This window comes from Nyctibius grandis, chromosome 1, assembly GCF_013368605.1.
Source record: "Nyctibius grandis isolate bNycGra1 chromosome 1, bNycGra1.pri, whole genome shotgun sequence".
In the NCBI taxonomy this organism is placed as follows: Eukaryota; Metazoa; Chordata; class Aves; order Nyctibiiformes; family Nyctibiidae; genus Nyctibius; species Nyctibius grandis.
This window is the reverse complement of record NC_090658.1, coordinates 67,310,241-67,382,329: the sequence shown is the minus strand read 5'-3', so window position 1 is coordinate 67,382,329 and position 72,089 is coordinate 67,310,241. Positions and strand designations below refer to the sequence as shown.

At 40.6% G+C, this 72,089-nt stretch overlaps 1 protein-coding gene across 2 annotated transcripts; it reads right to left on the bottom strand.

Moving 5' to 3' along the window:
- Positions 1-15,977: 15,977 nt before the first annotated feature.
- Positions 15,978-68,296, bottom strand: MOXD1 (monooxygenase DBH like 1). 2 transcript variants are annotated; one of them, XM_068402877.1, is made up of 12 exons: positions 67,979-68,296; positions 55,820-55,966; positions 54,209-54,376; positions 53,999-54,082; positions 36,176-36,355; positions 33,200-33,302; positions 29,960-30,126; positions 28,365-28,556; positions 25,527-25,586; positions 22,625-22,767; positions 19,153-19,321; positions 15,978-16,459 (listed from the first exon to the last, which is right to left on the bottom strand). In XM_068402877.1, the coding sequence occupies exons 1-12, from the start codon at positions 68,255-68,257 to the stop codon at positions 16,295-16,297; spliced, it is 1,857 nt and encodes a 618-aa protein (XP_068258978.1). In that variant the 5' UTR covers positions 68,258-68,296; the 3' UTR covers positions 15,978-16,294. The 2 variants fall into 2 exon arrangements, with proteins under 2 accessions (XP_068258978.1, XP_068258987.1); XM_068402886.1 differs by lacking the exon at positions 19,153-19,321 and having other exon boundaries at positions 16,359-16,459.
- Positions 68,297-72,089: the final 3,793 nt, after the last annotated feature.

Sequence of the window (72,089 nt, the reverse complement as noted above, 5' to 3'; positions counted from 1 at the left end):
GAAAGAATGTGGGTTTAGAGAAGAGAAAATATTACAGCCAAAAGGGCATAATTATCTTCAGGGAGGGTGATTAATTGCCTGAGAATTACATGGTCTGAAAGCTGATGTATAAATGTTTAGTAAGCACCTAAGACCAGTTCATAACAAATTCCCTTGAGCGTAACTTTGGCCACATTTGTTAGTTCTGCTTTCAGCTTAAAGACGCAAGGATGTCTTGCATTGAGGCTGCAGCTATAGAAAGGGTGAGTGCCAGCAACTGCTACAGGTATCTGGGAGAGCTGCTGCAGGGAAGAGAGTATCCTGGCAGCCCCTTACTGCTGTAGTGATGCTTCTCATCTGCAGCAGCTCTGGAGTGGGCAGAGGTATATTAAGCTCACATTCACCAAAAGAAAATACTGAGAATCAGAGAGTCAAAACAGTGAGCAAAACGATTACGTGATGTTGCCCAGTCTGTCTGCTGTTTAACCGTCCATCACTTCACTGAAGTACTCTGTCTTGTATTTTCAGGTTTACATTTTTTCTTTTAAACAATACAACTGGCTAGATGCTTTCTCAGATTCTCTGTGTGGGAGTATCAACGCTCTGCTAAACAAGCCCTGGAAGAGGAGAGTTAGTTTGATGGGTGCTGCTCAGTGAACTCCAGTGACTACCAGAGGTCTATTGTGGGAGGAAGGAGAAAGGAGTCTTTTCATTACTGAGAGCTGTAGCATAAATCTTTATTAGTTTTATTGTATTTGATTAGAATAGTTCTCAGCTGGACTGTGTGGAAGTCAAGGCTACACATTGACCTTGTTTTTCACCCTGAATAGGGATTTTGTTCCTATGATCATACCCCTGATGTCATGAGCTCAATTTTACCCTTGATGCAATGCCCACTCATACTTCTTCCCTGGCTGCCTGAAGTGCAGTAACGGGCACAGGGAGATGAGGGAGCCTGTGTGTCCAGTCACCTACCCACCGGGGCATGGGGCTGAGAACAGAAAAGGAAGATGAATAGAAAGCAGGCCAAATCTCAGTCCGAAAGAGCTGAATAAAGTTACAGAACTGCATAAAATAGTCCCTCTTACCTTCTGACATGCTGTCTCAGCTCTGGAGGCAATAACAAGCTGGCTTTGTTTTCGTGATCCAGCCTCTGGTTTGTGGAACGAGGCTGGCAGCCAGCTGCCCTTGCCCAGTGCTGGCAGGGGAGTGGGGGGACACTCTCTCCAGGACAGGCAGCGGGAAGGTGGATTTAGGCGTATCGTGCACACCTCAAAAAGTCTTCTTTTTCCACTACTTTGATGTTATTTGGGCGAGTGTGAATCTTTCCAAGGAAGGGATGATACAGTAGAAACAACATGCAATATTTTCCAAGTAACTTTTCCCTCACCTGCTATCTTAAAAAAGAAGTTGATAATCTATTAATTATTGGCATTTACCCTATTCTACAGTAAAATTACTTGAGAATAGAGCAGAAAAGAAAGGGAGGCAAACTATAGCTGCTAGTGATATGTCATTTTCCAGGTGATTTATATTTCAGGGTATGCTTTTTCATAACACAAAGACAGCATGGGACGTTTTGACCATAAAACTCACAAATGAATTAAGAGTTAAACATGTGTGGTAAAGTTTGGCTAAGTCTGTAAGATGCCTGAGAAAAATATTGAATTTCAAGTTCTTAGTAATTCTCACTTTTAATAATCATGATTCAGAAAAATCTTGCTAATTTTTCCACATGTGATAAAAATGCTGAAGAAAAGGATTATCACAGTGAGTGGTAATATTTTCGATTAGTTTATGAAGCGCACTATGAACTGTAAAAGTGCACTAATCTGTCTCAGGTACTGATATATATCTCCATAGGAGATGAGTTAGAAGGGAGGTAAAAATCAGCATTGAGGAAAAAAGTGGAAAAGAATAAAAAAGGTCTTTGTTGAGTTATTCAGCTTTCCAGTAGGATTATTGTAAAACTGCTTAACAGCATCAGCTACTACTGATGGTTTCCCCATCATTTCCCTTTTGCAGGTCCTGTTCTCAGTTGTGTACAATTTTTCTGAACTCTTCATTTGGACAAAATTTTCCATGTCTAGTATCTGCTTTAGGCTGCTTTATTTATGGAAAAATTCAGCCAAATGATTCACTGGTTTCCAAGTAAGAGGTTAGTTAAAAATACGTTGTTTTTCACACAGTAAGAATGTTCTGGTTGCTTTTCCCTGGAGGCACTGAAGCATCCCTCTCGTTTGAAATGTGGAGTAGAAAATGGGCTTGGCACAAAGGCTGGGAGGAGAGGGGTGCTCAGGCAGTAGGAGTGGGCTTAGAGCACGCTCTGATGTATATGTAGTAATGCAGCAAGTCCAATAGTCTCTCCTCACTGGGCTGCTGCCAGCTGTTGTCGGGTGATGCATCTTTTTCCCCTCTTCCCTCTTTGTCACTCCCGTGCAAATCCCTGCAGGAGCTGCCAGCCTCCAGCCACAATGATTTACCAGGTCTTTCTCAAGGTCTTGCTTTGGAAATGCAATCTCAGAGCGTGTGAGCACAGCACAAATCTGTACTTGCACCCGCTGCGGGATGCTGTGTGTCGTGTCCTACCTGCTGCTCCAGCCCCTGGCTGCAGTGGTCTGCAGGAACCAGGGAGCTTTGCACCAGTTAGTGCAAACCGTCATGGCCAAAAATTGCAGACGCTTCTCTCTCCTTGTCCAGGAGGAACTGAATTGTAGGCATTTGACTGTTGAACTGTGGACACCTGGGAAGAGCAGTCAGCATTTCCACAGGTAGCACCTAGCGGCATCTCTCTGATTTTCTTTTCTTGTTATTTTTAAAGATGAAATTGCAGAAAAAAACCTGTTTTTGAAGAACATCTCCCAGGTTGCAAAGTCAGGCAGTGACAGATTGGCTGTCCCCCATGTGTGCCTTTTCATCACGTGCTGTGGTTTGTACAAGATCTCTGTCTCATCAGTTGTAGAGAATAAATGGTGGGAAATAGTGACTAGTGTTAAGAACTGGCAGGTTTTAAGTAATACAGCAGCTGCTTATTCAGCCTAGGAAAAGATACATTGTTATGTGGCTCACCTCCATACACAGGGGGAGCAGAGAGGCACAGTGCCAGTGGGGAACCCAATAACCCATCAGAGAAAAGGGGCACTGCCTGGACCATCCCAGTGCATTGCAAGGCTGGTGATTGGCCCCATGGGAGTGACTGGGGGTAACAGCCACCACAAGAGTTAAGAGGAGAAGCTCTCCGGAGTACCTCACAGATTGAGGGGGGCTGTGACCAGGGGTATGGGACCCATTTATGGGATGCAGGAGAAAAGCATTTTGGGATTTATTATAGGATGTTTAGGGGATGAACCAAAGGCAGGGAGGTGGAGCGATCTAGGCAGTTGGGCAACACAGTGATAAGGGGATAAATGGGGCCAGTCGCACATAAGCAGGTTGCTGGTCAGTAGGTTTGTCTGGTCATGCCCTGCACTGCATCAACACAGCCTGTCCTGGCTTCTTACTCAACTCAATTTCTAATTATTTTCCTTTGCATGTGTGCATATGGGGGTTTAAGTGCCAGCAGCTGGAGCATTACATATAAGTATGTATTTCCCACTGATGGAGCTTCATCATGAACTGCCAGAGAAGGGAACAGGATTAGGCTATTTGTGCTGTTCGTATGTGTGTAAGTGTCACTGCTGGTGTTGCTTTGTGGGGCCAGCCACGTGTATATGTATATTTGTGTATATGAGTACATCATATTTGTGTGTGTGTGCCTGTAGGGGATACACACTCAGCCTTGCTACTGGCTGGAGCTGGGAACATGCAGCGGCAGCAGCCTCATCTCTGTTGGGATGCAGGATTCTGCAAACCCAAATAGGTACAGTATTTCTAAATGTAGAGTAAGCACCCTGTGGGCTAATGGAAAGATGAAGATGAAATGGACAAATAAAATAGGCAGATAAAACTGATAAAAGTCTTTTAATAGTTCCCGTTAGGTAAGTACTGAAATGCTACAGTATTTAAACACGTGCCTCTCCCATGGCCTGTCATTTCTTTAAACACCGGTTGTTGTCGGTACACTCAAACAGAGCAGTCAGGACTGAGGGGGATGTTGTCGCACCGGGAGCAGAACTCCAGGATAGCGTCTCTCTCTGGGGGGCTGTTCCAGCCCGGGAGCCAATGGGGGCTCCGGACACCCCAGCCACGCTCTGCTCCAGAGCTGGAGCTGGAAAACCGCCCTGCCCTGCTGCTGATGCAACGCTGGAGTCATTCGCCCTTGGTACCACACGATGGCAGGGCCTTAATTTTAAAGCCCTGTTTCATATTTCTATTTTTTTTATTTATTTATTTTAATTTCCTTTCATTTTTGGGCTGTCCAACTCTCTAAGCTACTGCTATTTACATTATTAAGCTTAAGGGAGGAGTTTACATCATGCTTTTTTAGTGATGAGGTTTTGTCTGCATGGCATTTTTGCTTCAGCTCTGAGGTGGGTTAAACACTTTGAAAAGTAACACCGTTTTGCCCTTGGTGTAAGTGCACCTTTTTGGCTATTTTTTGGTACCACTTATTTCCTTTTCCTTCTGGGACTAGGCCAGCCACTGCAAATATTTTTATACCGATATAAATTACAAGATGTAATAGTTTACACGTAAAATGTCCCTGGACAAGACCTTAGAAAATTACTTTTATTTGAAGAAGGCAGATAGATGTTTGGGGTTTCTTTTTTTTTATTTTTTTGCTGTTGTAAAAATATTTTCTGAAGCGCTCTGACAGAGCCCATCGCTTGTGTTGCCTGATGTCAGCTCCCTCCCTCCTACATCTGCCCAGGACCCTACATGAGCAGGAGATAATGCAGGTGGGGGCTGTTTTTAGCTCATGGCTGCACACTCAACCCCCCCCCCTTCCTTTCTTTCATTACTACTGAGCTCTCCTCCTTGCCCCGGAGGGCAAAAGGCAGGGTTTAGGACTGGCATCAAAGGCTGTTTAACACCATCCCCTCTCATTCCTTGTCAGAAGAGGGCATTTCTCCCGTCCTATGAAGTGTTCGTTTTAGCCTTGAAAAGCTTAGAGCAGCTCCCACATGCAGATCTCTCAGGAGGCGGCAGAGAGTGCTGTTCAATAAGCAGTTATATTTTCAGTCTGGTTCACCTTTTTTTTTTCCCAAGTTTTAACGCAAAATCAAAGAGGAAAACATGAAAGGGGAAAAAAAAGAAGTACTTGACTCCTTCTGCTTATAGGAAAGAGCCTTCTGTCCTCTGCAAGTTAAGTGGTGTGGTATACCAGCTGGTATGGGACCAAAAAAAAGACGTGAATAACTTGTGTTGTAGAAGCCTTACATCTCACTGTGTGTTTGGTAAATCCATCTCTCCTGCCTGGGTATCTCAGCCGCACATTGCTTAAAGACTAGCGGGTGGGCATAGGGGGGCAGATCCATAGCATGGCGTGGGGAAGGTGGCAATTGCCTGCTACCAAGTCCAGAATTCAGCCCTTTAAAATTCCTCCTCTGCTGTTAACCGGCTCTGCAGGCAGGAACAGCACCCTTGTTCTAGTAGTCATCAGGGCTGAAAAAGCAAAATAACTATTTCTTTATGCCACCCAGAGTAAAGTACATGGCTTTTCTTCTTAGGAGACACAATAAAAATGAAAACTTCAGTAGCAAAAGCAAGATCAGCAAGGATCCTGTGTTACACGTGGTGAGGTAGCAGAGGAATAGGAAAGTTCTAGCCGGGGCCGCGGAACAGGAATAAAAGGGAGGAAGGCAGAGAAAGGCAATTATAGTAGTATAACAGGTGGGAACTAAAACCAAATAAATGAAGATAACCTCTAGTCCAGCAATTACTCAATGAAAGGGAACAGCCGTACTTTTCCTGTTAGTGCAGAATTTGAAAACTGAGAGTTTTCAATGAAAACGAAACTTTGACAAGGACACGGTATAGAAGGATCTATTTTACTGCCTGTGCTGGGGTGGAGGTTAACCAGTGAATTTAATACGCATTTTTTTCCAATGCGAAATCTTTTGCCCACCTTGCAGTTTCCAAAATTTCTGATCTGTTCCAATGTGGTACAAACAGTTTTTAAAAACAAATCTAGAAAGACACACTCTGTGAACCCATATTAAAAAAGAACAAACAAACAGAAAAGAACCATTTCTGAGTATCAGTTTTGGGAAACAGATACTAGTCCTTTAACACAGTTTTGGTTATGAATGTGACACATGCAAAAATATACCTGCAGAAAAAAAGAAGTACTTGGAAAAAGCATGTTTTATCTTTCTATTTACAAGGGAAGGTTCTTATCTGGTTAGCAGACTATCCCCTGCCAATACAGGAATGTTCTGTAAAGTAGACAATTTTTGTCAAATCTAAGATTACCTTTCCCAGACAATACAGTCCTGGGACTTCACATAAGAGATGAACAAGCAATTGGACAGATTTCATAATCAGGAAGTCTTGGCTAATAGTCTTTTCCAGCTTTCCATAATTTTAGTTTACCTAATTGTCCAAATTTCCCTTTAATAATTCCTTCTCCTCTTCTGTATCAATACACTCCCCATACGTTTCTGGCAGGCCTCTTATCTCTGTAGTATCCAGCTCTCACTTGCGCACTCTCAGGTTTATCTACCATCGTCCTGTTTGGAGTGCATATTAGTTTCACTGTACACATATTTCTGGTGATGGCATGGGTAGGCTACTGAACCCAGGACTCCTAGGCTTGGTTCAGTGCATTAGGTATGAAGCCACTTGTTGTTTCCTTCATGCCTTTCAAAAATAACCACAAATTTCATATATAGGGATCTCTTCCCTCTACAGCTCGGTTCTTCCCCACCCTAGCTAAAAAAGCACTAATCTCTGGAGGTATGTTCAGCTGAACATATTTATCTTTACTCTTTTTCCTGCTGTGGTGCCTTTCTCAACTTTCTGACCCTCTTTTCTACATCTTGCCAGACTTGAAGGGACAACTCCTCTGCTGTTGAAGGATGAGGTAGACTCATATAGCTCTATAATGGATTTGTGTCACCTTACATCAGTAGTGAATCCAACCTGTTAAGTCTAAAAATGTGTTCAGGTTCAGTATTTCAATTGCAGTCTCCCCAGAGAAGCACAATCTGAGAACAGCTTCTGCCAGTTTATTACACGATGCCACAAATAATGACCAACACTTGAGCAGCTTTTATGGCTTTCACAGCGTATTGCAGACTTGTAACTTGATGTCTAAAAGACATAGATATTTATAGAAGTTTGCTGTATTCCACAGAAATGCCTTGAAAGGTTTTGCACAGGTTATGAAGAAGTTTTCGAACCCTACCCCCTTAAATATCTTAAGACATCCTCTGATGACAAGCCAGTCATACAATCTTAAGACAACAAGTGAAAAAGAAAAATATACTGCACAACATCCTCTTGTAGACCCAAGAACAGAAATTCTCAGTAAAACCAACAGAAGACCCACAGAAATGCTATTTGTCTTGATGAAGTAGGTATTTTAAATATATTTTCTCTTGTACTGATAATCTATACTTAAATAAACCTGAAAGGCATTTGAGATTGTCATATTATTTTTGCTCCTTCATAAAGCAAGGCTCTTCACAGTACTGTGTCAAGCTGTAAGAACCTTTTATTCCTGGTCCCTAGGTTAGAGCAGGGGAAAAAGTCAGCAGCTTGGATTTTGCCAGGTTTCCTTTCAAGAGATTAGGAATTTCCAGTGAAAAATATCGTTATCTTTCTTAAAAATTGCTGCAGACAAGGAAATTAAATCATGATTAAATAATGCCAATGTGCTGAGGAAAAGGTTGCTCAGGCCTATAAAACTAAAAGACCGACTATTGTTTTTTCATTTGCCACTATTTCTAAGGGAGTTGTAAATCACCTATAATGAAGCTGCCTGGTGGTTAATTAGTGAGAGAACCATACTCAGCTCCCAGCTGGTTTCTTTCTCACTAGGATGGAAGAACCTGAAATCATTTACAAGGTGCTGTATATGTAACCCATGGGAGACATACATAGGAAAGGAGAGAACGGTCTTACAAAAGGCAATTTACTTTGCCAGGAACTCTCTAGGAATATTTATACCATCTGTTTGTCGTTTACAATAAGAGTTTTCTGTCTCTCAGAGCTCACCTCAGTGCCACAGTGTTACTTGTCATTGGTAGTGAAATTGCAATACGTCGTCCTAGGTCAGATGTGATGCCCCAGATTCACTGTTAAATGAGTCTGCTGCATACAGAATAGGTGGCAAGTGCAAAAAGATATTTGCTTAAAGTAAATGTTTTGTTAGTATGATCTTGTGCAAAGTGTTCCTTCACAAGAAATACTGTCAGGGAAGAGTTGTCTCTCCAGGAGGACCTGTGTTCTGCACCATCCTCCTCTGCTATGAAGAGCAACTGGAGGCCTCAGCTGGCTTGAAACTGGGTAGAGGGCATAACACTTGATGTCATTTAAGGAGCTATGGCATATCCCAGGTAAAATCAACAGTATGTAGGGGTGTGTGGCAGCTAGGGAAAAAACGTTGCCTTTTGTACAGTAGGTACAAAAAAAAAAAAACAACCCACATATGCTTTTAGCATCTGAGGCTTAAAATTCAAAGAAAAGGTATAAGTTGAATGAAAACTATATCCCATTACATTCTGCATCTTTTCAATGATTAAAAGTTTGTGATATTTCAAGATAGACAGTCAATCCTCTCCGAAAAAGCATGCTCTGCAAGCTAAGAACTGCTGCAACATATATCTATTTAGTTAGTTATCTACATGCTGCCTATGACGTAATAAAAGTTGATTCCTGCAGTATGAATTGGACATGATCTTAATAATTAAAAACGTAATAGAAAGAGTTTAAGTCAAATAACATTAAATAGAAAATGTTTAATTCTAATAAGCCTGGGAGATGAAAGCTTTTGCCTGTCCTAGCTAACACAAGCCATGCTCTGTCTGTCCTGGACTCCTCCAATCAAGGGAGCAAGCAAAGAACCGCACAATGACTTTATTCTGAGGAAGTGGTGATAAGACAGTTGCTACCGTCTGAGGCTGTAACATTATCACTTGCACACTCCCAGCATACCATCCTTCCTCTTTCTGAAGTCATTTATTTACACTTTTAGGGTTTGTTTGCATTTAACTAAAAAGGGGGATATTTAATTCAGAAGACCTTCTTAAAAATCTTAACAATACAATTTAAACTCCAGTAATTTTAAGAGGACACGCCAACAAGTATTTAACCAGCCACCTCTGCACCGTTCATCAGCCTTTCTAACCATGCATGATGGTTATATGTTATCATGAAGATTTCGCTTCTAAGGCAGGTATTCATAGGGTACTGAGCATTTTCCCTGTATATCAGACCAACTATCCTCCTTTGGACTGTTACATGTCCCACTTCCTTCATACCTTTATATTCAGCAGCCATGCATATTTAAAATCCATGTAGTATATATACAATCCAACTATGTGGTTTCTTCAGTTCAGAGTTCTCGTTAGGTATTAGAATACAGTTTTACACAATTTTATGAGTGTATTTTAAAAACAAGGAAACATATTTCACCTACTCCTTATCGGTTTCATTGAGACCCAAGGCCATTTGTAGGGCAGCCATGAAAAAAACGGTCAGTTCCAGCCCTCCTCACCATGGCCGAGGGGCAAAGAGCAGCAGAGCCCCTGGACTTCCCCATGTGTGGCCAGCTTAGAAGTCACCACTAAAGTCATAAACAACAGGTCACCATCAGGCTACAAAGACTGGAAAGGTAGGTCATGGAGTAAACAAATGCTGCTGCAGTCAATGATTCACTCACCACAGGTGTTTGGGAAAAGCTTCCTGTTCTCTGCATATTTTTGCAGCTGTGGTACATGTAGTCTTGAAAGTTTTTACAGGTTGTCTTGAAGGTAGTCAGATCTAGCACAGGTACTGGAAGCAGGTACTGGAAGCAGTACTTCTCCTCAGCCTTCTGCAGTTACGTAAACCAGTGCAAAGTAGATTTTAGAACAATTATGTTAATGATAGCATTTAAAAATCATTTTGCACCATTTAATGTTGGCACTTACACACTATGTAGAAGAAAATAGTCCTCCATGAGCATTACCTCATATAGGTAATACTCATATTATCTTACCTTGAAGAAGCACGGGATGAGTAGGAGAAACAATCACAAATTTAGCCAACACACACATTTGTACCTGTAAAAAATTTGCGGTTTAACTGTACCTGTTAAAAATGCTTTTCAACATTGAAGTCTGTGGATACAATGCAAACCAAGTGCGTAATAGGAAGAGCCATATCTGACTATGTGGGATCGTTCAAGCGGTGACAGGTGTGATTCTCGTTCAGTGGTTTGGAAGAGCTTGTACTGAATTTTAGCATGTCTTCTTTCGAGCAGGACGCAATAACTCACCCTAAAATGGGCAGCTCTCAGAAGCAGACTACAAGTCACATTTTTAGACATCTTATCATCTTATGCTCGCCTTACAGTTTTCCTGCAAACTAGAGTTAGCACAAAACTAAAAATTCAGTCTGGGAAAATATTCTACTTTGCTAGTTTTGATGTACAAACATAAATTATAGAATCATAGAATCATAGAATGGTTTGGGTTGGAAGGGACCTTAAAGATCATCTAGTTCCAACCCCCCTGCCACAGGCAGGGACACCTTTCCACTAGACCAGGTTGCTCAAAGCCTCATCCAACCTGGCCTTAAATACTGCCAGGGAGGGGGCAGCCACAACTTCTCTGGGCAACCTGATCCAGTGTCTCACCACCCTCACAGTAAAGAATTTCTTCCTCATATCTAATCTAAATCTACCCTCTTTCATTTTAAAGCCAATCTCCCTCATCCTGTCACTACTTGCCCTTGTAAAAAGTCCCTCTCCCGCTTTCCTGTAGGCCCCCTTCAGGTACTGGAAGGCTGCTATGAGGTCTCCCCGGAGCCTTCTCTTCTCCAGGCTGAACAGCCCCAACTCTCTCAGCTTCTCTTCATAGGAGAGGTGCTCCAGCCCTCTGATCATCTTCATGGCCCTCCTCTGGACTCGTTCCAACATTGCCATGTCCTTCTTGTGTTGGGGGCCCCAGAGCTGAACGCAGTACTCCAGGTGGGGTCTCATGAGAGTGGAGTAAAGGGGCAGAATCGCCTCCCTCAACCTGCTGGCCACACTTCTTTTGATGCAGCCCAGGATACGGCTGGCCTTCTGGGCTGCAAGCACACACTGCCGGCTCGTGTTGAGCTTCTCATCAACCATCACCCCCAAGTCCTTCTCCTCAGGGCTGCTCTCAATCCATTCTCCCCCCAGCCTGTATTTGTGCTTGGGATTGCCCTGACCCACATGCAGGACCTTGCACTTGGCCTTGTTGAACTTCATGCAGTTTGCACAGGCCCAGCTCTCAAGCCTGCCAAGGTCCCTCTGGATGGCATCCCTTCCCTCCAGCGTGTCGACCGCACCACACAGCTTGGTGTCATCGACAAACTTGCTGAGGGCACACTCAATCCCACCGTCCATGTCGCCAACAAAGATGTTAAACAGGACCGGTCACAATACCGACATCTGAGGAACGCCACTCGTCACTGGTGTCCACTTGGACATTGAGCCATTGACCGTAACTCTTTGAGTGCAAACATCCAGCCAATTCTTTATCCACCGAGTGTCCATCCATCAAGTCCATGTCTCTCCAATTTAGAGACAAGGATGTCATGCGGGACAGTGTCAAATGCTTTGCACAAGTCCAGGTAGATGACATCACTTGCTCTTCCCCTATCCACCTGTGCTATAACTCCATCATAGAAAGCCACCAAATTTGTCAGGCATGATTTGCCCTTGGCGAAGCCATGTTGGCTGTCATCAATCACTTCCTTGATTTCTGTATGCCTCAGTATAGTTTCCAAGAGGATCTGCTCCATGATCTTGCCAGGCACAGAGGTGAGACTGACTGGCCTGTAGTTCCCTGGGTCTTCCTTTTTCCCCTTCTTGAAGATGGGGGTTATGTTCCCCCTCTTCCAGTCAGTGGGAACTTCACCAGACAATTATGTTCATACATTTACCTTTGGTGAATGCACTAAGCACCAGGCTTTAGGTTTTGGTAGCTGGGGGTGGGTACCTGCACCACATGCACCACAAGCACTTTGCAGGGGCTGAAGAAGGGAAACTTCATGGCTGCCCCCACTCCTTTGTTCAGCCTGTGCCCGGCTCGGTGTCCCTGCAGGACAATGGTGTCTGGGGGGTCAATGCTCCCAGCAGTACCCATGGCCCAGGGAAACCTTTGTGGGGATGGAGGAAGCAGCCTGGAAGAGCTCTCTGTGTCACAGCTGTCATTTTCTTCTCCCAGCTTCCCCCTCTACTAAAATGTTCAGGGAAAGTTTGCTAGCTCGCTCTCTCTCATACAAGACAGGGATGTACCAAAAATCAGTAAAAAAGAGGCAGAGAGCAGAAGGAGTGGAAATTCTTAAACATTCCAGAAGTAATAATTGGTCCAAAAATAGTCACTTTCTGCATGAAGGGAGGAAAGAGGATAATGAGGCCAGTGTTTCTGCTAGGTTTTATTTATTAAATTTGTGCCTCTTCAGCATCTGGGATAATATGGCCGTACAGTCTCTCTTTTTAACCAGCCAGTCCAGTTACCTATCCAGACCTTCCCAGTGAAAGGGCTTAATCTCAGCGCAGTTACACTCCCACCAGCTGTGGCTGTGCTTCTCGCCTTTGCATCGGTCCACACTTGCCCCCAGCCTAGATGCCACTGCGATGCAGGCACAGATGGGCTGACACGGGGTCATACGATGGGCCTTGTGGATGGGATATGCAAACAGAGCATGACACCTTCCCCTGTAGGGGGCAAATCGAAGAGCTACGTAAACTCCAATGCTCCTTCTCAATCTTCCTGCATCCTGGTTTTACAACAAACAGGCAAAATCCCAGATGGTTGTTGATTCAGACAATGTGAATATTTGAGGAGAGCTGTATGTTCATTAAATGGAAGCTTCATAATGAATAAATAACAAAAACAAAAGGGATTAAATGGTATTAATAGCATATCTATAAATGGTCTACAGGTGACAGGCAGCTGGACCATTGTATGGGGAATCTGATTTAAGGAGATTTTCAGCTGCTATTTCAGAATGCAACTCCTTATCCCACTTGAAATAGTTACATATTTAGCTTCTCACTTGAAATTCCTAACACATTTCTTCACACAGAGAAGCTCTGAACAGCAAAATTGTTAAAAGGAGGTATGACATTTAGTCATTTTGTGCTCATCCTCTCTAACTCATTGATCTTCCAGTTTATACTCAATATCCTCTCCTCTACCATGGTTTGCTTGAAAACAGTACTCACTGTATATACTTTTAACTAAACTATTATGAAAGCTTACTATTATGCAAGAGTATATGCTTTAGCATAGCACAATATTGAAAGAAAACCGCAGAAATCTGTGCCTGAGAGCTTTTTCACGTGCAGTGTGATTATGTATCTGTTTGCTGCATCTGTTTTTTCTTCAGTGGCATAGTTAGCTTGTGGCATTTCTCACCCTTGTCCTTGTTTTGAATTTTTGACAATTTCAGACTTTCACCTTTTATTTACTTTCTTATTTTAAGTTTCTTTCTTAAGGTAATGTGCTCATTGTTTCAGATCCTTTTAATTGGAAGTATCCCAGAACTGTATCACCAGTCTTTCTTTTTATTTACCTGTGAAGTAACATTTTCCTCTCCATCCCTCCAGAAGTCATAAAACAGTTGCAGGTTAAACAAAGAAGAACTTTTAGTGTATGAGGCAGGTCTTCCCAATATGCTGGCACTTATCTCTCACAGACATCCTTTCTGAGCCAGCTTTGCTTTACATCATCTCGTGGCCTACTGGATGGCAACAACAAACACCCATCTGTTCACATGTTCTTAGGACGGGTGCCCATGGAATGGAAATCCCCATAGATAAGAAACTGCATCAAATCAGAGAACAGCCAAGTGAATGGAAAACAACCCTAGATCTGCTTTATCTTTGTTTCAAACCAAGTCAACATAGGACTGATGCCAGTAGCCCATGTCTATTAGCAAATGAGAGGCTGCACTTCTTGTGAAAGGGCTCCTCTGTCCAACACAAATGCTCTTTTCTCATTTCATTCCCTATTATTTTTCCCCTCGCTCCCTGACAAAAAGCTGTTCAAACATGCCCACTTCAGGGATGGGTGTAAGTGTAAGAAAGTCCAAGGCTGCTGCTGACTGCTTTTACAATAAGATGTACCATGGACTCTGTGATTTCTTAGCTGGAGGATGCCCTGGCTTTTCATGTTCAGAACAGGTCTGTACAAATAATCACTCAGAATATTTTTTCTGCCTACAGTTCACCATGACTCTTACTTGTTTTTCATTTTCAATCAGTTCCATTCAGGAACACAGAAAAGCATAGTTGTTCTGCTGGCAGGAAGGAGACATCTGAATAGTTACATTTCTTTACTGAAACTTCAGGGTTTTGACCCAAAAAAATCCATATGCTGTTTGGCATACACCTTTCCTTACCTTATCCAGCACCAGTGGGAAGGACGGCAGAACATACCACTGGCCAGGTATATCTGGAGCAAGCAGCTGCCCAACAACAGCAAAGAAATTCCCCAGGATTTGGTGGGAGTTGCTTTCTTAGCCCAAGTGCAGACTGCAGCACGAGGAGGATTAAGTTGGACCTGTGAACCTCTGTCTTCATGGCTCATTTTAAACTCCCTTTATGCATAAATTTTGTAATGAGATTGTTATAGCTCCTAGAAAATTAATCTATACTTGATTAATTCTCTCATCTCTACTTGAGGCATTAGCTGCTTCAGTGCCTCTCTTCTGTGTCAATTATCACACACATTGTCATTTTGGCTACCCCCAAAGGAGCCTTACCAGCTTTGTGATGCTTTCCTTCTCACTTCTCAAATACAGAGAAGACAGTTCCCAAATCCTCTCCTTATTTTCCTTCTGTGATATTTCTTTGCATGAGAACAGCCTGCCCTCATTAAGAGGTGCAATTGCACAGACAGGTATCAGTCGTTAACAGTCAATGAACAAAAATATTCAGAAAACCAGTTTATTCCAGCTGCTCTGGACTCCCCACACTGCACAAGAGTGCTCAATGACGTAAAATGTACATAACAAAGTCCATATGTAACTAAGTCTACAGAGGTTAGTTGTAGTGCAGGTGTTGCAGCGGTCAGGGAAGCACTCTCAACATCCAAAACAACTTATTTTTATAGCCACACTCCAGTAAAGTTTATGCAGCACTGTGGAAAAATAATAGTTTACTGTAACTGCAGCGTGACTATGAAAATAAGTGGTTTTTTGGACGTTCAAAGTCTTTTTATATTGTGTTGCATAACTTAATTTGGGAGCAATGAATTAAGTATCTTTTGGGAATCTTCCCTGCCCAAAACAATCTGAGTGAAAAAGTTGCAGATTTCTAAATAAATAAACAGATCAATAAAAAATTGTACACGAGACACGAAAATAACCTTTTAATCAGCAGTTTGGCCTATTGTGATGCTCGGTGTGTGCTAACAATAGCTCCTGGCAGGCTTATACTCCGGTTCCCTGTGCATGCCAGAGCCTGGCTGTGAGATAGATCTTTATTGCTATTATTACCCAGATCAAATCTTGCAAAGGCATGCCTACCTCTCACCAAAGCTTTACTTGCTGTACAAACACCTGAAGACTAAAGAAACACTGAATTGCAAGGGACTGGAGAAGAGATAAGGAAGAGATAAGGAACAGAAAAGGGAGAGAAGTCCCTTCCAAGCTGAAGGACTCATACAGCAATCGCTATGGGGAGATTTGGGGTTCAGCCTTTTCACACCCATAGTGCTCCCTTCTCTGAAGGTGAAGAGATGGTTTGGAATGTGTTGCTCCCAGAAATGTCCTCCCTGAATGAATCCTTCCTGTAGTTTTATGGCAGGTGTCAGTCAGACATGCCCAAATACATGTTTGTAAGACCTGTTCATAGAGAAATAATTTCATAACCTGCAGATGACAAGAATCAAGACAAAATAATTCAGGACACACCAGGATGAATGTGGTTAACTAAGTTGCTTTTAGTTTATTAATTTTACCCATATACATAGTTGGTTTTGGAAACACCACGTGAAAGAGTCAGAACAAAGTGTAACAAAATGGTACAGGAAAAGATTTCAATATGCAACGTGCCAGTGTACCTACTGTGTTTTATACATACTTTACATTGAAAACCAAAAAACCCACAGTTTTCAGAGGAAGTACACATTTCATTTTGAACCGGCAAATTTAGTTTATTAATATGTAAAAAAATAAATCTACAATAGCAACAGTGCAAACACATCAGAACTTGCATGGCATACAGAACACAAGTGAACAAAAATTATTATACAAAGGGCCCAATGTTTCCTATGGTACTGGCTGTGACATGTACAACAAACAACAGGGTGAGGAATAAACTGCAATGTAAACAGGAAGATGAGCTGCATATTACTGGTTCTGTCTTGTACGGTCTCTCTATTTCAGGGGGTAAAGCTGTCATGCCTTGGATCTGCAATTAAAATAATAAAAAATGATCAGAGTTTTGTCACATAAGATTAGAAATCTGTATTTTGCTCTCTTACTACTTGGCAGCTTGCATGAGAATCTATTGTTAGTGTTGTACTGGGGTTGTGACTCTTACTGTGGAGACATCAAGCTCAGTAAAAATATTAATTTATTGTATGCCAAATGATCAGCCAGCATGCACATCCATTGTTCCCAGCTCAGTAAAGCTCGTAACTCTCCAGTAAAGCAAGGTTAGGCTTTTGTTGGTTGATTTGTATGACCTTATTTTGCTTTGTGGCATTGTTTGGTTGGTTTGGTTTTTATTTTCATCTTTCTGGCAGATAAAAATGGAAGTTTCCAGTGCTACAGTGCTATAGGGATATTGGATGATATTTGAACACATTCATTTGTACATACAAGGCTCACACTTGCATGTACAAGGCAGTTAATTGTGCACACATTTATTTCACAGAACCACAGAGTGTTTGAGGTTGGAAGGGATCTCTGGAGATCATCTGGTCCAATGTCCCTGCTCAAGCAGGGCCACCTACAAAAGTGTCATATTTCTATATACTGAGCATTTTTTACTCTTCTCTTATAACTCAGTGCAATTTTTATAGAGTTAGACATAACTCCCTGCCTTTCCTGGCTTTGACATGAAATTGGAGAGATTTGGGTACACTGCTTGGCTATGCTTTTCCTAAATGTACTTCCTACACGTTAAAGAAAAGAAGCTCTGTGAAAAGCGAGCCCCTGGGCACAAACATTTTTGAAAGTTTGAATGCCCACTTGCACAGGATGCGCTTGCTTTGGGTTTTTTCCATGTTGCAATTATCCTGCACTGCAGAAAAAAAAAAAATCGAAATATTGACTTAATCTTAGCAAACACAACACAAAGCTAACACTGATCAAGAGACCATCCTTATTGAAGGATGAAGGTATTTTCAACTCATTTCCTCTGCTTCAAGTTTTTTCCTTATTGTAACTCACTGATTGTTTGGCCATTCAGTTTAAATCTGTTCTTGATTTTGATGAGGATGGCCAATTTAATGTAATATCACTAATAATGGAAGGGAAAGGAAAGAGTTCTAATGTTAGCTTTGATGAATATGCTCTAGTCATTTGAAATAGGAAACTGTGATTAAAAGGAAGAACTAAGCACTCCCAGTTCCAGTGAGCTCACTCTTTGACTACATTCTTTAAGTTGTAGGTATTGTTCCTCCATCCTATAAGATAAAGGGGAATAGCATTTTCCAGAAAGCACACCATTTAAAAAAAAAAAAAAAGCCTATCCCCTCCTGATAAAACTTCTGTGTGCTTTTCATCCTCTGACAAATAATCAGTGAAAGAGTGGCTACGCACCTGCTACTGGCCAGCACTTGCAAAGCTCAAGAAGTTTAACCAAAACTAGTGAATAGTCACATGTACTGTCAATAACTACTTTTTACAGGAGGTTTGCAGTGGGACAAATATTAGAAAAAAACAGAACCCCTTTGATTACTTATAGCACACAGTATTACATTGACATCCCACGGGCAGAATAGTCTGATTGATGTTGGAAAGACCCGAGAACGCCACTGCAGGAAGGGCAATTCCTCCATCACCTGAAACCACTGTGTGACCTGCTACAAGCCAGCATGGGCTGTTTTGTGGGGTGAGGAGAATGAGGCAAAGGTCCTTTCCTAGGAAGTATTTCATCAGTAGTATGTGGTATCAGGTCTGTCAGACTGGCCTAAAATCGTGGTAGGAGACAAGCCAGTACAATGAGACAATCTCCCTTCCTGAGCAGAAAAACTCAAAAAAGTAAAATGGAGTCTTGAATTTGGACTCTGAAAAGGAGTTCAAGAAGCAATATATATTTTTCAGCATCTCCTTCGGGGATGATACTACATTCACTACTAGTTCTTTATAAACACACATCAACATTAAAGATGACAGCTTTTCCCAGAAGTCCTGTTAAAATACTAGTAGACATCTAGAATAAATAATAACTTACTGAGGAATTATTTTTATCTTACAGTTTTTTTTCATCAAGAGAATTGGGAAAGGAAAACTATAGAAAGTAAAATCTTCCAAAGGTGTACAAAGGAAATAGACAATCCAAACGTACTTTTTTGGCCCAATACTATAGACATCTCTAAGACACAAGACCTACAAAAAAGCAAGAGCTATTGGAAGAGTACTTATATAACTTCAGGTAGTCTAGATGCCTGAGTTAAGAAGTTAGTTAGATTCTTGAGGCTTCCTCATGCAGTCAACAAGCTTCCCCCTACAGAGTGACCCAGAGAAGAAATCTGATTTAGGGATTTTGAATCATCCATCGCAAGACTCTAACATAAGTCCCTGACAATGGAGGTAGCCAATGGAAAACAGCTTTCTAACTTGGTCACCTGATCTGGACACATATGGTTACTCTCTCATCAGTCCCAGACACTCTGAAAGACTCCATACTGCTATTCCTGATCCCAAGTGCTGATCAAAGCTCCAACTTTTCTATTCTTTTTAAAAACTTCTAGAACTTGAGTTAGGTGAAAGCATTGATAAAACATTCTCATCATTTGTTATTGTATGTAAATGCAATATAGCCATGTAAACAGTCTGAAGACATATAAACAGGTACTTATTCATATGCAATGAAGCACAGTAAGTCCCATTTATTTCATGGCATTATTGTTCCTTTTCAACACTTAGACTTACCGACCATTCTGCATTATCTGTTTTTGAACATCTCACATTCACTGGTAATTTAAGCACAAGTTCGTTATAGGAGAGACCCTCCGATCTGGACCATTTGAATTTGTTCATTGCATCCATAAAAGACAGGTTTTTATATTGCTTAGGACTCTTGATAATGAAAGGCCAAGTCCTAAAGAAAAATAAATAAATAATTTTTTAAAAACAGATAAATACCATCAAGTTGGAACTGAGGAGGAAAAGCTTTTGGAGAATCCACTCAGAAAAACAAATGTACTATTAACATGTATATTATGACTAACTCACGTTCTCAGCTAAATGCTCTGCTCCTGAAAACTGATGCAGTTCCATTGATTTTTACAGACTTACAAAAGTTTGTCAGCAGTTTAGGACTTGCTGCTAGATGCTTTTAGAAATTAAGGACTTGAAGTTAAGAAAAAGAATTACATTGCCATTCCCTGATCTACAAACTGAATACACAGGCAATAAAAAACAGATTTGCTGTTGTGACTTCTCAAAAAAAAAAAACCAAAACAAAACCAAAGTCCCACCCTCTACTAGGCCTAGCAGACAGTGTTGCAAAGAAACATTTGCCATTAGAAAGCTGCTTCCAGATGGCTCTGACAAGCTCTGGTCATAACTCAGATAATAGGTCAAAACTCAGCCTAGCACAGCAGTTGCTCTAACATGCATTGGTTGTCAGCAGTGCCAAAAGATCAAATGAGAATAACTGGTGTTGTGGACACTGCCTTTTGGCATGTCCCTACATGCTGACCGCAAGGGGACTTTTGGCCAGGGGTGGGATAGAGACCTGCTGCACTGCTCTAAGAGATCTCATTATTTGCCCACGTGTGGGAATCCTTCCCATGAACAAGTGGGGCCAATCCCATTCCCCACCAGCCGAAGAAGTGGAAAGGGAAATAATCAGATTCCTTGTCTTTCATTTAGTAAAACAAACCGAGAAATAACAATGAAGGAAAAATTAAAAAAAAAACAAACCAGCTAAAGAAAACCTTTTCCATTGTTGTTGCTTTCTCCTTGTTTGACTCTACTGAGATGAATAGAAACGACATGGTGGACAGGTCAGGTTTTTAAAAACAGAAAGTCCAATACAGTTAGTGGAAGAAAGAAAGTAGCTAAAACTTTATCTAAGTAACCTAATTAATATTTTGGTTGAAGCATGAGTTATCTTTTCAAAGCACTTTAGACAGATCTGTGTTATCTTGCAGTAGGCTGTCTTCCACTTGCTTTGGGTAAAGTGTTGCCTGTGCCAAAGTTCTGCTCTACTTAACATCTAGGCATGGAAGACATAATTTTAATCAGGCAACTACTTTACAGTATGGTGGCCCAATCACTTTCATCTCAGCTCCTCATGATTTATGCCACTGTCTGTGCCACCAGACTGAGGAAAAAAAAGAGTTTTAAAGTGAGCCACAGTGCTGTGATCCTGCTTCCATTTCGCCTTCATGTGTAAGTCAACAGAGACTTTAGAGGAGTCAGTGAAGCAATTCCAGTGTAAGACTGACACAAGAGAGATGAGTATCAGGTCACATATCCTTAGGCTGACAGAGCTTAATGAAACAAGAATTGTGGATTAGGTCATAAATACTAGAGGCATTAATAATCTCTTCTTCTAATCACTATTCCATTTGTGGCAGACAGTCTGCATACTTACTCTATTCAAAACATCTTTATTTCCCCAGGCCAAATGTGCATTTTTTCCTTAAGTACAGTTATCATGAATGAACACTCAAGAGAGCATACATTTGTTAGAATATTTTCTTTCTAAGCTCAGAAAGACTCTTTTAGCTAGGACTAATTTAGAAACTGTGTTCTTCCTGTATTAAAAGAGATTGTAAATAGAAATAGTGTGGAAAATGAAGTAGACATTGCTTTGTGACTTTCTTCAAACTCTTCTGTCTTGGATATAAATTTCAGGACTAAGACCAGTAAGCCTGTACATCAAATTCTGCATTTCATTCATTTGGGAACTTTCCTCTTTAGACTATTCTCACTCTGTTTACAATCACTTCCACTGCTATTGAGATGTTCTAATTTTAAGCACTGTAAGGAACACTTAAAAAACTGAAATGCACTATCGATTTTTATATATTCACACACATTTATCCTGTCTATAGCAGGCTTCCTCCCATCTCCTACCAAAATTAAATTTTATGTTAGATTCTGGAAATCACTCTTGTTCTTAGTGAGCAATATCGTTGTGCAGGTCATCCCCCTGACATTAAAAGGCAGAAAAGCCAGATCCATCAACACATTGGGAAGCATTTTGTTCTTGCCAAGGACTCTCATGGTGAAGGACAGCAAGACTTCTGCTGACTTACTGGAGAAACTGTAACACCTTGTTTAAAATTCACCAGCCTGTGGTTTACCCCAGCAGTCAGATGCCAGGTGAACTGCATGTACCTTCATGGTGGTTATTATGATCCTGAGTTGCCTAAATGGTAACAGCCTCCATCCCTCACCATTCACAGAGGGGATATTTAATATTTGTGGAGCACTTAAGTAGAAAGATCTTACAACAAAATGATATCATCCCCTTTGAGCAGAGCAGCAGGCTAATATTCAGATTCTTGTGGGTTATTTTTATTAGGAAGAAAAATCAATGAATGAGCTAGGGGTTTTTCTTTCTGACAGATTTACATCTCAAAAATGTGCAGTGTCTTGCTTCCCTGAACAGTAGGAGTCCAACACTCGGGAGACAGTATCTTCGCACAGAATTGCAAGCCCCTGCAGCCAACAGTTCACCTAAAAAGCTTTTTCCTTCCTTTTGGCTAGATTCCTACCACTGGTCCCATGTTTTTCTCTCTACTTACCTTGCATATCGACCTCTGACTTGTTATTCTTCCAAAGCCTCCATTCTCTCATTTGTCTCCATCATAGTGCTTATCTACCATTTATTTTTTACTATGAACAATTTAATACTCTCTCAATCCCTCCATTTCCTTTCTAACTTACAACTTCTTCCCCTTTTGTGCATTTTTGTCAGTGTCACCAAGACAGCATTAAGCTCTATATGTCAGCAACAGTTCTAGGATCTGGTTGCAACAATTGACTTCAGCAGAATTACTGACAACAAATCTACCCAGGGTAATTCAATACCCATGTTCTCTCTATATATGTGAAACACCAGTATGTTTTGATAAATTGATAGATTTGAAACACTGATATGACATTGACTCATAGTCTTTTTACAGATGGTTGTGGTGAAAAAAACTGCTGTGAGAAATATTATTTCTGTAACAGAAAAAATTGCTTTTTTATTTAAAAAGAAGATGCAAAATAATTTGGCAGGAGAAATAAGTAGCAGCACAGCATATTGACCAAAAAGAAGTGGCATGAGTGACCCTGCAACATGTTGCACTACCAGAAAGAAATAAAGGTCCTATAAAAATGAACCTGTAATCCCACAGACAGAAATAGAGGTGTTACACATATTCATAAACATTTTACTTGCCTGACAGGTCTATAGATTTCCTTAACACCAATGAACTGGAGTTGTTCCATTATATCTGGAATACTTGCACATCGGGTGAGGTTGATTCTTGGGTAATACAGCAGATATGACAGGCACATTTCATTCCTGGTGCTCAGACCACCCTGAAAATGGGATTTTTCTTTTAATTAAGATAGCATTGGAATCCCACAGATAAAAACACTGGTTAGCATTCATATGCTAATGAAATGTGTATCAGGAGGCCCAATTCAACAGATCTACCTTGTACATTAAGTTATCAAGTAGCAAGAAGTTATTACATAATTAATTACAAAATACACTGCAAGTTCAAGCAGTAGCTCCTGAGCTTGAAAGATGTCAGAAAGAACAACTATCAATAAAAGAAGGCTCCTATTATGTTGAAGAGTACTATCTGAGAAGTTCAGGTTTATTCTCAGCTGTCTCCAAGGTACTTATATCTACCATGTTTCAGAAAAAGGGTTTCAAAGTGGAGTAGATGTACAAAAAGTCTGGTAGGATAATTAGTCTGTTTAATAAGTAATTAAATGAGCTTTTTCTAGTAAAATGGAGGCCAGGATGGAATATATATCTATATGGACTCTCCTTGTAAGTACATATGCAGATAAAGAGCAAGAAAGAAAAGTTATTTAAATTAACAGAATGTTGACTCAAGAACAAATGACCACTAACTATAAAATAATTAATTAGAGTAAGATTTTTAGCTAGCAGAAGAAACAGACTCTTAAACAGTCTTCTATTGAGAGCCATGGGGCAAACAACTAATTTAAAATTAATCTTGGTAAATATGGACAAGATTATGAGCTGCGCATTCCTAAATCCCACGTGGGAACAGTTCCATGAAACTTACTGAACTGCAGGAATCATAATGGAGAAGACAAAACACACGAACCAAGGGCCAAGAGCTAGTGTGGTCGCCACACAGGAAAATAGGACAAAAACTCACTTGCACTGTCAGCAAGTTCGCTGATGACACAAAACTGGGAGGAATGGCTGACACAACGGAAGGCTGTGCAGCCATTCAGAGAGACCTGGACAGGCTGGAGAGTTGGGCGGGGAGAAATTTAATGAAATATAACAAGGGCAAGTGTAGAGTCCTGCACCTGGGCAGGAACAACCCCATATATGAGTACAAGTTGGGGACAGAACTGTTGGAGAGCAGCGTAGGGGAAAGGGACCTGGGGGTCCTAGTGGACAGCAGGATGACCATGAGCCAGCAGTGTGCCCTTGTGGCCAAGAAGGCCAATGGCATCCTGGGGTGTATTAGAAGGGGTGTGGTTAGCAGGTCGAGAGAGGTTCTCCTCCCCCTCTACTCTGCCCTGGTGAGGCCGCATCTGGAATATTGTGTCCAGTTCTGGGTCCCTCAGTTCAAGAAGGACAGGGAACTGCTAGAGAGAGTCCAGCGCAGAGCCACAAAGATGATTAAGGGAGTGGAACATCTCCCTTATGAGGAGAGGCTGAGGGAGCTGGGTCTCTTTAGCTTAGAGAAGAGGAGACTGAGGGGTGACCTCATTAATGTTTATAAATATGTAAAGGGCAAGTGTCATGAGGATGGAGCCAAGCTCTTCTCAGTGACATCCCTTGACAGGACAAGGGGCAATGGGTGCAAGCTGGAACACAGGAGGTTCCACATAAATATGAGGAAAAACTTCTTTACGGTGAGGGTAACCGAACACTGGAACAGGCTGCCCAGAGAGGTTGTGGAGTCTCCTTCTCTGGAGACATTCAAAACCCGCCTGGATGCATTCCTGTGTGATATGGTCTAGGCAATCCTGCTCCGGCAGGGGGATTGGACTAGATGATCTTTCGAGGTCCCTTCCAATCCCTAACATTCTGTGATTCTGTGATTCCTTGCTGAACAGAAACCCCTCAGGTCTCACCTGCCGGAGGTCTGGATCCAGCCCCTCCAGAGGAAGCCTGGCGAAGGCTGGGTGCCAGCAGCTACATCCCTCCCGTAAACATAGTGGGTCTGGCATGACTCTCTGGTTTCGCAGTCAGCTGGCACAGTCCAGCTCATGTCCCAACAACCGAATTTGCTTCACCTCTAAAACCAAGTGGCCACATTGCAATGGGCGGCGCCTGGCCTCTGCTAACCTAAAAAGCTGTGTCTGGGAGACCATCCACTGCCATGTGCCAAACCTGAGCCAGATTCCCTCAACCTCAAAGGGGATGCTCACTCTCTGGCCATGGCCCTGCCTCGTCCACTGCCGTGGACATGCACCTGGGGCTGCGGCACAGCCGCTCCTCATGCCTCGGCTGTAAGGGTGCAAGGTTACGGCGTGGGCTCCTCCTGTGCCGCCCCGGGGGCAGCAGCTGTCCAGGAGGGTCCCTGCCACTGGAAAACCCACCGCGTGAGAAAGGTAACAGGCAGAGGCTCACTGCGCCCAGCCTCCTCCTCCCAGCCCGCAGGACCTGCATTCTGCCTGTATTCTACGTTAGGCACAAAAGCGAGTGGTCCCATCTTAGTCACAGCATAAGTAAAAATCAATACATAAGAACTGGCAATTACATCTTCGGGGAAAAATGCATAACAAGTTCAGAAAAATAATGAATTAGACTATGCAGAATTTGTGTGTTAATACATGTTATGAAGAAAGCACTCTGTATACTAGCGAAGTCTGATTTTTAAAGAGGTTTTATGAGCTGGCTTGCTTATTTTTATAAACTAGTCATTTGAATGCCTTATGCAAGAGATCAGACTATGATCATAATAGTCCTGATGACTTTAAAACCTAAGAACCTATGAAAGGAAATATAATATATAATTACGTGCACACAGGCATTAACAAGTTAAGTTCACGCTTTTTAATAGCATTTTATGAAAAATATTTTAGTCCCCTATATTATCTGTGTACTCATTTTGATCCATTAAAACTTTTCTTACCCATGTCATGCGCATTCGGTCCACAGTACTGTAGTGACATTCTGTGATTAAATTATCCCCCTGAAACACAAGATTTAGGAAGTTCACAGTTCTGAAGTTTATCAACACCAGCTTCAGGTAACCACAGATGACAGCAAATACTTAAGAAATAAAGATCAGAGCAGTGGATATGACTTTTTGAAAGAGTAAAGGATTACGTAACTGGCGTATGTTAAGGCCTTGGCACTTAGCATTCATATTATCCCAGATCCTCAGGGATCCCCCATAGATTTAAACAGTCTTATTAAGAGTCTGGTCTGTGTTTTTTAAAATAGCAATGGAGGTGCCCAGTTATAATCCTATTTTCAGGAAAATTATATATGTAAATGATGTATACACATGATTCTTGCTCCAAAACTCATCCATTGCTACTTTGGAAAGCTTTCCCCAGGCTAATTTATCCTGCCAACTTCAATAGAAATACTTGCCAAATGAGGAAAACAAGGTTTTCCACATCGCAATAACAACTTTTTATCTGCCAAGCCTGGGAGTAGAGGAGTGGCAGGCAAAGACTTAACTACATTGACAGATATGTATGGGAAAGGCTGAATACTTACCTTCTCAAGTACATACAATTAACTTTTTGCTGTCTTGACAAACTGATCTACAGTTTGGTAGTACCTTTATTCCCTGTACCTAATCAAATACAAATCTCAAAATCACCATGATAATCAAGTGGAAATTAAAATATTGAAGAACATAGCCAGATGTCAAAAATCTGGTATTTTGGGGCAACTTCATATCACAAGGATGCTAGAGGTTTATTTGCTGTGGTTCATTTTTTGTATCATCATCTTCCCTTATCACCCATTGTATTAATCTTCCCTGAAAAAATCAGATCACCCATCAAAGGCTGAGAATTTCTCCTTCCCTGTGGGCTACCTTGTCGCAGATCAATGCTAGCACTAACTGTACTCCGGGCTGTTGTCAGCCAAATAGAGACAGAGCTTTCTGAAGCAGCGTGAACTGGCACAGCTTCCCTGCTCCCAGCAGGAATATGCTGGTTTCCACCAGCGAGCTCTCTGGCTCTCGTGGCTTACGGACTGGATAACATTCACTAAATGTGTTCCTTCTGTGGCGTGAGATCTTTTGCTTCCAAATTCAGAAGAGAGTGCTAGCACGAAAGGAAAACAAATAACCTGGACTCCACAAGCTGAAAGAAGGATACACCCTTGGAAGAGCTTGCAGGATTGAATAACAAGAACTTATATGAAAATTTTTAATATTATTAGCTAATTGATTAGTCTGGTCCGAATTACACCAGAATTATATATGTAGAGCTGTGCTGGTAGTTTTGCATAAGATGAAAACAATAAAAGGCATGAAAAAGGCTCACTTCAGAGAAAGAATTCCAGCTTCTACTCAAGCTGTCTTTTTAAAGTTGCTGATACTATCAAATACCTCTTTTAGTCTTTCTGCTGTTTACTCCCTTTTGTTCTTGAATTTTAAGAGGCCTTTCTCTATAATCTGCATGGATTTTCCTAAAAATATTACAGGCTTTCTCTGCAAACCTGTCATCTTCTGCCAGCCCTCTTCCTAAACACTTCAACACTTCTTTCCTGGAGGAGGTAACACCAGTTTGTCTTTGAAGTCCCTGTGGAGTACAAGCAGTTGGACTTCAAAGAGTAAATGCTGCACCTGAACATCCAGGTTTTGATGTAGAAATTAAATTAGAAAGTTAGCATTTTAGCTGCTTGCCTTTGACAAATTTCAAAGTATCCCAGTGTGGGAGAAGAGACATAAGAGAGAAATGGACTTGAAGAGAAGCCTGGAAGTTTAAACCATGGGACTCCTGACCATACTTGAAGTTCAGTCACTGCAATGGTCTTTTCAGCTCTTCCCTTACTGACTCCAATTGAAAACAAAATCCAGTTGCTGTTTGATATTTTCCATCTGACCAATTCCATCAAGTAACGGGCTTGTTCACATGCACCAGGACAAGCACATCTCCAGCTGCTCTGCTGGCCACATTGGAGCACCCAACCTTTGCAGCACTAAACTTTCTGTCTTCAGGCCAAAGCTTCAAAAACAGATGCCGGCTGGAACTAACAAAAGATGAATGAATAATTTTTAAATGAGTGACTCATCCAAAAAAATATAGACTCTTTTCATGCAATACCTATGGATAGCTACTGCTTTATAATAGGGGATATAATAGTTGGGATTTTTCTAAAAGTTACATTGCATTATTTTCACAAGAACAGCAGATACAATTGCATGATTTCTTCTTCCAAAGGGTTTTGTTTACTAGTGAAACCTCATGTGGAACATGAAAATGGAGTTTTATTCACAACAAAAAATAAAAATGTGAAACAAACAGAAGACTTGACTGATTTGTAGACATGTTTGGAAGGCTGGATACTTGCTGTGTGCAAATACTCATGATGTGCTGCTTGGTTCCAACAGCTCCGTAAAGCCACATGGTGGTGTTTCCATTCTTTAGCTGTCTGGATGCATGAAGGTGGCACAACCAGGCACACTCATGATTTTATAATCTGCTTTGTTCAAACGTTTGTGATAACAAAGTTCAAATCAAGTAATTGTGGACACCAAACACACCTAAAGAATACCTTGAATTGATGGGCCAAGCCAGTTCTGTAGTGAATTTGCTAGACACTCCTGAGACACTGCAACTTTAATGTGTTAGTCACTCTGCAATAAGTGGAAAAATTAACAAAACCTTCAAGAATTCTATGTTTCTATGGTAAGAAATTCTGTAGCAAAATTAATCCTAAATGTGAGTAAATGTTAGGCATACGATCTCTTAACCACTTTCAGGGAAATAATTAAGTGTCATACTGGCAAGATGGTTCTTTCTTCTTTCAGATACTGAAACTCCTGGAAGTTGAAGTCAAACTCATCATCATAAGCAAGCAGCTTCTGCTCCTCGCCATTGTGGAAGTGGCGCATCCTGATAGCTCTGCCAGCAAGATGAGCGTGAAGAAGTATTGCAAACACATGAATCCCAGCAGGTCTCTCAGCACCTAGAGCCTGGCCAGGGGAAACCAACACCATCAGTGTGCCCAGATGCAATGTAATGTAATGTAATGCAATGTACAAACAGAGTGAAAATATATTAATAAATGCATTTTATATTCCCTCAGTTTACAGCAAAATGCAATCTGGAGCAAAAACACATCTGTATGTGAAATTAAGGTTTTATAGACAGAAAAGGCTAGGGGTTCTTTTTGTGATTTTTTTTTTTTAAATGTGGGTTTACTCCTAATGCATAGAGTTTTTATGAAAATCAACTGGTCTGCCAATAATTTTCAAAAGATTTAAGACTTTCAAAGGTATTATACTAAAGCCTGTACATTATTTCAGTGCTAATGGCCGATACTGACGAATATGGATGTTTATCACGAAAAAGAATTTATATGCAGTTATGAATGACGTTATCATCAATATCATGCCAAAAGCAGCACTTTAAATTAAGAGGCTGTAATTATAATATGCTCCACTTCTCATCTTCAAGTCAACTGGTAGTGAAATACTGTAGGTTTACATCTGAAACTTTTTTCAAGGTCAAAAACATTTTAAAATGAAATCTGACATCACTCCCATTCTAGCCGAGATCTATGGATCCAAAATTCTGGTATGCTAAACTTCGATTCTTGTTCAGAGCCCAACCTAGAAATAATCTGCTATCGCAATACCTTTCAAGTAGAGCCTTAAGGTCAGAAACCTAAGTGGTTTTCGGCTGAAACATGCTATAAGAATATGCAACATTTAACCAAGAACAAATCTAAATTCCATATCTAATTTGCCCTTCACTCCAAACCACCTCATAACAAGTATTGATTCAACCTTTCTCTGTAAATGACAAAGTATATGAGAATCTCCTGTGATACATTAATCACAGATTTTAGACAATGCTTCCATTATCTATAGGGATATTTAAATTATCTTAATGAAACCAAGTGTTTAATGAATGCATAATTTTGTACTTTGGGCCATACAACAGAATCTGTTCCGGTCTTTAGTTTCTGTGGTTGGTGTAAGAATACCTTTCAGGCTTTCACTGCACCATTAGGAGCCTTCTGCACACGCACAGATCTTAATTGGTCTCTCCAAACATTTTTTCCAGGCTAGCTAATTAATGGCTGTTAATAGCTTTGCCATGGAAAGCAATGCATGTTTATATATTGAACACACAATTAAACCATCGCAAGCACTGTGTCATCCAGTATTACTCATATCAGTAAAGCAGCCTGAATATTGAGCACCCCAAATACCCAGATCAAAAAGACTCAACATTCTGGAGGGCAGCATGTAGCAGATGCCTTTGCTCACATGTCTTTAACCAGTAACTATCAATCTTCCTAAGAAGTTAAAGAGGCTGTCCAAAAACATTTCCAAGAATGAAAACCAATTAATTCAGGCAGGAGACATACCTCTTCCAGACATTCCTGTGTGCAGTGACCCTCTGACACAAATTCAGGCATGCCCGGTGGGATATTATGGAAGAGGCTGACCCAAAGACCGGCTTCAATAACCCCAGCATCGTATTTCCTTATAACTGGAGTATAAATTAGCCTCAGACCAGAGTTATCTATCAAGCCTGCAACAAAAGAACACAGTCAGCCATGGCTGTAAATCAATATTTTTTAAAAAAATCCAATTTTTTCACATTTTTCAAGGCTTGTCCTAAGGTTTTTACATGAAAATCAAGAAATCAACCTCAATAACCTGGAAATGAGTCAAACCACATGCAGGAAGTAATAAATAGGGGCAGCCCACAGGGTTTTTAAACATGGTGTGTTGATATCTGTGGTGCTCAGATGTGAATGAAAAATATGTGCTGCCTGTAGCCCCCATGTCCTTTCCATTAAGTTATCCAACATCGACCTCAGAGAAAAGCGGGTAGATCACAGGCAGAGCAAACAATACAAGGAAATAATATGACCTCAAAAGATGCCAAGTATGATTTTCAAACGAAATATTTAAAGCAGAGCTTAAAGTTTTTGTGGGTCTTTTTCTCTAAAATTTTCAAGCCCTGTGTTGTCTTCTGCTTGTGAATTTTTGTATTCCCTCACCTTGAGCCCTAGCATTAATTATTTCTTTGTTTTGGATTGCTTGAGACATTACAGCATACCTCAGATGACTAAATACATCCCTTTTGCCATCTCCCCAATTAAGAGTGCATCAACTAATCATATGAAAATTGGCTTCCTAAATCCCAAAGCTGAAGATAATACCAGCACCTTGAGTAAAGTAGACAAGAGAACTACATAGGATTTTAAAGCTGCACTCATTCAAGGACTTCTCTTGATTTCAAAAAGCAGTTTAAGGAATCAAAGCCTGATGTAAAAAGGCTGTGGGTTTTAAGAGTCAAAATGATATGAATCTATTTCTTTCATCTAAGTGTTTAGCCATATGCGTTTGTTTGTGTATACTCAGAATTTATGTTGCCTCTAACATCTAACTGCTTATAATTATTTCTCTTATATTAGGCATTTTTATTAGGAAAGATACAAGCAAAAACCAAAGATTAATTTGTGTTGCACAAACCCTACATTCTGTTAGCTCATCTCTTACCTTCTTCTTTGCTGTCCCTTTTCAAATTTCAGTTTTGAAAATTAAAAATGCAAAAAATCTACCAGGTATCTCAGAGAAGGTAAGACTCTTCCTAGTGACCTATATTGTTCTTCTAAAAAACATAACAGACATAGCAGTGCCTGAAATCAAATTTTACATCAACATGAAATCAGCAGGCTATTTTAAGATAGGCAGACGACAGAAGGGCAGAGAAGGGACTAAATTACCCGGTCACGAAAATACCTGAGAAAGAGTAGTATATAATTATTAAGGAACAAAGGATGTGGACTATGCATAGCCAATTAAGAGTGATAATCAACTATGAGACATTCTGCAATATACAAATCATGACATTTCAGGTGAGATATACTGTCCCACAACATCCCAGTTTTCATGTGTTTGGGAATCCATACTCATTCAATTTCTGAAGCTATTTGTACAATCCCATCAACCTTAATTTTTCCTTTGTGGTATTTCCCCTTCAAGCTTGTTGTTAACATCTAAATGTCAGAAATTTTTATAATACATGAGAGTTTTTGATAAACAATCTCAAAAGAGGTCACCTTACCAATTAAAAATAAATATTAAGGATTTCATAAACAGAAACATTCAAAACAAGCCAAGTTAGGAGCAGTTCAAACTTTTTTGAGTCTAACTGGGAGCCAACACTGACTACCAGTCTGAGTCATTTAGGAAAACATTACCCCAGATCACAACGTGAAGCTAACGATGCAGCCTTTAACCGCAAGACCCAAGCTGGGAAAATGCAGATCCCAAAATGGGAAACCAGAGGTCACTCGGTGGCAGGTTTGGTGCTGTGTTGGGAGGACTCGTGTGGCCCCTCCTGAAGCAGATGGAGCACCCAGGTCTACTCCCTCACACCCCTGGCATGATCTTATGCTGTGTATTTTGTCAGGGAGGAAAGAAACATGACCTGGATTTCAGACTCCCCACTCTGCCTATGCTGTCTGAATTTTCCCAGGGCTTTGGCGAGAGCCTGTGTTCACCTGGGACTGTCCCAACAAGGCAAAATTGTCCCTGTTGCTTAAAAAGGAATTGAAACATTATTGATTCCCAGTTTTTGTATGTTCCACTTGAACTAAAACAACAGCATCATACAGCACAGTTGATTAAAATAAAATAGTGAATTTAGGGACACAACCAATTCGGAAACAGTTTTTCTGCATGTGACTTCTCAGGCTTTCAGGTAACATTTGATGGAAAAGCATGTAACATCAAGGATGTAAATGAAGTTTACTGTATCCCATGCAAATATGCATGCTGAAGGGTGAGAGTCTGTCATTAAATAGAACAACTTTGAGATTGTTCATCTAGAACAACACAAAGAAGGGGAATAACAGTAAGACAGAACAGCATAACCCACACAGAGGATTTTATTTAAACATGTGGGTATGTAAAGAAAGGCCAGTACACTGTGCTCCACTGGATTTTACTCAGTTCATATCTAGCAATCACCAGAATATTCTCAGGTATAGTAGCTCAATAAACTTTTGTTTCAGAACAAAAAAATATCTTTTCAAAAGTCAGCTTCAAAGTTCCTTAGATTTTTCTGGGGCTCTCTGGTTTCTTCCTTTTGCTTCTTCTAAATATAAATGAATTTTAGAAAGAAGATTAAAAAAACACCATTATAAATGAAAAGCTTATCTTTTAAGATAAACTGCTTTTACCCAGTGAATGGTCTAGCAACCTGGGTCTATACTTCAACTTCAGAAACTGCCCACAGTTCAGGTAGATGTCTTAAAAAAATGCTAAAAGGAGATTAATAAAATGCTCATTCCCTGTGCTGCTTTCTCTCAGTCTGATTGGATTTCCCAGCAAAAGGAAAGGAGAGAGAGGTAACATGAAGAATGTAGTGATAAAAGGAGAGGTATTCAACTGGTCCACAATTCTTTGTATATCTGAATCTCCCACTGACTTCAGGTTAAGCTTTTGAGTGCAGTGAGAAAAACACGGGGAACTAGGAACTATTGAGCAGAGAAAAATAAGCCTCTGTTTGCCATGCAATACAATGGGAAGCACTTGTGTCTAGTACATTTTCCAACCTTGCATGTTTTAAAGAGTGTGAGGGTACAAACCTTCTGTATATGATGGATTGTCATAATGTACCTCCATAAGAACGAACTGAGGGTCACCTGCTGTGCCAACAGATAAGCCAACGTGAGGAGGGTAGGTGAAGCCCTGGAAATCAACACATACATACAGAGTTAAGGTATTTTTGCCATGGTTAAGAGTTAATTTATTTTTATAAATACATCTACTTTTTTTTTGCAATGATACAATCATATTAATGATAAAATTTATAAAGGTAACTTATTTTAAAACTTTCTGAACATGTGTGCTGGTTTTGGCTGGGATAGAGTTAATTTTCTTCACAGTAGCTGGTATGGGGCTGTGTTTTGGATTTGTGCTGGAAACAGTGTCAATACTACAAGGATGTTTTTGTTACTGCTGAGCAGTGCTTACACAGAGCCAAGGCCTTTTCTGCTTCTCACACCGCCCCACCAGTGAGTAGGCTGGTGGTGTACATCAAGCTGGGAGGGGACACAGCTGGGACAGCTGACCCCAACTGACCAAAGGGATATCCCATGCCATATGACATCATGCTCAGCATATAAAGCTGGAGGGGAAGAAGAAGGAAGGGGGAAACCTTCGGAGTGATGGCGTTTGTCTTCCCAAGTAACCGTCACGTGTGATGGAGCCCTGCTTGCCTGGAGATGGCTGCACACCTGCCTGCCGATGGGAAGCAGTGAATGAATTCCTTGTTTTGCTTTGCTTGCGTGCACAGCTTTTGCTTTACCTATTAAACTGTTTTTATCTCAACACATGAATTTTCTCACTTTTACTCTTCCAATTCTCTCCCCCATCCCACCGTGGGGGGAGAGCGAGTGGCTGTGTGGGGCTTAGTTGCTGGCTGTGGTTAAACCACAACAACATGGCATTGTGGCATAACACATTTATTATATACTCAATGCACTAAATAACTATATCAATATAAAATAGTAGATCCTATATTTGCTAGAGGATAAAGCCCTGAGGAAACTGATCTACCTCACCACTGACCCTGGTTTAAGTAGGAGGCCGGACTAGAGACTTCCTGAGGTCCCTTCTAACCTGCATTATCCTATGATCTTATGATGATTTATCCTGTATTTATTGCTTGAGCGGAAAAGGAAAATTCCATTTTAAATGTACAAACATTGCATCATCAAGCAGTTAGTCTCACAATAAAACCCTTATGAAAAAGTGAATCTACATTTTAAATGTTCCCAGTTTCTAAAAGCAGTAATTTCCAGGGAATACTGAGGTTGTATGCAATTAGATTTTTTTTCTTCTTGCACAAATCGCTTCATTCTAAGTAAAATTATTTGAACAACAAAGATGATCTTCACAGCTACATTGACATTAGCAAGCCATGCAGTGCAAAAGAAATAGCTCTGTACAATGCAACAGCCTGTGCTGAACCCACTGTCCACAAACAATGCTCCTTTGGACAAGCTCTGGTCAGACCCCATGCACTGAACCCCATTTAATGCTGGGAGGTGCTGGGTTCACCCTGCACATTCAGCGTAACTTCATCCCAAAGCGAGCTGTGCAAGTTCTCAAACCACTTGTGGTGATAAACAGAGCTCAGTAAGTGGGGATAACTGGGAGATTTACTTCAAAAGCTCACTTGTCATTCAAACCAAAATCTTCTAAGTGAACTCATTTACCAAGTTCACTTTTATAGGAATGAATCTGCATCATTTTATAGTATATAGCTAATATTTTAATATGCAATTTGAGATCCCAACTTTCTCATGCTTGATGGACATTACTAAATTAATCTTAGTATATAGTAATAAATATTATCACTTCCATTCTATATAAGGGTAAACTACAGCACTGTGAGTGCTACAGTAAACCTGAATGTAACCCAGATCTGACAGATTCCTCTCTACAGATCTTTAACAACGAGATCATCCTTGCAAAAGTCTCCATAGTGCTTGTCAAATTATAACTTATTTATATGAGTTTTTTGTTTCACTTAGATTAAGACAGTTGGAAGTACAAATACTAGGTCAGAGCATAGCTGATGGCAAAAATTAACAAAGCGTACATCAGGGATAATGCTCACAGTGGATTCTACTTCTTTTGATGGGTCCACGTAGCAGCTCTGACTTCCTCACACTGCAGCATCCAAAGATGGTTTTGGACTGCAGGCTGGCAAACGAAGGCTCCAGAAATGATCACCACCCCAGACCCAATCTGTGCCCACACCACTGTGTGTGTGGGCACACAGTGAATCAAGGAGGTAAAGAAGGGGTGGGATTCTTTTTTTGGCAGTAATGCTGCCCTATGTCAGCTGAAAGCATTAACTGCAGCCTAAATTAACATATGAAATAAGCTGAAAACACAGCCTGGGGTCAACATGACATCAGAGAATGTGTTTTCTGTAGATATTCCCCATTGCCATGAACAAAGTGGTCCTTCTGCTGGCTCTGCACCAACACAGGATCACTCCTACGCTGAAATGAGGTCTCTTTGAGCTGGGTAGGAAACTTTAGAATGATATGCCTGAATGGGGCAAGACTGTAACCAGGTCCTGGTGAGGCACAAAATGAATTAAATCTATGTCTAACTTGATTTGGAAAATTTGCATCCATGTCTTTTACTCAGTCATCTACAGAGCCTTGCTTTTCTTTCTGTCATTCTCCACAGGTAACAGATATTGGTCGTTGCTGGAGGCAGTGCATTTCCATATCAGATGGGCAAAGCTGATATGGTGACAGGCTTCCATGCTCCCAAGTCATCTTCTTCCCCTAATGCATCAACTCTCTCCATAGAATTTTCATTACTTTTAGTTTGTCACTCACAATATTCATTGCATTTTATACTTAAGAGGCCAACAAGAAGCTGAGGACTTACTGGTGAGGCATTTAGGGACTTTGATTGTGTACCCTTAAAAACAGACAGATTAAGTAATCACTAATATACTAGGAAGAAGCTTCATTATGATACACACCCTCCTAAAGCACCGTTGATGAACCATGCTAGATGGCCATTCATCCTACCTCTCCTCCAATGGCCCAAGCGAAAATAACCGTCTCACATGTGAGAAAAGAGTCTGGCATGTTGGGGTGGTAGCACTCATGCCCGTAGTCCAGCACACTGTCATTCAAATTGCTGCTGCACTGGTAGAGCAGGATATGGTGCACCAGATTCTCATGGCCTTTCTGGATCAATGGCTCAACCTGTCAACGTTAAAATGAAAAAGAAAAGGAAAGAAAACACACCTCAGATGTGACTATTTCAATGCAGGAATACAGACAGAACTAAAAATTATCTAGTGCATTTATTTTAAAAGAGTAGATGGCATTAGATTGTAGCTAGGTTGAGATGCTACTTCAGCACCCTGCAACCCCAAGCATTAAAAATGTCATTGCCCAAGTGCATCAGTGGGGGACAGGAGGAAAATTCTGTGCCTTGATGAAACCTCTGTTGCCATCTGTCTTGCTCTTTCTTCTCCCACTCCAGTCTTGCACTTGTCTTTCTCCCTGCCCAATCCTGTTTAGCCACATTCCAGCATGAAGGGGATATAAAGCAGCTGAACATCTGTTCAACTAAACCAGCTTGGTATCTGAACTACTCAGAACTTTTCATCCCTCTTTCTGTCTCTTTTATACTATTTTAAACTAGAGCTGCCCATAGATTCTGTACATCTAGGGTGAGCCTGGAGGTATACCCCACATTCCTCAACAGCTCAAGATGGACTTCCAAATTTTTTTGACATCTACAAGAAATTAGAATTATTTTACAATCTGCTCAGTTGTAAAGACTTTATTAACACGAAGTCATTCCTCAGAGGTTGGGTGCTCCAGTCTGTTTGTGGCAGTGAAGAGCTTGAGGGCTCTCAGGGGTGCCCGCGTGCCCCCAGTATAATTTGACCACCGAACTTCAGGGTAGGCTGAAATTATTTCATTCCCATATAACAGTGTTCACTCTCTCTTTAGATGGATGATGTTAAATTATCTCTGTCAGAGATGACATCCCTGGGGCAAACATGAATACTTCTGAAAAAAATAATTTCATTTTTTAGAAAGATCATGTTCCACAAAACATCAGCATGTAGAAAACAATATTAAAGTGAAAGGAGTTTTCCCCTTGCTTTTGCTTTCAAATATTGCATCCCATTTTATCATATCTACCTTCAAGTTGAGTAAGATAAACATTCATGTTTTCACAGGAAAAGTATAGCTTTGGCAATGCAATTCTTAAGATGTAGGGTGCCATGCAGTATTGCCTTTTAATATTAGGAAAGAGAAGGTATTTTAAACAGGCAAAAATTGTATATACATCCTGACTTTGCATCATGTTTTGCAAGCACATGAACCCCAGCTAACAGAGGACCAGAAGAGGGTAAGCAAGAACAGTTTATTACCTTATTAAAATACTGTCAGCACAATATTGTTACCAGAAATTTATCTCTCTGCACTTTGTTCAAACCACTAAACCAATTACAAAAGAGGAAGGGCAGGAAGAAGCAACCAGAGCCTGTGCATATCAAGACCACCCTTGATGATATAAATCTGCAAAATACCATTGAAGTTGGGCTCTTGGGGAGTCCAGCTGCTGCTGAATACCTGCATGTCTGTCCAAGAAGTGCACAACCCAAAACCACCCACTTCACTGTGCTTAGAAGTCGATGGAAGGATGCCAATTTACACGGATGCACTGAAGTTTTGTTCTGATCACAAGACTGAAATACTTCACAAGAGATCTTCCGTGCTGTTCTCAGCAATCACTATTTCTCTTAGCTTTACCATCATCATGAATTACTGTACTAGGAAAGTAAAGGTATTTCTGAAGGATCTGAGTCAGTTTTCCCATCAGATAATAATTTATTCCCAAATATATCAGACTGACTGAGAAAGATTCAGAAATCCCTTTCAGCTTGATGTTGCTTCTTCCCTCTGCTCCTTCATGTACCTGTGTATTTATCCAAATACTGCAGAACCAAACCACACTCATATCATGGCAGCATATACATTAAATAGCAGTATATATCTCCAGAATTCAGAAACTCCACATAATGTATGGGTTAGTCAGCAAAATGGTTATGGGAATATTAGCTCTGTAGCTACCAAGAAAAGGGAATATTTTTGTCCCAACATGTGATAGTTCTGCCTGCTGCTACAAGATCCCAGCACCTGCTGTTCTTACAATCGCTACTTCAAAACCAACTTCCCCTCAAAACAATGGGACATCACCAAAATTAGAAACTCACATCCTGTCATCGGTTTTTAGTGTCAGTTACCTCAACAATAAAAGCACTTCAAGAAGTAGGTTTGTTCAGCTTTCTTTAGTGAAGAAACAAAAAAAGTAAACCAAGCCCTTAAGCATCTTTCTGACGCACCTTGTAGAACAAGTTATATTCTTCAGATGCACAAATAAATAATGAAAAGCAGCAGTGAAGTTACACTTTTTACTCATCTTTTTACAACTTGGTTAAAGAAGCGCCACCTTTCTCTCTCCCTTTTTAAAAATAGAGAAAAAAAAACTATTAGGAGTGGTCAAAAATCTATTAACAAAAAATCTTAGGAAAATCTCATTAATCACAAATTGTTCATTTCCCAGAAATGTATGGAAATATTTTAATGGCCAGCTCCCTAATGATCACAGCATCATTTCTGATTGAAATGAGAGAAGGAAGAGGAACAGACCCCCTAGACAGGTTGGGTTCCCTTTCTCTGATCCAATGAATAGCTAACTGTAGCTAACTTTACTTCCTAGAATAACTTCAGCAGAAAAGAAAATCAAGAAATACGATATGATTCTCTATTGTAGTGCTTAGCTGGACCATGGATTTAAACATGCCATTCTGTATCCCGGGTGAGCACTGCCCTCGTTACTCAGCTATTTGTTATTTTAGCTTATAGAGTAAGTTGGTTGTTTAGGCTGCCTCCCTCTTCCTCCCTCTTTCCACAAAGACCACCTGTACAGCTTAGTTTGCTCCAAGCTGAACAGAAATTCCAAAATACCTTATTTTTTTTCAAATAAACAAAATTCTTGTATTCTGGCCAGCCTTACAATGATGAACAATGACCAAGCTCCTCAAATATGGGGCCAAATTCAGCAAATCACTAATGCATTTAAATGTGCACATAAGTAGTCCTGTGTGTAAAATTAGTTGCTAGAGCAGGTATCTACAATTAAACATCTAGATCAGGGTGGCCTGGTTTCCAGAGTACGTGCAGCCCTAATGAACACAATTTGAAAGGGCTGACCTCCTACAAGGTTATTCCTATTTTAACAGCCCTTTATCAGCCTTGATCCCTAACTACAGGCATTCGTTTTTAAAACATGGACTGTTTAATGCACACATTCAAAGTTTCCAGTTATTTGAACGTTTTAAGCATAAAGTTTTTCATTCTTTGATAGTCTTTAATCACAAAATCACAACTGAAAGCTAAGCTAAGCTAAGGTCTACTTCTGCAGGTGCCCAGTCACAATAATAGTGGACCAACCCTGAAAAGCCGCCATGACTGTCTTGTTAATTTGTCTTGGGAAATAATGTGACTTTTACAATACTTTTTGAAAAGATAATCATTTACTGCAGTAAATTAGGGCAAAGGAATGAAATACAGAAAAAATGTGATAAAAGTAGGCAGAGTACATAATAGTCAATAAACTGCAGATTTAAGTGAACAATTAATTTTTATTTGGATTCTTATTTATACATAGGCTCGTTTACTCTGTTCTTGTAGTGTAAGGGGCTCTCAAATGACACTTTCAGCCACTGACAACCAATTTAGATGAGTTGTAGTGAAAATGGGAGTCCACCTTTCACTTTCAACAATTATGAGGAAACCTGTGACTCTGAAACATAGTTCCTTCCCCTTTCCTTGCTAATTCTTACCCACCTGTTGTTAGCCAAGGGAGTCAGGCTAAAAGGACACTGAAGGGGAATATGCATATAACTACGCATTCTTCCCATTTTGCTTCATTCTTTGAGGCTCATTTGTGGCGCTTTCGCTGTTGCTGACATGTGACGAAGACCCAGCTGTCAGGGTTCATCTCTTTGCCATGTCGTGAATAAACCTGCAGAGATACTGCACCACCGGGGCACCTCGGTGACTTCTTCCCCTGCACGCAAAGTGCATTTTCTGCTTGACATTTCCTAACTGCCAGAGGCTCAGATAACAAAAGCCCTATATCCACCCTATAACAAAATGCCGAAAGCATTTGGCACTGCAAAAAATAAGTGCATGCAACAAGAAATGATCTCCCCTGCTTCTCATGAAACCTGCAGAAAGAAGCCGGTGTTTTATTATTCATGATGATTTACTTTCTGCATCCTCTTCTCCTTTCTTGAAAGCTTGGGCAAAAGATCTTTCTAACCAAGCACACTGACATATATGAACATATCTGACTCCCACTAACAGAGGTGAGAAACAATAGATGTACTATAATCCATCACCACATCAAATCAGGGTTTCCAAAGATGAAGGCATTTAAAATAGACTGCATTCAAATGCAAAATAAAGATACTACCTTTTGAAACCAAAAGTATGGGTTATGGTTATGGTGCTTGATTAGCACAACCTGTACTTGTCGGGCAAGCTGAGAGGTTTTACAGAGCTCCTTTCATCATACTGTATCTTGTAGGACTTCTCAAAATACTGACTTTCAAAGAATATAACAAAAAAGTTTTCAATTTATCATCAAGTTAGTTAATACAGATAAGACATGTGCTTTCCACTTGTTAATTTAACAGAAGCCCTATTCTAGTCACAGGCTAACATCATATGAACAAAGAAAATGCTTACATCTGCCAATGCCGGGTTACTCAGCTTCAATTTTTCTTCCTCTCTTCTGTATTTCCTATTATCCCTTTACCTACTGCACAAACTGAACACACTACGCGTCTTTGTTTCTTAAAAAAAAAAAAGCCAATATAATAGAGCCTTGCATCTCAAGCTGCTGATAAGCAGGGTCAAGATACTAATGTACGATGTATTAAACATGATGAAAATGCAAACAGCTCAAATGGTCCAAGAAGTTAGATTCCCTACAAGGGAAAAATATCTCCAGAAACCTGGAAGTCTTTCTTGCTTGTTCCTGTTTTTCTCCCTTTTTATTTGCTTTGCTTTCTTTGATGTTAACAGCTGTGGTTTATTCTTCACGGTTGCTTGTGCAGATGATCAAAGTTAGTAAACTATATCCATAGTCTCCCCTTAGTGTCCCTGTTAGAAAATATAGCCCACTGAACTTCAGAAAATAAAATGCTGAATTTATTTTTATATACAAAAATGGCAACAGGTTGCAGTGATGCTTCTACTCTGAAATGTCAATGAAAAATATGATTTTATTTTTTCTGGCTTGAAAGCTAGCTTCAACTTAATCTTACATTTTAAAGACACTATGGGATGATATATTGCCATATAAATGACTTTGAATAAGGCCACAGCCTTACACAACACTTTGTGTATGTAGCCAGTGGTGTCACAGGGAAAAAAACACTATTCTATAATCTCAAAATTGAGAGCAAAAATTCAACAAAAGATTTTGTCCTGGCACTGCTCCATCTAAAAGAATTTCTAGCCTGTGGTTGGTTATTTCATTTGCCATGTCCCTGATTAGCTCAGACCAAAAAGTGATGGTTGTGAAACTGAGTACTGGCTGAGTTTACTTGAGAAAACTTCTGTAGCAGAAGACCAAGTTATAGGGTCTCTGCTTTCTATACTTATCATCGGGAGGAATTGCTACCTTCTTTCTGATTACTCTGTATTTCTTTCACAAATGTGTACCATGTACATATATTGAAATATTTGTCTGACTTTGACTTAGAAAAGTTCTTCAAAGGTAGGCATGAGGTCTTCTTATTAGGAATCACCAAGATTTTTTCTGATTTTTTTTTTTTTTTGTTCTTCAAAAGTGTAGCTGTGGAATGAACAAATATATATCTAAAACATCTCTTTTAGGATTTTAGATTTTTATTCAGAAAAGCAAATACTTAAAGTACTTGGCCTAATACAGTTGGGTCTTTTTCAGCAAAGCACTCCATGTATTCCAGAAAAAAACTCAATAATAATATGGTTTTATTTTCATCTAAGTGTTCTGAAAGAAAAACACTAGTCATTTTCTGCCTAACATTGCTTCGTGCACACAACCCAGAGGTGTGCTGGGCAAAAATCCAAGAGTGGGAAATATGCCTCTGAGCAGGGGTAGATATTTAAGTCCATGACTCCAGGGTAGACCAGGATTTTAATCCTAATAACCTAACAGCTATCTCATGTCAGGAGAAAAGCCTGCCTAGGTCAGCATCACGTCTGGGACACTAATCTGCTGCAGACTTTCAGCTCGGAGTTCAAGCATCCTGGGGTCAGGCAGGGACCACCCTCCCAGCATCCCCACCCTACCCCGTCTGTCAGAAAGCATTAAATTAAGGCCACAGAATAGTTAGAGCTGAAAGACATACCTCAAATGCTCAACTGGCTGCAGCCTGGCATGGACTAGCTGCTGTAATCTTTCCTGAGATCAGCCATATCAGTTGTGTGTATGCAGCTAAGAGCCCATTTCTGGTTTTCTCACTGTACAATCCAGATCCTAAATTCAGTCTCCATTACTAACAAAGCCCTTTGAATCGCTCTTTATCCCAAGTGCTTCTGAGTTTATACTGTGCTGCTTCCTTAAAAAGGTGTATATTTTGGTGATTAAATTGCAGGAGGCAGAGCAAAGCCACCATTTCTGGTCCATTGATAGTCATCTATGGACAACAGGGAGCATTACTGCTTAATTTGAATTGTCCTTCAAATGTAAAAATGTTCCTCCAAATTATTTTCATACACATTTTTCACATCTTCAAGCTGAAGGAAAATATAACATGTGCAGTTATTGACATATCTAGCTGCTTGTATTTTAATACAAAAGAAATGGAGATAAGAAAAACACCCAGGCAACAGCAACCATCCCCACCCCCAACCTCATAATGTGATTAGGTAAGGTTTCCTTGGAGGATGGAAATTTTCCCAGCCAAACATAGAGGTTCCATACAACTTAAGGCATTTAAATTTGCATGATTCGTCCCTAATATATGTGGAAGGGTTTTTTTTTCCAAAGTGAGATTCAAATACGAGACATAATCCCAAGTTGAAATAACAGTGCTGACTTGTTTATTTATTATTTAAGCTATATTGTTGGCATTTGGATCTAACTGGTTTGGGGTATACTTTAAAATGCCTAACAAAAATTCTAACAAACATCACTGTGGAGAAAAAGTCCTTACCACATGAATGGAAAACCTTATTCAAAGCACAGATATTTCCTGTTCTTGGTGTAAAGAAGAAAGGATTTGTTTACTCAGTGAATGCGTTGTTCAATGAAGGCTTTTATTTAAGTTTTATTAGTATACCACATTAAGAAGTAATTACCATACTTGCGTTTTAAGCTGCAGAATTTTTATTGGAAAAGAATATGTACTTTCAGGTAAAAGTTACTGTTGCTGAGCTGTTAGCCTGGAGAGAAGGCTATGTATCTAAATTCACACAAACCCTTCCGTCCCCACATACTACTATAATTAAAGAAATGCTAATGATTACACTGTAAGTCCAGAATTTCTATAGGTCAGTGTGCAGAACAACTTAAATATTTTAACCAATAAAACCAAACATTTTAGAATGAGAACTAGAGATGGGTTTAGGGCTTCTTGTTTTCTCTGCCATCAAGTCCATTCCTAAGTTCTTATTCCTAATTAATCGCCTGGAACTCCGCCACTCATAAAGAGTTTCAGGCTTTAAAGGCATGCAGTAATTTAGACTAAATCCAAAAGAAGTATACCTCAAAGAAATATTCATAAAACATTGTTGCTGCCTGAGGTATGTCTGAAGATTTAAGATAACGCATTTCGTAACAGCTAAAATGTATAACCCTGAGGAGCGATCTGATAAAAAGCTCAGGTCAAGAAAAAACATGTTTCATTCGGTTACGCTTCCTGGCAATACACTCACAGCACTCCTAAGCAGCAGAAACACCGACAGAGTGGTTGCGGTATTCGGTACAGCCGTAGTCTCTCAGCACAGTTGACACATACCAAGCAGAATTAATCGGCAATTAATCAGCAACATCATTACTTTCTTGTGAAAACCATATCATAATAAAATAATATGTAAACAAATACGTTTCAGATCTGAAGCCAAAATGGGTAGTCGATAAAGAGTTTATATTTATAAAAGAGGAACACATAATTTGAATAGTATAAATAGTAAAGTCAGTGAAGGTACTCCCTTTTGTTCATGAAATCACTATTCATGCACAGTGATGTTTATCTGTTTCTTTGAGATGGCAATGGAAGAGGTTTTAATTCTATTGTACAACTGCAAAATGTTCCCTTCGATTGTGTAGCTTAATAACATTATGCTTTTCCTCCTCCTGCTTGGGAGAGAACGTGCAGCTTTGCCCAAAGACAGAGTGAGTGAGAATTTACAGCTTGTCAGTGTCTTGTTTTACACATACTGGGGTATACTGTTAGGAAACATGTTTTCTGACAAGGAAGTGCTGACTTCTCTGAAGGACTACCAAAGGGGAACACACACAAGAAAGACCTTAGACGTTCAGTTACTGAGCTTTTACAGGAGTCACCAACCTGGATGCCCTGGCACCTAAAGTTTGCTGAAGGGAAAGCATGGGATAAAATAAGCACAAGGCTCATGATTTTGACATAAAACAGCCTCCTGAGTCAGTGGAACAAATCTCAGGAACTACTGCTCATAAACCTCTAAAAATTTATATTTACAGGGTTAACATACAAACATGAGATGGCTTAAAAAATAAGTGCGGTTAGGTAATGCCTACATTAATACTATGATTTTCACATTTTCTCACCCCAAGCCAGATCCTGGTACCCTTGTGTAGGGCTCCAACACCCCTCAACAGCATCTATGAAGTCACACAACAAGAGCCACTTTCAGATGACATGGCTCTTTTGAAGTCACTTGAGAATACTGTATTAAAATTATACTATATTCTCTAGAAACCGAAACTGTAACTGGCACTTCATAAAACAGAAAGACACAGTTCCATTCCAAGCAACTTAAGAAATACTAATGTAAGGGCCACTGAAATGAGAGGACGGAGAAAGGAGATTGAAGAGCATTAGTTTGCAGTTTACAATAATTTGCTTGGATACTTACGTTTTCTCAGGTTAGGGTGTTTTGGGTTTGGGCTTTTTTTTGGTGTATTTTAGTTAGATCCAAGATGTAAATTATTTTCATACCAGGTAAAACTTCACTTCAGTCTTGGTGCAAAGAGAAACTATTCACCATCTACTTGTGGTCAGTTGTCATCTGTGCGGATTTTGATGTCATGTATGCTATGTGTGGACATTGTGTAGTGGTGTTGTCTTGACTATTGTCTGTCTATTTTTCCACTGTTATTAATGTTCTGTCTTTCTATTTCACCTCTGCGAGTCAATGAATCTATGCTCTGGACATAGCTGCGACTACTGTGCATTGCAAGTGGAAGCAGAGATGGAGAGGGTATCATAACATTATTCCCTGAAAACTAACCCCAGTAGCTAACGCTGGGGTTGCAGAATGAGAGGACGGTACTGAAGAGAAACACTTTAAACAGCTAGATCAGAAATTAAATTTATTCTCCATTTAAATGACATTGGACCAATTAAACTTGGCCCTATAGAAAATTTGCTTAAGGTGCTGCTACTATGTGACTTCTCTGAATTAGAAAGTTTATCTTAAGAAGCAATGCCAAGATGCTAGTAGGACCAAGGTAGATCTGTTCTGTGATCCATCCAGACACTCACCTCCCACTGTGCAAGCCCCATCAAGTCAGATTTTACTAGCTATGAACCCACTGTCCTGGTAGTTTCACAGAAGATGCTTTATAATTGCTCATCTAAGGCCCAGTTCTATTCTGAAGTATTTTATTGCCTGCTATGATAACAAGTGTTGATCAATTGGCTGCAGACAATTCCTAGACACAATTTTCTTGTATTGTCAGTGTACTACCTAATCACAGGCTTACTCTAAAACCATACACAAAGCGAAGGATGAGGAAGAAGAAACAAAGACATGGTACAAGACAAAATGAGGTTAATCAATAGCAATCCCCTCCTGAAGATCACCCCACAAATCATGTCAGAATTGGGAGCTGAAACTCAGAATGCTTCACGAAAATTGTACCCTCCCCTTCTCCATGCTCACTGTTGGTCACATTTTAAGTTAAGGCTCCTGTCATCTAACGCTTATATGTAACTAGAAATTACATAACTTCCAACTTTCATTTAACCAGAAAATCACATAAAATACATATTTTCCAACCACAGGCTGGCACAGTTAATACATTGCCGTAATGGATGAATGTTGTTTTAATTTAAAAAAGAAAAATCAAAGAAATTGGATTAAATTAACTAGATGTTCAAGTTTGTTGATGACAGAAATGAAGTAGATTATTTTTGCATACCAAGTATGGAATAAATCATGCAGCAATAGCTGCTTAGTTTAAGTATTCTTATTGTGAAGATATACAAGTGAAATGAAAGAAGACTACCACAAAATAAGAATATGTTTCACTAAGAAATATAGTGTGACAGTAAAATCTGTGATCATACATAGTTTCATCTTTGATCACAGAATGAAATAATATATGAAATAATTTTACAAACAAAACAATTTAGCAGAATATGAGAGAAGACAGTATGTCTGTTACTTCCTGAGACAGTTGCTTGGGAAACTTTTAATTTCTAGCCAGTTCAGTTATATGATTCTTTAACACTGCAAAGTCTAATGGGCCAATTCAGGCTTGCACTGAAGAGACAGCCCTCCAGATCAAAGGGCAGATAGCTTGCAAGCTTTGCAGTGTAAGATGATCATTTGGTTGCCAATCTAATTTACCAAGGCTGAAATTGCTTTGCAGGGGAACATACAGGAAAACACAGAACATTTGTTTACGCCAGGCTGCATGATGCAATTTGCTAGAGTTATCACATTCAGCAAAACGTAAAAGTTCAAGCCAGAGAACAACAAGCAGTTACTGTCTGGTATCGCTCAAGTTAAAAATCAGTGCCCTCATTTATGTACTGAAGGCTACAAGCTGCCCTTCTGGCTTTCAATCAATCAGTCTCTTAAACTGGAGTCCCTTTGTATTTTCACACTGGGGTCTTTGCTATTACTAAAGCATTCCACTGTCAAAAAGCAGAGTTACCCTTGGCAACAAGTTTTTTTGGAGCTTTTACTTCCTTATCAGAGATTGCTCTGAAACTGAACATGAAGATTAACTAGCAGCTGCTGGTGTGCTCTAATACAGGCCTTTCTTTAACTGAAAAAAGGCTCCCTTTTCTAAGGAGATCAACAATGGAAAACTTTGGTGCTTATATAAAAATATGCTCAATGTAACGCTTCTTAGTTAACGCTAAATAATTAAGTTTTTTTCTGGTGATATGCTTGGCCTGTTTTCACTAGTCACATCCTAAATTCAATGCCAAAAAATTACATAGGGTAATGGTTGAGAAAAATACGTTTTTCCTAAAGGCAGATTTAAAATCAGAAGTTTTATTTTGCAATTTTTGCTCCTATCATAATCTCTTCTGTTCCCTGACCATTTTGGTGGCATATGTGTCCCCTGGTTCATCCATCTGAGAGCTACATATCTAATACAGGCTGGTTATATGGATTGTCTCTTCAGTCATTGGAGAGAGAGACTGAACCATACAGGGGATGCTTGAGCTGTATTTCAGACGCCTCCTCTAGGATGATACGAACGGCTGCATTTGCCACTGTAAGGTCCTTAAAGCAGATGGCTCAGACCTGTAGATAAGTCAAGTTAGATCAGAGGAAGCCCGTCTTCATGGTTGGAAATTTGCTGTCTTTAGTACGTTACCTGAGTTTAATTTAGTATTCATGAGGTGTGCTTAAGAGATAGTGAATTTTGACCACATAGCCTAATCCCTAGCATGGGGCTTCTTCCCCATTTTAGCAGCGCTAAACCTGCTTGCTCCATTCTCATAAGAAGGTTCAAATAATGCACACGAAAGGAGTGCTTTGTACAGGCATCCAAACGTTTAAGAGCTTACAAAATGCAACATACTATCCTCCTTTCCAATGCCAAATGCCCTCTAAAACTGTGTATCCCATTAAAATGTTCTCTTACAAAATCTGAAGTATTTTATGCTCTTCAGCACAGCCGTATCACAGCCTTTCTGCCAGTATTTCTCTGACTATACTAGTTTCAAAAAAACCCAGAAAGTTTGGAACTATAGCTTAGAGAATAAAATATGTAGATACAGCTAAGTGACCCTACAACCCAACTGTATTTGTTATTTTACAAAAACTGCTTTTCCTACTCTTAATAGTGAAATTCAATGTCCAACATGTTTTTGTCTATGGGATTACTACTACTGAAGCCCAGGGAACTACTTTCTCTAAGGAAAACATAGTATATTTCAAAGATATTAAGAAAAAAAAGAGGGAAGATTTACAGATTGTTGAAACTAGCAAGGACATGCTATACACTGAAGCTGAAAAGCTTCAGACAAATCGATTAGGGCTCATCTGGCACATAGAATATACATACCATTCCTTCACCAGCAAATATTGTAAATTTTCAGAAGTTTACACACAGCATTAAAGAATTTGTCAGCTGTAGTGGGAGACCACAGGTACAGAGAATTCACAGAAAATCTAGAGACAGTAGAGGAAATACTGTATCTTAAGTTATTTTTAATCTCAGTGGAAAAAAAAGTGGAGCACATGGGAGACCTGCAGTTAATGCAAAGTCAAAGCAAAGAATCTTTAGCAGATGCAGTTACATTAATAAGGAATACAATTAAATTTAAAAAATGGAAGACATGGACTATTGAAAGACAGTAATAAAAAAGGTTGTAGAAAGCAGAAAAAGCAGCAAAAACAAGCTTTGAAGATACAGCGAAAGCTGTATTTACCTAAATAATGTATTTACCTAGTATTTTTCATGAGCGTGAAACAAATTTTTTGCTTTCATGCCACTGATAAACATCTGCATGATGCCAGCTCACGGTAAGCAAAAAATAAATTCAGCAAATAGGCAGAAAAAAACAATCACAATCAATCTTACAAGTTGCCAAAGTAGAGGACATGTGTCAGCACACACATATCCATGCACATTGAAAATCATGAAAATCAAACATCTTGACGGTACAAGAATTAAAGGATCTCAGAAGCTCCAGTGTGCTGCCACTGAGTAACTTTTTTTTTAAACTGAAAGAGCCATAAGAAAGAGACTTCTAAAATGGGTAATTTACAAGAGGGAGGGTGCTGCACAGAGACCCCTTTTCAGTGAGTGCTCCTCTCAGCAAACCCCTCTGACTCTGCAAGCCCCCGCTGCCAGCCCTGGCGCGGCAGTGACTCTGCTGGGACAGGCTCTCCACACCCCAGGAGCTGCCCTCAGTGTGGCTTCAGCAGGGAGACAGAAACCTTTTCATGAAGGGGTCTGTGCATGGACCTGCCTGCGTGTCTGTTTTACCAGCAGGTCCCTCCCTCCCTCTGAGAGGTCCTGCCGGAGAGGACATCCTTCCCCAGGTGCAGTCAGTGAAACCAGACAACTGTCTTTAGGGATGCGATTAAGTGATATATTCAGGGCCAGTCAGAATAACGATATTTACAGAGCACTGCAAAAATCCTAGCAAGAAATAACCTTAAACCCGGAAAGTCTGGGCTAATAAATGGAATGCTTTTTTTTCTAAGAAAGCTACTTCTGAGAAAGCTCACGGCTAACTTGGGTATGTGAGAAAAGCAAAAATCCCTGTAGGGTAGTAAGCCTGAGGCACATACCACAGCCTGAAGCTCAAAGCAGCAAAACAGGCCAATGCACACGTAGCTGCAGGAGGATTTTGCAGAGAGGCTGCGATGTGCTCTCTCCCACGTGAAGAGCAACCAGGGTCCACCGCTCCAGGACCACTGCGGAGCCGTCCTGCAAACGGCGAACTAGAAGAAAGACGGTTGGCTACTATTACCTCCAAGCAATCCCCTTTATCTCTTCTGCCTATTGTTATTTTCAAAATTGATCTATTAACCTGATAATTGGTTCTGCTAACAAAAAAACACATGGGAAGGAAAACCTGTAGAAGTTTAACAAATTTTCAAGCAGCCACTGCTCAGCCAGGTAGGCTGCTTCAAGCTGAGGAGTGATGTACTCCGTCAGTCACAAAACCGTCTTGGTGCCTGGTATTGGTTGTAATCTGGGTAACTCTTATCACTATTATGCCTGGCTATTGAGAAATCATCTTATTTTGTTTAATTTCTTAGCAGGCATAATGTTATTAAGAGTTATTTCTCCAGAAGTTCCTGGAGGCATCAGAGAAGATCTTGTAACAGAAGGCATTGTAGAGACATGTAGGAAGACACAATCTCTTCCCTAGGGAAGAAGTTCCAAGAGGTATTAAACAAAGGAAGATAAAACAGAGAAGTCCTAACCCTGGCTGAGTACCCCACTATCACAGTGAAGATCTGTTCTCTATTGGCAAGTGCAGCATAAGGAGAAATTACTTATCCATGTCCTTATTCTACCTATGAGATGAACGCAAGATTACATTGCACAATTTACATGTGCAATGTAAATTGCACAATTTACATGTCATGTAGTGCACCTTGATCAAGAACAGGCAATGAAAATGTGCTGTTTCTCATTACCTGAGGTTCTTGGAAAGTAGCATGAATATTATGTAAAAAGAAAGAAAAGACGTAAGATCTTACATAATTTACCTTCGACTGATTTTGAGATCTCTTATGCTAGTTATTTCTTTACCTTGTGCTAACAGAAGAAGCCAGACCTTGCAATCGCTACACAAAAAAAAGCCCTTTGATTCACTTCGAATCAACAGCTTGCTCATGCGAACAGTCAGGTGGAGGACTGTGCCTGAGCTGCCCAGAAGGCAAAGGCAGATGTATTGGGACATCTGCAAAACAGCTTCTCATCGTCCAGGGAGTCATTCAGTTTGGCGGACCTTTTTTCCATGAAAAAAAAAAAAAGCACAAAAGAGGAAAACAATGTGGTCCTGACATCCACACTATCCGGCATTAGAAATGTTTTATTTGTACAAGTGCTGGTCTGGTCCCATGGACTGACGGCCCGTTTCCACCTGTTGTGCCCCTGGCGCACACCCTCCTGTTGAGTTTCACCCAGAGGGATTCAGTTCACGAGCTCACAGAGAGCTCCATGGCAGTAATCACGCTGAAATAAGCAAGAATAACTTGAAGATTTGCTTCAAAAGTGTGCTTCTCATCCAAACTAAAACACTACTGTAGATGCACCCCAAGACCAAGTGTTATCACTTACCCAGCGCACCCTAAGAGCAAGTCTTATCACTTACCCAGCTGCTGCACCACTAGATTGTAGTTACAAAATATATTTGTAAATGCTTTGAATATGTTCTGCCTGCCAGCATACAGGTACTGGGTTTTAAAATAATGCATAGTCAATGGAAGTTAAAAAATCCTTTTTAATTCAGAATCTGGATTCAGAATTTGGCATTTGTTAACCAGAGATTATTTAAATGTCTTGGCCTCTACCTTTAACGATAGGTCTAATTTTTTGTCAGACAGTTTCCTTCATTAAAATATTGTGCTTTCCTGATGAAACAGATATTTTAAAAAATACGTTATTATAAAATGCTCAGAGCAATTTTCAAGAAAGGAATGACACAGAACAGCTGAACAGTATGAAAAAAAATCTTATTATGCTGTTGCACTTACTTGAGTCTCCAGACCACCAGCAGATTTACAGGTACACAGAGCTAAACTCACACTTCCACGATGTTGATGGCACACATTGTCCAACAAGAGCTGAACTGCACTTCCATGCTCCACAAAATCATACAGGAGGGCAGAAATGGCCAAAGTCAGCTCACGTGTATGCTACTTAAGTAGACTGAATTATACCCGAGACAATTTGTACCATGTTCTAAACATTTTTTTCTGTCTGTTAAAATGAGATGTGTAGGCTTGTATGAAAATGGTGCTACAGAAGAAATCCAGAATCAACATCTATGCAAGTATTTAACTAACACAGACAGTTTGATCAGGCCAAATAATTCATCTGTCCTCCCCTTTGTGAAATTCAATCTTTGTTTACATTGCTAACATCCTTCTGAGTACCAGTAAGCTCCATCCTTTGTGTATCAGTAGGCTTTAGGAAATGTTTAATCCGTTTTCAAGAATGCATACCTACAATTCCAAAACAACTCTCTGTGTGTCATCTACAGAAGTCACATATATGAATATATATGTTGTGCCTCCGAAAAGAAATATGAAATTTGATTACTTTTCTGAAAGTGGAAAATCGCTGAGGATTCTACTCTAATTTTTAACTTTATAGAAAACAAATAAATTGCTGATTTCAAAATGTGATTTCTAAAATTATAATATTCTTTATACATCATCATAAATTAAAGAATATAAACCTATTCTGCAAAATTAGTCAATGTATTTCTGAGCTAAAATCATGTTTTACCTTCAACCAACCACATTTTTTTAAAAAAATCAGTAACAATATCTGCACTCAGGCAAAATATTTAAAAAATAAATTCAGAAAAATTAAATAATAAATAGTTCCAAAGAACTTTTTAGCAGAACAGCATTTATCTACAACTTCCACCAAACTTACCATGGGAAGCATGCTTCTGACACCACCATTTTTAAGCTCTCGCTTGAAAGCAGAAAGCTACAAAACCTGACATATATATTGTATTACAAGCAAATTCTGCTTTTCATACATATCTGTGAAAGCAGCTGTCACAAATTTCAAATGTGATCAAAGATCAAGTACTTGAAGGCAGAAATTTGGACCTTGCAGTTCTTCATTCTGTTAAAGTGTAGAAGCCCACAATATTTCAGAATAACTATAGGTATTTCTCAGACATACACTGGAGATCACATGTTAAGTTCTCTGAGCTAATTTAAAATTTCAGTCTTGCTGAACACATTGGAAAAACATGACTGACAATAATCCAAAAAATGGCATAGAATTGTATATTTAAAAGCATTCATGAGTTCAAAGAAATATAAAATCGAGGGCCAGAGTTATCTCACTGTGTTATCTTAAGCAGTCTAGAACAATAAGGAGTTGTTCTTTTAGGAAGTCTTTAGTATATTGCTCCTGGGAAGGAATGTGAGAACCATCTTTCTCTCAGCACTCTTAAGCTTTCAGTTCCAAACTGAAAGAAAAGTTAGAAGATATTTTATCGGAAAACATGTTTTTGCATGTGGGTTTTGAAACCACCTTGGATCCTGCTGAACCTTGTATAGATGTTTACACACTTTCATTAATTTTTAAATAAACTACAACATCCATCTCTTTTTTCATAATATTTGGCTTTTACACAGCTGAAGATAACGAAGTCTGTGCTCATGTGATGTAACGTGGCATAACTTCACTGTGGTCATTGCAAGAGAGGTGATTGAAATCAAACAAGAACCTGGCCCTTCATTTGAAAAAATTCACCATTTAATTATTTTTTAATCGAAAGTTACTCTCCGTTAAAAGAAATTCATGACATTCTTATATAAAAGTAGAAACTTGATGGAACATGCTTTTAGACAATTTTACTTAGTGTTTGCCAAAAATGTTCATGAACAGAAATACTTTTCAATCTCATTTTCTTAAGGGAGAGAGGACGTCGGAGAAGAGAAAGAAAGGGGCTCTGTCACGGCGTGTGCCGGTTGTCAGGGCACACCAGAATCAGATCCTGGGCACACACACACATACACTTTAGCCATGTTTGCGAAGACAGACAAGAGGTCTTGTTTTCACTCCAATAAGTAGTGAAACATATTTGAAAGTGCAATAATTGATTTGAAGAGTAATCGCTATCTGAGTTCCTCTAAATTTGCTCAGTCAGATTCACTCACCTTTGTCACGTGATGCTTTTCATGTTGTACAGGAATCTTAAACAATTGGCACCAATATGTTGTATCCTTGTCTGGTACAGGCACCTGTCTTAATAAAAAGGGCAAGAACACAATATTATAAAAGTCACATTGCCCCGTTGCATAAGCCCAAAGCTTTGGCTGCCACCTTATCCCCATCTCCACATAAACCCAAAACTCGGAGTAACTTACGTCTTTGTTTGTCAAGTCAAAGTATGGCAAAGAGGCAGATAAGACTTCTTCTTTCTCAGGATTCAGTAAACGTAGACTCTTTGTACCACGATTAGACCCATGGTAATTTTGACCCGCTTCTCCCATGTCTTTGTGGTGGTAGGCCCATATTACCCTCACTGTGCTTTCCTGAAAAAAAAAAAACAAACCACAAACCAAAAAGTCCATAAGGAAAAGGAACAATATGTTCCTTACATAGTTCACATAATTCCTATGATAGGTATGATGTACGTGTTGCTGTATTTGAACAATGACAATGTATACCAGAGGAGCAGTCACCTACTGACACACTTTTGCATTTAAAATTATGTTTTCTACTCATAGTGTTCATTGGAGATACACTGAAGTTGAAATCTCTCTCTGACAGATTCCTTCATTAATGTCACGAATTTAAACTATATCTGCAAATAGCAGAACAGACTCATAAAGAGGTAACCAACTAAATGCATGAAAAAAATTTTTGAAGAGATGTCACTTATTTGGCCAGCAATCAGAAGGTTTCCCCAAAAAACATTTTCCAGCTCTGTAAAGATGTGAATACCTTCTGTGAACTGCTGTCCTTACATGTTAAGGAAGATAGACATTCAATTACAGAACAGATTTACATCTTAAAAATCAATCTACAGCCACAGCACAGATCAATTCTCTGTAAACCATTCTCAGATTGCAATAATCACCCTTGAGGCAAATACTCTAGTAAGTCCTGAAGTGTCCCAGAATGTTAAATTATACTGAGAATTTGGAGCAGGTGCAAAAAGCACAGATCCATCGACCGCCTGAAAACCTGGCGGTTTATACAGCTGTGGATTTGCTTCCTGCATCTTTCAGCTCCTCATGTTGTCATTATTGCATATATTGTGAAAACATAGATAATGAAAATAGCGCTAAACTACTATAGCAATGCTTCCAAAATGAGTAGTAAACAAGCCAAGGCACAGAAAGCCTTGCAAATCTATCTAACCTATCTGTCATTTCCAATATAGAAGTAATCAACTTCATATAATTTAAAATTATGCTTAGGAAACAGTACAGCAGTCCCTAAGACAACAGGAGATTTTACCATGAAAATTATTTTACCATGGAAAGAGTTTTATCATGAAATTTTTCAACTTCTTAATTCTGAATAAAGAAATAAAACCAAAAATATACCTTAAATATATATGCTCCAAACTTTTTTTAAAAGTCTATCTTTAAGATCAGTTATAAGTTAGTGTAAAACCTAAAAAGTATTTCTCAAGTTGGCATCTCTTGAATGATTTTAACTGCAGGATATGAGACCTGATGGCCCAGAGGTACCTGTTTCAATCCTGTGTTCGCTTGGTGTGTTAGAAATTAGAGAACATTATGCATCGAAGAACAAAATAAAATGTAAGAGCTTAATAAAACTAGCACAAGTATTTTCCCTGGTTAATCTAAGTTGACCAAACAGATGTTTTGGAAAGTGAGTTTGTCCAATTCTCTAATTCTTTCCTTTTACTAAGGTAAGATTTTTAATAACCAGCTTCATAATCGTGTTTACATTTGGCCTCTATTAATTACTTCATCTCTCTACATATAGGCAGAGCCTCTTACCGTTATGCTCTTGTCATTTGTATCACAAGTGTGCAGTTCTCTGCTAAAAGCCAATATTGTATGTGTGCTGTTTTCCATGGCATATTCCAGATGGTAATCCTGTTGAGGGTCCTTTTTTAGTACTCTGTTTTCATCTGTAAAATAATCCTGTTGAAAAGAAAAGGTGGCCCATTATTAAAATTTAACATTAAATTAAAAATGAAACTTCATGTCCAGTATTGAAGCCCTTAAAACACGCCTTTACGCAAAATGCTGAAGTATCATAGTTTTGTATTAAATGATGAATTTGGGGCAGCACTGAACATTTTTTTGATTAACAATCTTCAAGAAAGCAAGTCTCCTTGATGAGCAGATTTAAGAATGTCTTGAGAAATGTTAACAACATGTTGCCTGTAACTAACTGCAGAAATAAATGCTCTACTCAACAACCCAGAAGCCTAATTTATCATGACTGGGTTGTCGTGAACTTCAGGGCAAATTACAAATAGAACGAATTTCACTTAATATTCACATCAACACAACTTTTTCTTTCTTTTTTCTTCCCTACAAAAAGCAAGCCTCTTGAATGAACATCAGCTAGAACCTGAAACCCTATGGCTTAACTAGCACGGAAAGTGCTCAGTTCATACAAAAGGTGCTGGGTTGGGGTTTGGGTTGCATTGGGATTGGGTTGGGAGGGGAGCTGTTTGTAAGAAAGACGCTCCCCGTCTGGGGTTCATCAGAGGCATGGTACAATGGAGGAGCAGCTGCAGCAATGCCGGGTCATTAACCTCCTCACCTCAAATTCCTGCGGCCCCGTGCAGATGGGCCCTGGCCCTCCCTCCCCTCCCACCCCAGCCACCTGGAAAGGGCTCGCCACCACCTCAGATGCACCTCCTCTGGTCACCCTCCTTTGAGTTTTAGGCCGTTCCTGCCCATTTTGGGATGAGGAGGGGGGCTTTTAACTAATAGATACATTTCTCATGCCGAACAGGCTGCAGACAGACACTATTCATCGTGCAGCATCCTTGCAGAATAATGCAGCGCTGGCTGTTCCTGGAAGGAGTTTACTTCTGTAGCTATTTGGACCTTCATTCACTTGTAGAGAGAATTTCTAGTTTTCCCCTTTTGTTAAAGTGGAGGTAACCAAGCTGAAAAATTGTAAAATGTTATGTCCAAGTATTTTGATACGGGTAGAAGTAGCTGATACCTTAGTAATTCACTAAAGGATCATTTAGGAGCTGTAATCTTAAACTTAACCCCACCCTAGAAATCTGTGTGTGTTTAAGAGACCACAGGCATGCCAATCAGACTTCACAAGCTGATCTGCCTTTTATAGATGTACAAATAACTGCATGCCCAAACATTTCACTAAGGTATACTAATTTGGATGAAAATTTGTATAAAATTATCTCAGTCATGATGCAGTTTCAAGGAAGAAAAGGGCAAAAAGCTGACCACTATCAGTATGAAAATATTCAGATCTAATTTTGTCTTGCCAAAACTACTGAAACAGTTTGGATTTTTTCAGTTCTGGAACAAATCTAAATTTCAAAAATTTTGAAAGGTACTGAAAACAGTCCTTCTTTTCTTGTCAGCACTTCTCACAAGTACAAATGAATGAGTACATATGTGAAAGAATACACACACGGAAAAATAATTGCCAAAAAGAGCAAAAGAGGGGTCTGGGACCTGAAGTTGTATGCTGAAAGACAGGGAACTGATGAGTTAGGTTCATTTAGATAAATAATTTTGGATTTTCTTTTCCAGAGGGAAATAATAGGCCTGTTCTGGGATGGTACTTGAAGACAGGTACTTTATGTGATCAAAATGCTCCACTTTAACTCTGCATCAGAACTTGGAAAGAGGCAGTGTACGTCTATATGCAATACCATCCCTGCTCTGAAAACACTCCTCTACGGAATCTCCGCTTCCATCTTAAAAATAGTAAGGGTTTGTCCGGATGAGAAATGTAACCTTGTGGACATCAGCTTTTATTAAGGGGTGATATCTTTGCTGAAATGTTATGTTACACTGGAGGAAGGCACCCTTGTATTAGAATAAGCACTTACACATTGGATCATTGAGGAATCAAATTCAAGAATAGCTTTTCCTCGTGTGAACGTGTTGAAAGTTTTTGCCCGAAACCACTGTGAAGGAAAGCTCAGAAATGTGAAGTAAAGTGAGGTGCACACACTCAGATATTTTGCTATTAAACTTCACCATTTCTTAACAAGTCTAGAGGACACAGCCATAATCAAAAAAACCCTCTTGTAATATAGCCCTGACTTCCATGAGCCTGTGGGGAGAATGCAAAAACAACCCGAAGAATTCGTGTAATTAAGGTATTAGGCTCAGATGTGCCTTGATAACATGATTGTCAGTGTAATTATTTCACTCGCCTGGATGACAGTCAAAGACAGGTCACAGTTCCGGCTTACTGTGAGGGGCTCGTTTTGTGGCTGCTGGCGAATGCTTTGGGGAGGGTGGTCCCAAAGCCCAGGCCCCAGAGAAGGACCGTGCAGCTCTCCGCGAGAGGAGAACTGCCTTGGGAGAGCTGCGTTGGGCACTCACAGGGCTGCCTGCCCAGGCGCTCGCTGCCTACCCCTGCTGTCAATGCTGATCAGCACCTCGCGCCGCGATTTACCTTGAATTATTTTGTGGGTAGATGCTAATCTGACCGACAAAAGTTAATCTTTCCCATGTGAAAATTTCTGTGAAGTAATGTCTCTACTTCCTTTCTCTACCTGACACACGCCACCTTGAAACACCCTTTGAATACCAGGGTGCTGAGAATACCTGGAAAGCAAATTTATGTACACGAAGGAAGACAGAGAGATGTCCATTTATTACTGAAATCCTACAACTCCACTGAGTGCAATGGGACTGCCCTAGAGGAATCAACTGTGAGAATGCTTGCCAAAGCTATTTAGGAGTTAATGAACTGCCTCTATTACTATTTTTATTTCGTTTGTTGAAAATTATCCAGATGTTCATCACAAAAATAAAATCAAATAATGTAATTGTGTCAAGAGGATGGAGCCAGGCTCTTCTCAGTGACATCCCTTGACAGGACAAGGGGCAATGGGTGCAAGCTGGAGCACAGGAGGTTCCACTTAAATTTGAGGAAAAACTTCTTTACTGTAAGGGTGACTGAACACTGGAACAGGCTGCCCAGAGAGGTTGTGGAGTCTCCTTCTCTGGAGACATTCAAAACCCGCCTGGACGCGTTCCTGTGTGATATGGTCTAGGCAATCCTGCCCCGGCAGGGGGATTGGACTAGATGATCTTTCGAGGTCCCTTCCAATCCCTAACATTCTGTGATTCTGTGTAATAAAAAAAATTCTGAACTGCTCAGAATTTGATTGCTGAACCTCTCACATGAAAATGGTTTGTTTGCCAGTCTGAAAGCAAATAAGGCCACATACTGATCTCTCTCTCTTCACAGAGAGCATTTTAAGTCAGACTATGCAGGCTTTGCTCAATTTACTCATCAGAGCTTAAAAGCCTTTAAGACACGTGTTTGTGTACAAAACATAATGAAAAAAAGGAGGTTATAAAAAATGAACACACACTGACAAACTGTGATGCCACATCCTCTTCAGCAGTATCTTGGAAAAGTAAGAAAAAGTTAGTTAAGAGATATATCTATATCTTTATACATGTTCTATGCTTCCTTTCAGCATGGAAAAATAAGAATAGATGAAAATCATGCTCCTATGGTACAAATGCAATCAAAACCACCACATCTGACAACCTACACTCCATTTAAGTCCTGTGTCTAGTCAAAGAAGAAAGCTGGGTACCTCTGAAGGCCTTTGAAAAGTGACTTATAAGGCCAAAGGACAGCACAGAGGAAGGATCCACCAGACGCCAGAGAGGGGACGTTAGGCATCTGGGCTTCAGTTGAACTGAGGATATCTAAATACGTTCGAAACTCTCTCAGGGCCAGACTACCATAACACAGAACTCATCTAAATTCACAGGTTTCACTCATTTAATTCTGTAGAGCCTAACATTTTCATCAACAGGATTACAGTGCTTCAATGTCTGTCACAGATGGTCTGAAATGTGCCTCATATTAGAATAGTTTATTCTTCCTCCCACGTAGGAAAAGGCTCTAATGTGGTAACCTCTTTTACACAGATTTGGTTTTGCCACCCTACACAGTTAGTTAGAAAACCTGTGTCTTTTTGTAGGAAAGATTACACTGATACAAGTCCCCCTGAATTTCTTGGAGTCCCAGACGAGATCTGCAATAATTATCAAGCCCTTAAAACTGAAGTCCTGAAACACTCACAGCACAAACCAGAAAACATGGATTTATGTACTGATTTGGCACTTGCATCCAGATTATTTGGTTTCTTATAAACACAGAAGTATATATCATACATTAAATGAAGATACAAGCTGCTAAGTTTCACATCAGTTTTACAGAAGTGTTAGCAGTTACAGAAAGAGAAGATAAAGGTGAAATGACTATATTTTTCTAATAACAACATCTTATTTTGTTTATTTAAATAGTAAGGTTTTAAAACAAAGTTTTGGAAGTGTTATTGGTCATGCCACATAATAATAAAGATGTTATTTTTATTTCAAAATTTGCTTATGTAAACTGTTTAAATTTGAACCATTTAAAGTTTCTGCACTCCCTTTCATTATATTGCATAAACTGGCATTTTAAACTCTGGGCTAAATTGAGCAATCAGTCAAATAATTAGGTACCTCCTTCTTCACATTACCTAGAAGTTGAAACAACATATGGAAAATGAAAAATCTTCCTGACAGTACAAGTTATTTTATTTTCTTTTCCAGATGTAAAGCCAATCATGTTATATTGTTTTTCAGATCCCATTAACCCCTGTCTTTCTTAAAAAAAAAAGTTTTGCAGCATATATGGTTTCCGACTGCTGCTCTGCAAACAGTCAGGGAGAATAATTTCTCAAGGATATAAAAAGAGGCTGTTTTATCCTTCGAGAATGTAAGCACAGCTGCAGAGGGAAGCCTGACCCCAAAAGCACCACCAGCTGTCATCGCAGACTTGAACAGGTGTTCATGGGACTCCCTCTCCAAATCTTTACAATGTACAAGATTCTTTTGTTTATGATATCCATTTCCCACCCTAAATTATATACAGCACCTTTCAACCTCAAGGAGCATAAAATGACTCTCAAACTGTTGTCCCGTCCAGCATTTGCCTTGTGGGCTCAGCTTGTAAGTAGCTCTGCCATCGGGATTTATATACACTGCCCTTCTGTAACTGGGAGATCGCTTCCATTTCAGCAGTGATTTAACACTTATAAGTGAGTAAAGGGACAAGCCAGAAATGAGAAATGAGGGAAAAACAAGCTGTGTTGCAACTAGTCCTCACCTGTGGTCTGTAGCCAACCCATGGAGTTTTGAACATCCCCAAACTACCAAACTGATGTCTAAGTCCAGGGCTGAAGACAAGTTTGGTAAAAGGAATCGGGAAGCTGTGACCAAGACGAAAGTTGGTGCAGGAGAGGATCTATCTGAGTATAAATAGGATGGATAAATTGCTACAGTACGCAAAAAAACTGATCAAAACATTTGTTTGAAATAACCACCAAGCTATGCCTTTCTGGGTTTCCAAAAAAATAACTGTGGTTAACATTTCTCTTTTTTATTGTTGCATTCAATTTAGATGGAATCCTGCTGCTTATGGTTCCAGCACATTCTGGATGTTACCACCAAAAAGAAGATGTTTTTACACTGTATTTGGCAAGAAGCAAACAAAGCATGAGTTTACAAATAAGCAAACCAAACTTTTTTGCAACCTCAAATAAATTTCAGCTTGAGTTTCAGGCAAAGATCTTACTATGCTGTTATGTCAGGGAAAAGCAGAGCCCACCCACAGAAAACTAACACAAAGCAGGAGCCTGAAAGCATCACTGCTCTGCATAAGAACACCTTGAGAGCATTCCAGTTGACTGATCCAATCTTAGGATTGGCCCCAAATGAAAAAATATCCACAGAAAGGGTACAGCAACAGCAATCAAGCAGTTTCAAGAAGTTCCTAAAGTAACTGGGATCGGTAAATTCAGCTGCTGCCCTATGAGCAGTCTGTTTGTAATTAATTTACTGATTTATTTATTTATTTTTACCTACACAGCAGATTAGCATGAAGTGATTCAGTCCTTGCTAGGAAGCCTGGATCTCACTCATGCGGGCAGTTCCGAGAAGTTGAGCTGCACAATTCCTGGTACAATTCCAATTAAACAGGCTAAATCACACTGGAGTCAATGTGGATTATTTACTTCAGGTGTACTACTAACTTTGACAAGGACAGAAAATTGTTGTCTGTAACAAATAACTGTGGGTGTTACGCATATACACAAAGACATATATTTTCCACTTGTGTATTTACAGAAACAGATATGCATGTGTGTGTGTGTGTACATATCTTTTCTTTGCAAAAAGAGGATGTGTATTTTTTAACACATGAAACACAACTATTTACTTAGAGACACGTCTTTCCTCATGCAAACTGTAAGTCATTTGAATACACTTCACTGTATTTCTTATATCTAGTTAAATGCTGCCCAGGGTGGCTTCCCGGTAGCCTACAGCCTGCAGTGACACCCCTTGGTTTGTGTGGCATTCCTGGGAGTTATAAAAATATCACTTTCTCCACACACAAATGGAAAACACTGAAATGTGGAGAACTCTCTAACTTACCACACAAAAGCGTAAGAAGCACAAGCGGTTAGAAGTTGAAATACAACATCGCTTATTGGCATGGATAATTTGACTTTGCAGCAGAGTCCCAAGGACCTATCTGAGTCTTTACATCAAGAATAAATGTTGATTTAAGAGGTTATATTCCAGTTATATCAGAAGCTATAAACCTAGATTAAAGGCTGTCCAAATAGACTAGACAAAACATGTAGCAATGTGTTTTAAGGGAAAGAAAACCTGTAAGTACGAGATACTGCTTGATCCAATCTCACAGCTGTACTTTATCACAAGCAACATTGCTTACACAGGAGCCACATTTAACCAGTACAAGTTTTCTTGTTTTAATTACTTCAATGACTTCAATTACTTCAATTACTTCAATTATAAGGAAGTTTTAAAAACACTTAAGGGATTTTCAAGCACAACTGTTCCCAAAATTTCTGCATGTGCCTTAGAAAATCTCCCCTTTTCCCTCTCCTACTTCTCAGATACTTGTTTATATTGAGAATTAAATCATTCCCCCATTATTTTAAGCCTTTGCATCACTCACAATGGCTACATTTCCATCCTGCCCCAGGTACTTATTTCTGGGGAGCTGTAAGAAAATTTCATTTTCTTGGTGTTTCCAAAATCCAAAGGACAAGAAAAAACACCATAAAGAATAAAAAAACCCTTGCAAAACAGCCCCCCAAAGCCTGCAAAATACAAGAGCTACAGAATTCTTCTCATCTTTTGTTCACCCACTGTTGCTTCCTTGTCCTAACTATTGTACCACTGAAAGGGAACTACAAAGCACCCAGCCAGCGGAGATGTACACTGGAGTGTCCCTTTATGCCCCATATCGAAGCCAAGAGGGACTCATTAGTCATCTGGAGATTTTGCCCCAATGCCCAAAGGCATGAAATACCTCCAACAAAGCACCAACTGAGATATGTCAGTGTGGCACTCACTTTGCATCTCTCTTTGTGCCTTTCAAGTTGTTTTCTAAACACTTCTTTTGTTGCTGTTGGCATGAGTGCACTTAAAAGCAGAATATCGTTAAGACAGAGAATGCTCACTGTTTTCCATCCTTTAAAATCTCTTCCAAGTACTTCCCTATGAGCAATTAAGCTAACTCTATGGGATACATTTAATAACAGATATTCTTTAGTTTGGGTGACAGTTAACAAGCAAGGCTGTAATGAATAATAAAGTACTTTTTAGTGACACACAGTCCCTATTCACCCTGAGTAGGGACTATTTTTGTGCAAGTTCAACAGAAGAGTCTAACAATGCAACCCTCTTGTATAACTTGCACAAAATAGGCATTCATCAAGGAGGATTACTCTCCCCAAAATGGGGCTCTCAGCAGCTACGTGCTATGGGTGGGGATGCACAATTCCAGACAGGGGTGGAGACCAAGGAAAAGGCATGGGTCTAGCATGAAAATGCATGCTGTGTCAATTCATAAGCACAAAAGAGATGCATTTAAAAAAAAAAAAAAAGGTGGGAGAAAAAGGAGGAAAAAAACCTAGATGCAAAAGCTAAGGTTGTCCTAAGAATTTTTATGAAGAGTAAAGCACGCTGGAAGTGACCATGGCAATATTTCAAGGCAACATTTTGCTAAGTATGGACTCTCCTTTCAAGCCCATCCCCTCCCTATAGAGACAAAGGCAACTCCCAACTTTCCAGCATCAGCTCCCACTGGTATCTTCCACTTGTTCTCAAACACTTACCCAAACCCCACATAATCTTCCACTCTGTCACCACAGGGCTCTCAGTAACATCCGAGAATCAGTTGTTCACTGATCTCCCTCTTTTTCTCCCTCTGCTTGGCAGAGGTGTGTCCCTCATGACAATGCAGTAAAGCTATGCATGCCTGTATACATGTATTCATGCTATGTCCTCTATATCCTCCCAAAATATGTCTAGGTTTCCACTCCAAACACTGAACTTCTGAAATGTTAGGATAGTAAATGTATAATTCTCTGATCATTCAAATGCTCTCCAAAAAACTACTCTGGTATACCATGAAGGTTTGGTCATCTTCTTTCATGACATCGAAACACTTTTCACCTTGATAGATTTAGAGAGACCTCAGCCTCAGACTTTCAAATCATTTTAGCCTTTGCTTATTATGCCAGACACCCTTTTAGCTTAAATACAGCTCAAACACGGAAAAGCAAACCAAAACAAGTAACTCATTACACCCAAGCTCAGGATATTCCTGAAAACTGAGAAAGGAAAACCCAATCTCGGATATCCAGAACTTTGAGTCACCAGATTTTTTCAAGGAAAGTACTGCCTGCTGAAGGTGGGAATAGCATCTACTTGCTCTGAGAGGATGAAGAATAAATGCCAGAGGAAATGTTTTCTCTCATCTCTGAAAGCTACCTGGAAGTTTTCCTCTATCTCAATACACCGATATTCCACAGACTAAGGCATATCTGCTTTTACCTTTACTGATGGCTGTAGTCTAAAGTACTACGTTTGCTCCCAGAAGAGGACTCTTTCCTCCAAGAACGAGTTCTATTTTTAAAGGAGGAGAGAGAATTTAAGGGGGAGAGGGGCTAAATTCTCCCAAGAGACTCGAAATTTCAATGCCCACTTGAAAGGCTATAAAGGTGTTTCAGAACATCTTCTGAAAATCAGGCCACTAATAAGCATCTCAAAACTTTCAAAGAAACCAAAAAATGACCCTTCTAAGAGTCTGGACCACGATGCACATTTTCCGACTGATGATCATGGAATAAAAACATATTTCTAAAACCAAAAAGAAAAGTAAGTTCTTTCATTATAGGGTGTACATATTTTATGGAGTGCTGCTAGGCATAAAACCACATACTTTTCAAGGGTACTATCTATGAAAAATTCTTTTTTAGCAGTAAATAATGTAAATGATGATGATATACACTTAACACAGAACATGTTTTTAAAATATTAACTGTATTTGTGTGTCCAGTAAAGGGAAGAATTAGATATTACTGAAATAGCATTCTAGAACAAGTTATTCATTTTATAGCAATCCCTGCTGACTGGCCAGAAAAAGCTTTTGGACAAATTTTGTTTCTTCATCGTCTTTGTTTCTGGCCTTTCCTTATTGGTGTAAGTATGGAAATATTTTAACTGAGCAACTTTTTTAAAAAAATACCTCAGTCCAGTTTAAAAAGAAGCCTTGCTGCCTAGACCTGAAGAAGTAATGGGGATGGACAAATCCTCAGGTTGCAAGCAAGCTTCAAAGACAGAAGAGTTTCTTCTGTGCCTTACCTACTCAAAAGTGCAACAAAATAACTCATAGCACTTAGCAGATGTTCATGTGCTAAATTAATGTTTCAGGAAAAATATCAGGTGCTCTGTAACAGGAGGTGCTTGCTACAGCCCTTCCCTTTTCTGTCTCAGTTGTATTTGTCATGGGATGTCAGTGAATAAAATCTTTGGAAGAAGAATGGAATTTGTATGGAACCATTTTTAAAGGACACTGAAAACCTGTGAGAGGTGCTGAAAAGAGCCACAAAAGTGCTTTGAGTGCTGGGGGAAATGCCCTGCAGTGGGATGCTTAATGAGCTCGATCTATTTATTTTCTGCAAAAGAAAACAGAGGAGTGACTTGATTACAGCATATAAATAACTTTATGGAGACAGGATGGGGGGGGAGTAGACTTTTTAATATAGTAGAGAAAATACATAGCTGGAATCTGAACCCAGACAAACTAATACTGGAAATTGGGAATAGCAAAGACCCACCATTGCCACAAACTATCAAGGGAAATGATGGATCCTCCATCACTGGATGTCTTTACGCTAGGTTTGGGTGCCTTTCTAAAAGGCTTGCATCACCCACAGGATTTATGAACTAACCAAGCACAGTTTGTGTTTCTTTTAATGGTTAATAAGTGTATCTTCTGAAACGTAAGGCTCCAGCAAGCCTTACATTCTGTGAGCTAAGGGCTCATTGCTTGATAACCAGAATAGGGTTTTTTTATTATTATTAGTGATTTATTTAGACAGAGATTTTTGGAAAAAAAATCTTCATTTTGAAATATGGAGAAAAAATATTTTGAAAATCATCAGTCTGAAAAGAGATGAAACAAATATTTGCCTAAACTTCACATAGTGAACTAATAGGAAGAAAAAAAGGAAATATTTATGGTAAAGACTCCCTTTTCCTGGAAAAGGTTTGATTTTATAAAATTTTGACAAATAGTAGGGGGACCATATTAAGCACTTAGTTCTCTTATGATGAAATGTTAGTAAGAATCCATATTCTTAAAGCAAAATCTCGTAAAAATTAAGCAGCAGCTTCAAAGATCAACTAGCTCTAACACGACGAAAAAAAAGACAGACAACTTCTCCTAGACCATACTCTAACAACTGGGTGTTACACTGCTCATGAATTGCCTCTCTAAAAGTTATTATTCAGAAAACTGGGGGTGACAAGCTGTTATGCCAAGCTCATTCCCCTTTCACTCACCCGCAGGACAAGTTGTCCCTGCTCTCCTGGCCCCAAAGCAACTCCTCCAGACTGGACCTCAGGTCGCTGAGAGGGGACCAAAGGTGTGGATCCCTTCCCCTCTCACGGTTCCTACCCCGGCAGCCACTGGTGCCTCTTGACAGGATGCTTTGCTGGAAGTACCAGTGGAGCCTACATCCCACACTCCTGTTCCCAGCTGTAGCTCTGGCAATATCTAGACAACTACAGAAACATACCCAGAGAATTATGCCAACACAGTTGGGCTCCTCTGAGGTGGCTTTACCAGACCAAGGACAAGTACCAGGAGCCGCAGTGGTTACTCTGTAAGTCCTTTTCAAAAACTGGGTAAAAACACGTCTAGGTGAGGACAGGAGGAACACCAAGGACAGGAGCAGCACCGGCTGTGCCCAGCAGACTAATATGTCAGCAGGCTGGAAAGCCAGGGGGATCGTGCCCTCATGCCACTGGGATTACAAAGAGGAAACTCAGGCGGCACCCGGACAGCCAAGCTCTGTCACTTGTTGGTTGCACCGAGGAGCTATGGCAAGGTGACGGGAAAGGTGCCGCACCTCTCCGGGAGAGACTCTGCCATCCCTCCCCTCTTCTCCTCGGGTCTAGGCTCAGAGGGCCGGCAAGGAGAGAGTGCCCAAGGAGAGAGAAAAGGGCTGTTGCATTTTCAGGATAAAGAGGAAGGAAACCTGACACCTTTGACGAAACCCATGTAGAAGTTTAGAGGGAAGGTTGGCAGGGAGCGGACCAAAAAGGAATAGCTCCTCCGCGGGGAGAGGAACGCAGAACAATAGCGATAACCGAAAAGCTGGAAGGAAGAAGCAAAGAGGTACGGAGATGAGGGGCGAGGAGGCTGCACAAGAAAGAGGGAGAGGGAAGGAGGAACGTCCCGAGAAAGAAAGAGCAGAGGGAAGGTGGGCGGACAAAGAGGACCCAGGACGCGGGGCGGGAGCGGGGTGCCGGGAGCGCTCTCCCCCGGCAGGCGCCGGCGGCTTGCGGGCAGGGGAAGGAGCCGGGCCTTACCTGCAGGTAGGGCTGGCCCCTCTCCACGCCCCCCACCACGATGTCGGCCGAGGCCATGCCGCCGCTGGCCGAGAGCCCGAAGCCCACGTAGCCGCGGGTGCGCACCTCCAGGCGGAAGGCGAGGGCGTTGCCGCGGCGGCCCCAGTGCAGGCGGTACGCGGCCGCGCCGTCCAGCACCGCGCTGTGCGGGTAGCTCCGCGGCGGCCCGCCGGCACCGGCGCAGGCACAGACACACAGCAGCCCGCCCAGCACCAGCGCCCAGGGGCGCAGCCGCCGCATCCTCCCGCCGCGCACGGGCGGCCGTCTCAGTCTGTCTCAGCGTGTGCCCCTGTGCGTGTGTATGTGTGAGTGCGCGGAGAAGGGGGGCCGGGTGCCCCGGTCACCCCGCCCCCGCTGCGGGCGGCACCGTGCCGGCCGGCCCCGTCGGGGCAGCGCGCCCTCGGCAGCCGCTTTGTTCGCTCCCCGCCCCGGCCCGGCGCTGGCGGCCGCCCCCGGTTCCTCCGCGCCGCCCGTCGGGGCCGGGCCGGGACGGGCCGGGCCGGGCCGGGCCGAGCCTCCGCAGCGCCTGCAGCACCTGCCGTGCTCTCGCCGCGGGGCTTCCCGGCGAGGTGCTCGGAGTACGCGTTAGCGAGCGAAAATCCTGCTCTTGATGAGGGGAGCGGAGAGGAGACGGCGGACGGGGCTCCCCCGCTGCCCGCTGGGGACCCGCCCCGGCCCCACGGGAGCTTTAACTCTAGTGGAAGAAGTCCGCGGGAGGGAGCCTGGAGGCAAACGAGCGCTTTCCAGCTCTCAGCCGCTGCTTCACTTAGTGCGAGAGCACGGTGCCGCGTACGGATGGCTGAGGAGGAGGTTCACCGTCGGGAGAGTTATTTTTTGCTCCGTATGTGGAAAACGGAGCCTTCCAGAGTGGTTTGCAACGACACGGCTCCGAAAGCACAGCTCAAAACCCCAGCCGCGTCCCTTGACAGCCCCGCACCCGTCCCCGGTGCCACCATCACTCGCCCTGCGGTCCCCGACACACCCGTGAGAGAAGCTGCATCCCTTTCGCCTCTGCGCACCGCCAACTCCACCGCCACTTCGGTAGGAAAGTAAAGATCAGAAAGATGTTTTTGGAGGAATGTTCCCCAGCCCCCTGCAAATTTGGATGGAAACTAAAAATAGCATAGCACCCAAAACGGGAAAGTCATGGTCCACAAGAAGTCGTATGGGCCCTTGAAAGGTCCAAGCAATACGAAATCAGTTTTAAAATGAAGTTACACTGTTTAAATTGTGTTTTGTTCATGTTTAAATGGAAGAGAGAGAGCCTGGCACTCAACCAAAATGGAACGTTAATTCTAAGAAAACCAATCGAAGCAGTACATAAGGGAAATTAATAATGCTTCCTTTTTAGGGTTTTGCATGAAAATGTTTCACAAATATCACTGGGGCTGCCAGAATATCACCACCTACTGTGATGTGAGGAATACATCAAACTACAAAGAAACTCTAGAAAAGAAAATGCTTAAAAAATGATAAGCAGCAAAAATTGCTTTCACCTAAAACATCATAAGAAAACAGAGAAAAACAATAATTAGATACTGGTGAAATGAAAATAATTTTTAAAGGGAATAGATTGGTGTGACCTTTCTCCCAATTACAGCAGTAACTTCAAAGGTACAAACTCAGATGACTGACAAAATAGAAAATGGTGAGATGCAAGGGTTTAGACTCTCTTCTAAAAAATTGCTAACAAACACCTACAAGTGGATGTGGATTAATTTCAGGAGAAATTGCAAGTGCGCGATACCTCTCAAGGCCAAAGGTGTGACCTCAGCACTCAACTGGGGGGACGCACCCTTTGTAAAACTGTGTGTCAAAGAAGGGATCCTTAAGACAGTTACAAAAAAGTATGTTTATGTTTTCTGCCCAGGACAATTACAAAAAAATGTATGTTTATATTTTCTCGGGGCAGGGACAAAGAAGAAATGAAGGATGTTTCTTAAAATTATGGTTTTTCTTAATTTTCTTATAAGACACTATATTTTGTTCTTACATAACAGAAACCCTGAGATAAAAGTTTCAATCATGTGGACATGACAAGCTCATACAGCAACTTCACTCTCAGAAAGAACGATTGAATTACACTCTGGTAGGAGGATCTCTGCCTTTCAACCACAACAGTGGGCACCAAAGTCTAACTAGTGCTTCCCATAGCATGTGTTGTATAAATGTGTGTACAAAATAATGGAAAATACTCACTTTAAAGTACTCCATGATGTCTCAGTTTGGTAAGGATGGTACTGATGACATTTTAGAAGCCTGTACACAACATGGGATGTTGTTATATAGGGAAGGATGACAGAATATCCCATACAGCGCACTATGCTGTACAGCACAGCAAGCAGAAATAGCTGGGTTCCCCAGCCAGCCTGGATATGAGTGCCATGAGGCTGGAGGTAGGTGTGCACCATAGAGGTTGTTGTCAGTAAGAGCTGCACACCTTCCCGTACAGAAAGCCCAGCCTTCCCCCCCCTGCACCTCCGTCCAGCTCCACGCTCCTCTCACAGCAAACAGGCACAGACAGAAAACTGAAAAAGAGGCTCGAATGAGCTCAAACTTGGGGTCGGCTGAGATCATTCCAGTAACTCGGCCAAAAGCCAAGACAGTGGGATCATCTAGTGACTTGGACAAGCTGCAGCATCTCAGAAAAGCCAGAGGTTTTTTATAGTGGGTCTGGTAAAAGTGGTAACACTCACGGGAAACAGCCTGGTGTTTCTGGTGAGCTGCAGGGGCCTTGGAGGGTGGACAGCCCCTGCACAGCCCAGCATGCGAGTGTCCTGTGCCGGCAGAGCCTGTGGCCAGGACATCCCTTTCCACAGCTCTGGAGCTAACCCCAGATTGCTCACAGGCTTTATTTTCTTTTGCGGAGAAAAATGATGTTTTGTAGGTTGAGAGCTGGAATGGAAACAATACTTGAGTTCTTGAAATCTCCCATGGGACTGAATGATCTTCTCTCCACACAGCTCGAGGATCAGTCTGCTGCTTCTCAGCAGCTCTGAAGCCTTTATTGCCAAAGCCCTTGTGACCCTTTACCAAAACCTGCGGGTGCTGGTAACCTTTCTTCCAGCAATGGAACTGCACTCAGAGGCACTGCTTACCCCATCACGGTGGCCACGTTTAGACTAGTAGAAGTGCAGGAATAGCAGCCCTATTGCTTTCCAATCTCCAGCAGATATTTTTCCATTAAAACAAACCATCCAAACAGTTTTGCAGAGCTGCACTCTTGATCTACAAATACTGTGACAAAACCAACCTTTTTCAACTTGCTGCTATTTATAATTCCAAGAACAATACTTATGTAATAAAACTTTCCTAGTAGAGTTAGAAGAGACACTTTGTGGGCAGAGTAGTACAATTCCCAAAACTCACATTAAGAGACTTTTGTGACTTCACTAAAAATTTTTTGCATCATTAAGAGACCAAACATAGGAAGAAAACACAGTCTAAATCTGAGCTTTGGCCTGGAAGTAATACTGCTGGCAGGAGCACAAGGCAACATCAGATTGCCACCTTCTCCTGGCTAAACTCAAACCCAGTTTGAGAGGAACGCAGTCACGTAACCAAGCACAGAAAGATTCAGCAAGTGTTTTTCTTTTTAAAATCTCTTACTACCATTAATGAAGATGATCTTGCCAATTGATCCCTTGCACCATTGCACAGCATGGCTCATATACTAAAATACTGTGTAAAAAATGGCACCTTCTTGTTCATATCACAAATATTTGCAAAAAAAAAAAAAGAGCACAAGATCTATAAAGCATTAAAAACTTGCTAAAAACATAGACATCTTTTGATACAAACCAGTGCAGTTTGCTATAGGAGACACTCCACCCATCAATTCCGAAAACTATAAGGAAAGAAACAACATGGCACAGCTGAAACAACAACCTGTGACTACCTAGAAGAAAGCTGGCCCTCAGCCAGTGAGCTAATTAAGCTGTGTAAGAAAAATCTTAAAAATCCTTGGAGCCGACAGTGATACCGGGTTTCATCCAAAGCAACAACACAAATGTCTCCCTCAAACACACCTCTTACCTAAAAAACACTCCTGCTCCCAGCACCCCTCATCTAA

What these genes read in the sequence shown, in the direction of transcription:
- MOXD1 (XM_068402877.1), bottom strand. Translation starts at nt 68,257, where the DNA reads ATGCGGCGGCTGCGCCCCTGGGCGCTGGTGCTGGGCGGGCTGCTGTGT. An exon ending in GGGGCCAGCCCTACCTGCAG is followed by an intron (nt 55,967 to 67,978) that starts GTAAGGCCCGGC and finishes TCTTTTCAACAG; the next exon opens with GATTATTTTACAGATGAAAA. An exon ending in AAGAAAGAACCATCTTGCCA is followed by an intron (nt 25,587 to 28,364) that starts GTATGACACTTA and finishes CTTGTGTTTCAG; the next exon opens with GGGGATAATTTAATCACAGA.